This window comes from Scyliorhinus torazame, chromosome 18, assembly GCF_047496885.1.
Source record: "Scyliorhinus torazame isolate Kashiwa2021f chromosome 18, sScyTor2.1, whole genome shotgun sequence".
Classification (NCBI taxonomy): domain Eukaryota; kingdom Metazoa; phylum Chordata; class Chondrichthyes; order Carcharhiniformes; family Scyliorhinidae; genus Scyliorhinus; species Scyliorhinus torazame.
The window spans coordinates 17,168,577-17,240,515 of record NC_092724.1 but is presented as its reverse complement, the minus strand read 5'-3'; the positions used below and the strand labels follow the sequence as shown (position 1 = coordinate 17,240,515).

Genomic DNA, 71,939 nt, shown 5'->3' with positions numbered 1-71,939 from the left:
CCCATACCCAGCCCAGTTGCATCTGGTTTATTTTATGTCTCACTACCATTTTAACAATGTGCTAAGTATGAATTTCTGCAAGTCAACCTTTCTGGTGCTGAAAATTTACTATTGTACAACGGGACTCACATTCGTTTGAGATCTTGTCATCATTGGGCAGTTCCCCTTTTTGTTTCTTTCCCTCTCGCCATCTCTCCTTCTTTGGCTTTGAAATCACCCACTCTGTGTTACCCCTTCTTGTTCAGGCCCTGCTAGAATACTTTGTCCTACTTGGTTAAGAATATGCATAGTGGGCGGCAAGGTAGCACCGTGGTTAGCATCGTTGCTTCACAGCGCCAGGGACCCGGGTTCGATTCCCGAGCTTGGGTCACTGTCTGTGTGGAGTCTGGTCATTCTCCGTGTCTGCGTGGGTTTCCTCCGGCTGCTCCGGTTTCCTCTCACAAGTCCCGAAAGACATGCTGTTAGGTGAATTGGACATTCTGAATTCTCCCTCTGTGTACCCGAACAGGCGCCGGAATGTGTCGACTGGGGGCTTTTCACAGTAACTTCATTGCAGTGTTAATGTAAGCCTACTTGTGACAATAAAGATTATTATAAAAAGATTATTATCAAAAATTCCTGCTCACTCAGGTCCCTCTACAGAGCGCTGGTGTTTTTCCCAACTCCCGTTTAGAGAAATTTGCCACTTGAAATATCGCCGGCATTGAGCACTTGGCACAGACCTGATGAGTTGTGCAGTTCCATTACCCTCTGCTGTGACATCTAACTATTGGTGAGTGACATTCATTGACCAGCTAAAGACATTGTGGGGCCATTATGCTCAGAGATGTGTAAAAGTGACATTATACACATGGCTAACATAGCATGGAGCAACATGTGTTCATTGAGGCTCAGTTGGTAGCCCTTTCACTTCTGAATCAGACGGTTGTGCAGGACTCAAGCGCAGCACTCCAGGTTGACAGCTCAATGCAGCGCTGAGGGAGAGCTGCACCATCTGAGGTGCACTCACTCTGTGAGACTTTAAACCAAGGTCCCATCTGCTCTCACAGTCAGGTGCAGAAACTCCTGCAAAAGGGAGTTCCCCCCAGTGCCAATATTTAACCCTCGATGGATATTGCACAAAGGTTATCTGGTCATGATTACATTGCTGTTTGCGGGATTTTGTACAGTGCAAATTGGCGGTTGTCTTTCTGCTATTTCGATAGTGACTACATGTCAAACATACGTCATTGGTTTTAAAACACTTTGGGATATTTGGGTTGTGAAAGACTGCTAGAAAAGTATTTTTAAAATAAGTTTAGAGTACCCAATTTTTTTTTTCCAATTAAGGGGCAATTTAGCGTGGCCAATCTTCCTAACCGGCCCATCTTTTTGGGTTGTGGGGGTGAGACCCACGCAGACACAGGGAGAATGTGCAAACTCCCCACAGACAGTGACCCGGGGCCGGGTTCGAACCCGGGTCCTCGGCGCCGTGAGGCAGCAGTGCTAACCACTGCGCCACCGTGCTCCCCTCGACCGCTAGAAAAGTAAGTTTTACCTTTTCTGTAATTCTGCCTTCAGGAGTTACACAATCAAAGTTTATATTCCCTCATCCCATCCTGCCCCAACCGCTCCCAACCCCACAAAGCTGCCGATAATGGGATGAATTATCCGAGGAAATATTTCTCTGACTCCAAGAACTGAACATAACCAATCCAGGAGGATCGCAGGTGGAATTAGTGCTCTCTTCATGGCAATTGACCCCCACCAGCCCCCATACCCACTTCACCCCACCTTCTCTCCTGAACGATGTTGCCTCACCTTGAGGCAGAGCTCCATGTGCACTGGCCACCTTCATTGTTCTGGTGTGAGCCAACGAGGCAAGAGAACCCAGAGGCCCAGCCCAGTCCTCTGTCGACATTTGCACTTCCACCAGGGGTCAGCAAACAACGACCAGTGTCGGGGGATTTCTCTCCTGCCCCAGTCCAGGAGGCTTGAGGGAGACCCTCGCCGGACCCCCAATTGATTTGTCAGCAGCCCAGACGGTTGAACCAGGAGCATTAAAAAAAAGACATCTCTTCAAAAAACATGAAAAATAAATGCCAGGACAAATTCCAATTGTGGAACAGAAATTTTACAAAATGCTTTTATTTTGAAGTTTAGAATTGAACAGTAAGAGTGGAATGGGGGGGAAGATAAACAAGAAAATATCAGGAACTAGCATATCAGTCCAACTTAATCTGTGCATTATATACTTTAGGCGTGTTTTATATCTTGCTGCATGTACATGCCATTCCTCTCTACCGAATCTCACTTCCTGTTGTTATGTTTTTGTTACTCACCTCTTGTCACTTTTTTTAACTGTGAGCTCATTTATAATGGCAATTACTTATGTAAACCAGTCACGCTGTAATTCCAGTTGTGGTGCTATTTTGCCTCCATTTTATCTGTTTCTGTGCAGGGAAACTTTCTATCAGCTCTACATCTCAAAATGTAAAATCTTTTAGCATTTATGATAATTAACAGATTGCACAATGTTAAAAAGTGACTGAATATATTTGCATTTTCTATATTATGTAACTTATCTTTCTGTCTTGATCTGACTCTATTTCTGTCCCTGGGGTCTAACTTTTCTGTATATATTTTGCATTAAATACATTAAAATGTTGCAGGACTCCTATCGCCCTGGGCTCAGGTAAGACCACTGAGTCAAAAGGTTATGGGTTCAAATCCCACATCAGAAATTTAAGCACATAATAAAAGCTTTTTTAAAAAGGTTTTCAAATTAAGGGGCAGTTTAGTGTGGCCAATCCACCTACCCTGCACATCTTTGTGGTGTGGGGGTGAGACCCACGAGGACACGGGGAGAATATGCAAATTCCACACGGACAGTGACCCGGGGCCGGAATCGAACCTGGGACCTCGGCGTCGTGAGGCAGCAGTGCTAACCACTCCGCCACCGTGCCACCCAACACATAATCTAAGCTGACATTCCTGTGCAGTGCTGAGTAAGTGCTGCATTGTTGGAGGTGCTGTGTTTCAGATGAGATATTAAACCGTGACCCCAGCTACCCTCTCAGCTGGATATAACAAAAACGTTTATCTCATTGCTGTTTGTGAGAGCTTGCTTTGTGCAAATTTGCTGTCATGTTTCCTCAAAATCGGCTGTTAATCATTCTGGTGTGTCTCCAAGGCGCAGTGTTTCTCCCTTTTTTCTAGGGCTCTGGATGTTACCAGATTCAAATGTACCAGTGTCTGACTTTGGTCAGGACCTCTGCCAATGGCATCCATTCTGAGGCAGGGTCGTGAACCCTAAGACAATTGTCCAGGGTTACCTTTTCATCGACTTCCTGTATGGTGCCTGGGGTAGCCATTGGTGGCACAGTGGTTAGCACTGCTGCCTCACAGCAGCAGGGACCCGGTTGAATTCCGGCCTCGGATGACTGTCTGTGCGGAGTTTGCAAATTCTCCCCGTGTCTGCATGAGTTTCCTTGGGGTACTCTGGTTTCCTCCCACAGCCCAAAGATGTGCAGCTTAGGTGGATTGGCCATGACAAATTGCCCCTTAGTGTCCAAAGATGAGGCGGTTAGGTAAGGTTACGGGGATAGGACAGGGAGTGGGCCTAGATAGGGTGCTCTTTCAGAGGGTTGGTGCAGACCTGATGGGCCGAATGGCCTCCTTCTGCATAATAGCCTGGGATACATGACCTCTGGGCCTGTGGATTTATCCACTTTCAAGGCTGCTAAACATGCTGGCACCTCCTCTCTCAAAGTTAATTTCCTCTAATATTTCACAGTCCTCCACCTTTGGGTCTACACCTGTGTCATCCTTTTCCAGCGCATAGAATTCATTGAGGACTGTACCCACATCTTCCAGATCCACACACAATTATCTTTATGGTCCCTAATGAATCCCACTCTTTCCCTAATTATTCTCTTTCTCTTTATATATTTACAAACCCCTTTAGTTTTCCCTTTATTCTACCCGGCAAAGCTTTTTCATGCAATCTCGTAATTTCCTTTATTAAGTTTCCACCTACACTTTATATAGTCAGCGTATATATACAGGACTCTGCCGTATTGAGCCCTCGGTATCTGCCGAAAGCTTCTCGTTTTTTTCTCCTGACCTTTATCCCTCTCGACATCCAATGATCTTTGGTATTGGCCCCACCCTTTTGTCATAATATGTACCCATGCACATCATGAGGTAAAAAACAGGCAGTGACAGACACCCAGTACAGCCAATTAACATACAGGACAGAACACAACCAATCACCAGACAGCACACCAGAGGGGGGCTTCCAACTATAAAACACACGAGGCATCAGCACTCCGCCTCTTTCCACTGGTGACAACTGTAGTGACAGTCAGGGTGTACAAAGCAGACAGCGCCTTCTACACGTGGATCAGAGCTAGCCTGGTCTAGCTAGTTAGAGTTAGTACACTTAGAGTAGTAGAGTGTCAACTCACAGCCAGCTGTGTGCATTGTTACAGAAGTTCAATGAATCATATTGAACCAACGCCTACGTTTGGTGTATGCTTTACAGTTCATCTGCATCCTGTTGCAGTCCATGTTACCCCAGGGTGCATAGCACAACACCTTTGTCTTTAGAGGAAGATATTTGCCCTCCACTCTCGCTATCTCCTCTTTGAAGGCTGTCCGCCCACTGTTCCAACACCGTTTTACCTGCAGGCAGCTGCTCCCAGTCCACATGGGCCAAATCATGTCTCAGTAAAATTGGCCTTTCCCCAGTTAAGAACTTCTATTTCCTGTCGATCCTTATCCTTTTCCATAAGTATCCTAAATGTGACTATACCACCTCTTAGGCAAGTATATATTTTCTTAGGTACTAAAGGTAGAGCTGCACACAGTACTCCAGTTGTGGTGTCAGTAAAGTCCTATAGCGGGTTGCATGGTGGCACAGAGGTTAGCACTGCTGCCTCACAGCTCCAGGGTCCCAGGTTCAATTCCAGCCTCGGGTCACTGTCTGTGTGGAGTTTTCACGTTCTCCCTGTGTCTGCGTGGGTTTCCTCCGGGTGTTCCGGTTTCCTCCCACAGTCCAAAGATGTGCAGGTTAGGTGGATTGGCCATGCTAAATTGCCCCTCAGTGTACAAACGTTTAGATGGAGGCGTGGGCTTAAGTAGTGGTGTACTTTCCAAGGGCCGGTGCAGACTCAATGGGCCGAATGGCTTCCTTCTACACTGTAGGGATTCTATGATTCTGTACAATTGTAGAAAGAATTCCTTACTCTTGCACTCCAACCCCCTTACAACAAAGACCGACATACCATTTGCCTTCCTAATTAATTTCTATATCAAGACTTGACTTGGCACAGACTTTAGCACGGCTGTACATATGTATTTGATTACTGGAATCTCACATCCCTGTCTAAACAATACAACAATATAGTGTTGATTAGCTTTCCTGCTCTTATTGCTTCGTAACATAGCAGGCTCAATGGGCCGAATGGCCTTCTTCTGCTCCCCCACGTCTTCTGGTCTTATGTCCGATGAATATTGACCAGGAATTCCTGGTCCTACACTGTACCCAGAATTTGTTTATTTTCATTACAGCCTCATAGATTTCGACAGTTTATCCCCTTTTACATTTGACTGGGCCGTGTTTGAGCGAGAGCCGGTAGATAATTGGGACCATTACCTTGATATTGACCGTGTTTTGAGAAAAAGATACTCGGTCAAGGAATGATGATTATATTGCTTTTTGCCTTGAGCTACGTATTGATAATAACGTAAACAGCAAGCGGCTGCATTTTAATAACATCTGTTTTAAAATGCGTAATAGGATCCCCCAGGGGCCAAACATTCCACCTGATGTAGCAGACAGCACAGGACGAGGCAATCTGGCCCATTTTGCCCGTGCTAGCTTTTCGAGAGAACTGCCCAATGAACCCCACTCGCCTCTGCCCTTTCTGCAATGTCCTGAGGTGCTCCTCCCCTTTTCAAATTTATTTCCAATTTTATTTTGCAAGTTGATGCGACCATCAATTCACTGAGAGACACGTTGAGAAGTAAACCGTGGTTTTAATCAGCTTAGAACTGAGCCTGCCTGTGACCGGTACAACAATGAATGCGGCCCCGCAGGTCAGCTGCCTTTCTACTTCCTGTAAGGGGTGGAGCCATGGGCGAGCCCGTACATGCCCCGACATATCCCCCTGTGGGTGAAGCCGTACAATGGCCCATAGGTGGAGCCCACAGGGTTAAACACATAACGTAACACGATACAGCAGTAACATGATATCACAGTGCACTGGTGAATTAACAGTAGTTCCATTCACCACATTCACCCCCTGTTTAAAAAAATGAAGTCCGGCTCGGGTGACGGGTTTACAGATTCAGTCGGTCTGGTGCCCGGATCGTACGTTGCGACCACCGAAGCACTGGCGTTGCAGCCGTTTCGGGTGGCTGTGGAGCTGGGCCCGGAGCAGGCACAGGCATGGACTCCTGGAGCGGCTCTTCCGGAGCTTCATTCTTGTGGACTGGTGCGGTGGGTGGGAGGGAGCGCGAGAACCATATCAGGGTAGGGGCGCTGAACATGGGAGGTTGGATAGGGGTAGGGGCGCTGAACATGGGAGGTTGGATGGGACCTAGTGTGGAGGATGCAGTAGTGGTCATGGTGTCGGAGCCTGCGGGCGCCAGGTCCCGGAGTGAGACGGTATCCTGCCAGCCATAGGGGTGTCTGATATACGCATAGTGTGGGTTGGAGTGCAGGAGCTGGACCCGCTCTACCAGGGGGTCGGTCTTATGGCTCCGAACATGTTTTCGGAGGAGGACTGGACCCGGTGTCATCAGCCAGGGTGGAAGCGAGGCCCCTGAGGTAGCTCCCCTCGGGAAAACAAACAAGCGGTCATGAGGAGTCTGGTTTGTGGCCGTGCAAAGGAGGGACCTAATAGAGTGGAGCGCATCGGGGAGGACCTCCTGCCAGTGAGAAACCGGGAGGTTCCTGGACCGTAGGGTCAGTAGGACAGTCTTCCAGACCGTCGCATTCTCCCTCTCCACCTGCCCGTTTCCCCTGGGGTTATAGCTGGTAGTCCTGCTCGAGGCGATGCCCTTACTGAGCAGGTACTGACGCAGTTCATCGCTCATGAACGACGAGCCCCCGTCGCTGTGGACATAGCTGGGGAAACCGAACAGGGTGAAGACACTATGCAGGGCTTTGATGACTGTGGGAGTGGTCATATCGGGGCAGGGAATGGCGAACGGAAAATGGGAGAACTCGTCTATGATGTTCAGGAAGTAAGTGTTGCGATTATTGGAGGGGAGGGGCCCTTTGAAATCGATACTAAGGCGTTCAAAGGGCCGGGATGCCTTCAGCAGGTGGGCCTTATCCGGTCGATAGAAGTGCGGTTTACACTCCGCACAGATTTGGCAGTCTCTGGTTATAGCTCTGACCTCCTCGGTGGAGTAGGGCAGGTTGCGGGCCTTGATGTAGTGGCCGAGCCGGGTGACAGAGGTCATCGTGGATAGCATGCAATCGGTCACCTTGCGCGCTGGCGCACGTGCCGCGTGACAGGGCATCTGGGAGCTCGTTGAGCTTCCCAGGACAATATACTATATCGTAGTTATAGGTGGAGAGTTCGATCCTCCACCTCAAGATCTTGTCATTCTTGATCTTGCCCCGCTGCGTATTGTCAAACATAAAGGCAACTGATCGTTGGTCGGTGATGAGGGTAAACCTCCTGCCAGTGAGGTAGTGCCTCCAGTGCCGTACGGCTTCCGCAATGGCTTGGGCTTCTTTTTTGACTGAGGAGTGTCGAATTTCAGAGGTGGTGAGGGTGCGGGAAAAGAACGCTACCGGTCTGCCTGCTTGGTTGAGAGTGGCGGCGAGAGCGACCTCTGAGGCGTCGCTCTCCACCTGGAAGGGGGCGGACTCGTCCACCGCGCGCATTGAAGCTTTGGTGATGTCCGCCTTGAAGCAGTTGAAGGCCTGGCGGGCCTCGGCTGCCAGTGGAAAAATGGTGGCCTTAAATAGTGGGCGGGCTTTGTCCGCATACTGGGGGACCCACTGGGCATAATAGGAGAAAAATCCAAGGCACCTCTTCAGGGCCTTGGGGCAGTGAGGGAGAGGGAACTGGAGGAGGGGGCGCATACTGTCAGGGTCGGGCCCTAGGACCTCGTTTTCCACGACGTAGCCGAGGATGGTTAGCCTGGTTGTGCGGAAAATGCATTTCTCCTTGTTGTAGGTGAGGTTGAGTTTTTGGGCGGTTTGGAGAAATCGGTGGAGGTTGGCGTCGTGGTCCTGCTGATCATGGCCGCAGATGGTTACATTGTCAAGATAGGAAACGTGACCCGCAGTCCGTACTGGTCCACCACTCGGTCCATTGCTTGTTGGAACACCAAAACCCCGTTTGTGACGCCAAAGGGGACCCGGAGGAAATGGAAAAGGCGGCCATCTGCCTCAAAAGCCGTGTAGTGGCGGTCCTCCGGGCGGATTGGGAGCTGGTGATATGCAGACTTCAGATCTACCATACAGAACACGCGGTAGTGCGCGATCTGATTTACCATGTCTGCAATCCGGGGAAGGGGGTACGCATCGAGTTGCGTAAAGCAGTTAATGGTCTGGCTGTAATCAACCACCATCCGGAACTTTTCCCCGGTCTTGACGACCACCACCTGAGCTCTCCAGGGGCTATTGCTGGCCTCTATGACTCCCTCCCACAAGAGACGCTGGACCTCGGACCTAATGAACATCCTGTCCTGCATGCTATACCGCCTGCTTCTGGTGGCTACTGGCTTGCAATCGGCGGTGAGGTTCGCAAAGAGCGGGTGGGGGTCGAATTTGAGGGTTGCGAGGCTGCATATGGTGAGCGGGGGCAGGGGCCCCCCGAATTTAAGAGTTAGGCTCCTGAGGTTGCACTGAAAATCGAGTCCTAAGAGGAGAGGAGCGCAGAGGTCTGGGAGCACATATAGTTTAAAATTAGCGTACTCAGCCCCCTGGATCGCTAGGGTTGCAGTAGTGCACCCTTGGATTTGCACCGTGTGTGACCCAGAGGCGAGGGAGATAGTTTGTCCCGTCGGGAATATTGGGAGCGAACAACGTCTTACCATGTCCGGGTGAATGAAGCTCTCTGTGCTCCCGGAGTTGAAAAGGCAAGGTGTCTCGTACCCGTTTACCCGGACGGCCATCATGGAGCTCCGGAGATGCTTCGGTCATGACTGGTCCAGGGTGACCACGCTGAGCTGGGGGTAGCCAGCGGCGTGATCGGAGGTGCTGGGGCGGCCCCGCGATGGCTGCTGTCCATGGCGTTCGTATATCTCGGGCGGTGTAGCAGATGGCGGCCAAGATGGCGGCCCCCGTTGGTCGAGCGTGGCGGGCGGTGAGGACGATGGCGTCCAAGGTGGCAGCCCCCATGGATCGCATGTGGCCGGCCGCGTGGGGGAGGATGGCCAAGATGGCGGCCCCCATGAGTCGCACGTGTTGTGCGGAGGCGGCAGACACGCTGCCACTTTGCGGGGTCTGCGGGCCTGTAGGTCTGTGGATTGGGTCTGTGAGTTTGAGTTTTTAGACCTGGCCAGGCAGACCTTGGCGAAGTGTCCTTTTCGCCCACAGTTACGACAGTTTGCGTCGCGGGCCGGGCAGTGCTGCCGGGGGTGTTGGGACTGGCCGCAAAAATAGCAGGGCAGCCCCCCATGATGGGTGGGCGGCCGCACGGCACAAGCCTGGGGTAGTCTCTGGTCGGGGGCCCACGAGGGCATCACGTGGTCGGCGGGGAACGCAGTAAGGCTCTGAAACGCGACCTCCAGAGAGGTAGCTAGTGTTACCGTGTCCTCCAGGTCCTGGGCCCCTTTTTCGAGCAGGCGCTGTCTTACATAGTTCGATCGGACCCCCGCCACGTAAACGTCTCGGATAGCGAGCTCCATGTGCTGAGGGGCCGTAACGGCCCGGTAGTTACAGTTGCGTGCGACGGCTTTGAGGTCGCGTAGGTAGTCATCTAGCGACTCCCCGGGGCGCTGGCGGCAAGTGGTGAAGATGTGTTGCGCGTAGACCTCATTCACGGGCCGTACATATATGCGTTCGAGTAGTGCGAGGGCCTCTGTATAGGACGCAGCGCCGTCGAGCTGGATAGAAATGCGATGGCTCACCCGTGCGTGGTGAAGACTCAGTTTCAGTTCGTCCGTGATGGATGGCGTAGACGACGTGGCGAGATAGGCCTTGAAGCATCGAAGCCAGTGCAAAAAAATTTCTCTCGCCTCCGCGGCCTGTGGATCGAGTTCCAGTCTATCAGGTTTGAGGGCTGATTCCATAGTAGTATTTTAAGCTGATTAAATTGATGCGACCATCAATTCACTGAGAGACACGTTGAGAAGTAAACCGTGGTTTTAATCAGCTTAGAACTGAGCCTGCCTGTGACCGGTACAACAATGAATGCGGCCCCGCAGGTCAGCTGCCTTTCTACTTCCTGTAAGGGGTGGAGCCATGGGCGAGCCCGTACATGCCCCGACATATCCCCCTGTGGGTGAAGCCGTACAATGGCCCATAGGTGGAGCCCACAGGGTTAAACACATAACGTAACACGATACAGCAGTAACATGATATCACAGTACACTGGTGAATTAAGAGTAGTTCCATTCACCACACAAGTTATTTGAATCTGCTTCCACTGCACCTTCAGGCACAGCCCTTCTTCTTTGTGTTAAGCTTAATTTTGCTTTATTCTGCTCGGAACAACTTGTATCACAGAAGTTTTCCCTCGTGTTATCTCTGGTTCTGTAGCCAATTATCGGCCCCTCTGCCATCGGAAACTGTTTATCCCTCTTCCCTTGTCAACACTCTGCATGATTTATTCATTCTATCAAATCTGCTCCTAACCATCAACAAAAATATAAACAATGAGCTTTTATACAGTACTTTTCATTGTTTTTTTAAGTGTATCTTCACACCCTGTTTATTTTACCCTTTGCGGAATAGTGGTGGAAGGATTTCTGTGCTGATTAATGTCCTGTTGAATTCTGTGGCCAATGAGTCCTGGCATTGGACTTGAACCTGCAATTTCTGATCCAGTAGTTGCGACGCTACCATTGTACTTCAAGGCCTCCTAGTACCTTACCTCTAATGCACCAAAATGCTTCTCAAAACGCAATTTCAGGCTGAGCCTCAAAGCAACATATTGGGCAAATGAACAAAAACTTGATCAAAGAGTGGGTTTTAAGAGGTGCCTTAAAGGAAGATAATAATAATCTTTATTAGTGTCACAAGTAGGTTTACATTAACACTGCAATGATGTTACTGTGAAAATCCCCTAATTGCCACATTCCAGCGCCTGTTCGGGGACACTGAGGGAGAATTCAGAAACCGGAGCACCCGGAGGAAACCCACGCAGACACGAGGAGAACGTGCAGACTCCACACAGACAGTGACCCAAGTGGGAATCGAACCCGGGACCCTGGCACTGTGAAGCCACAATACTAACCACTGTGCTACCGTGAAGTCACTGTGAAAATCCTCTAGTCGCCACACTCCAGCGCCTGTTCGGATACACAGAGGGAGTATTCCAAATGTCCTATTCACCTAACGAGCATGTCTTTCGGGACTTAGAGAGAGGCAGAGAGGCGGAGAGGTTTTGGGAAGGAATTCCAAAGATTAGGACCTCAGCCGCTGGCGGGAATGGGCGGAGCGATTATAATTATGAAGACTCGTAAGGTCAGAATTGGAGGGTTGCAGAGGTCGCCTAGCCCGAGGAGATTCCAGAGATCGGGATGGCCGGGGCTGTTGGAGAATTTGAAAACAAGGATGAGAGTTTTAAAATTGGAGGCGTTGCCGGACTTGGAGCCAATGGAGGGCCTCGAGCACAGGGGGACGTGAGACGGGAACGGGACTTGGTACGAGTTTCCCTCCTCGAAACGGAAAAGTAAACTAGCCCATGGAGAAAGAGAAAAGGACACCATCATCCCATTGGTCTGACCAACCCAAAAGTGATGGGACAGTTTGCGATTCATCGCACACCACATCTCGTCCATGGGGCAAAGAAACTGGAAACAAAACAACCTCTGCTTCAATAGTAGTTCATTGATCATAAAGTGCTTGTTGGGTTGTCCTGAGGACACCAAAGGCGCTATATGAATGCAACTCTTTCTCCTTTATAGAAATTATAACCACAGCTGGGTCACATTTCCAAAGCAGTGTTGCAACTGTGGTCCAATCTATTAAAAAGAGCTGATGATAATTTCTCAAATCACATGGACAGTTTCCAATCTGTACTTTCTGCACCACCTATCTTATTTGTAGATATGGTTTTTAGGCTACAACTTTGGGCATTCCATGCCAAGTGCATTAAAAAAAAAGCATTTTGTGTGCGATTCAGCGATTTCTCTGCAAAAAAAAATCGCAACTCATGAATTGGGTCCAACTAAGTTTGCTGCGAATTGGAGTCTTATTGCAAAGCTACAGTCCGTTTGCCAATCACCATTGCATTAATGTATCATTAAAACACTTCCTTGCTTGAGGGTGTTCACTCTTTCCAGTATGCAGGATCCTTGACTTAATAGAGGAAACAAGTACGAGAGCATAAAATCATCGTAGAATTTACAAGGCAGAAGGAGGCCATTCAGCCCATCGAGTCTGCACCGGCCCTTGGAAAGAGCAGCCTACTTAAACCTACACCTCCACCCTATCCCCTTAACCCAGTAACCCCACCTAACCTAACTAACGGGTAATTTGGCATGGCCAATCCACCTAACCTGCACATCTTTGCATTGTAGGAGGAAACCGGAGCACCCGGAGGAAACCCACGCTGACACGGGGAGAAAGTGCAGACTCCACACAGACAGTCACCCGAGGCCGGAATTGAACCTGGGACCCTGGAGCTGTGAGGCAGCAGTGCTAACCACTGTGTCACTGTGCCGCAAGGAGGCCACACTGAAGAATGCATTGATCAAGCTGCAGTTGGAGTCTCGGGGTAGATTCTGGCCACCACACTGAGGGCAGATGTCAAGGCCATGGAGAGAGTCCGGAGGAGATTCACCACACTGGTTCCCAATGAAGGATTTCAGTTAGTGTGGAGAGACAAGAGAGCTGGGACAGTTTCCTTAGAGCAGAAACCATTCCCGTACCAGCCTCCCCGAACAGGCGCCGGAATGTGGCGACTAGGGGCTTTTCACAGTAACTTCATTTGAAGCCTACTTGTGACAATAGGCCATTTTCATTTCATTTCATTTCAAACAGCGATGGCGATAGAGGTGTTAAACCTTGGGAGGTTTTGATAGCGTAAAAAAAGCGATAAATTATATTCCTGCAGCACCTTTGACCTGATAAAACATACCAAGGTGTTAGAAAACAATGTATGACACCAAGCCACATGAAGAGACATTGAGATGGGTTTTATGCACACCCGCCGGCCCCCCCCCCCCCTCCCCCCCCCCCACCCCCTGCCACCAGGCGTGTTTTAGGTGGGGAGGGGGAACTTAAACTATGAGGAGTGGCAAGCCCGCCGTCTTTCCAGCAACCCCAGACTTGGTCCTCGTGACACAATAGGTGGGCAGGCACCGAAACCTCCATCACGCCTGCCATTTTTAAGTAAATAATTAATAGTATTTAATTAATAAATAATTTGAGTAAATAATTGATATCACCACCGAGACAATTAAAAAAAAATTAATTCAAGGGTTGTGTGTGTCACTGGCCAAACCAGCATTTATTGCCCATCCCTAATTGCCCCTTGCATAGGTGGCACCCCCCGGGGCCAGATCGCCCCGCGCACCCCCCCCCAGGACCCCGGAGCCCACCCGTGCCGCCTTGTAGTTGAGCATTCAGTGATGGTAATGCCATTGAATGTTAAAGGCTAATTTTATCTTGTTGGAGGTGGTCATTGCTTGGCATGAATGTTACTTCCCACTTGTCAGTCCATGCCTGGATATTGTCCAGGTCTCGTTGCATTTGAACATGGACTGCTTCATTATGTGAGGGGCCGTGAGTGGTGCTGGACATTGTGTAGTCATCAGCGAAAATCCCCACTTCTGACCTTATGATAGAAGGAAGGTCATTGATTAAGCTGCTGAAGATGGCTGGGCCTAAGGAACTGCTGTGGAGAAGTCCTGAAGCTGAGGTAATTGTACTCCAACCACCACAACCATCTTCCTTTTGCCAGGTATGACTCCAACCAGTTGAGGTTTTGCAAGGGCTTCTTGATGTCAAGGGCGGTCTCTCTCGCATCACCTCTTGTTTGGACCAAAACTGTAATATGGTCAGGGTCTGAGAGGCCCTGGCAGAATCCAACCTGAGTATCAGTGATCAGGGGCGAAATTCTCCGGAAATGGCGCGATGTCCGCCGACTGGCGCCCAAAACGGCGCAAATCAGACGGGCATCGCGCCGCCCCAAAGGTGCGGAATGCTCCGCATCTTTGGGGGCCGAGCCCTAACATTGAAGGGCTAGGTCGGCGCCGGAGGAATTTCCGCCCCGCCAGCTGGCGCGGAAATGACATCTCCGGGTGGCGCATGCGCGGGAGCGTCAGCGGCCGCTGACAGCTTCCCACGCATGCGCAATGGAGGGAGTCTTTTCCGCCTCCGCCATGGTGGAGACTGTGGCGGAGGCAGAAGGGAAAGGGTGCCCCCACGGCACAGGCCCGCCCGCGGATCGGTGGGCCCCGATCGCGGGCCAGGCCACCGTGGGGGCACCCCCCGGGGCCAGACCGTCCCGCGCCACCCTCAGGACCCCGGAGCCCGCCCGCGCCGCCTTGTCCCGCCGGTAAGGTAGGTGGTTTAATTTACGCCGGCAGGACAGGCATTTTAGCGGCGGGACTTCGGCCCATTCGGGCCTGAGAATCGAGCGGGGGGGCCCGCCAACCGGCGCGGCGCGATTCCCGCCCCCGCCGAATCTCTGGTGCCGGAGACTTCGGCAACCGGCGGGGGCGGGATTCACGCCAGCCCCCGGCGATTCTCCGACCCGGCGGGGGATCGGAGAATCTTGCCCCAGGTTACTGCTGACTAATTACCTCTTGATAGCACTGTCAACGCCACCTTCCATCACTTTGATGATGATCGAGAGTAGACTGATGGGTGGTAATTGTCCTGGTTGGATTTGACCTCTTTTTTGTGAAAAGGACACATTGAGACAATTTAACACATTGCCGGGTAGATAACAGTGTTGTAGCGGTACTGGCTAGGGAAGCAGCCGTTTTGGAGCACAAGTCTTCAGCACTATTGCCAGGATTTTGTGAGAACCCACAACCTTTGCAACATCCAGTGCTTTGAGCTGTTTCTTGATATAATCGAATTGGCTGAAGACTGGCATCTGTGATACTGGGGATGGATGGAGGCAGCTGAAATGGATCATCCACTTGGAGCTTCTGGCTGAAGATGGTTGCAAATGCTTCAGTCTTGTCTTTGCACTGATGTGCAGGACTCCCACGTCATTGAGGTTGGGGATATTTGGGGAGCCTCCTCCACCAGTGAGTTGTCCACCACATGCATAACTGGATGTGGCAGGACTGTAGAGCTTAGATCCGATGCTTTGGTTGTGGGGTCGTTTACCTCTGTCTACTCTGCTCCCTCCACTGTTTAGTGTGTCAGTAGCCCTGTATTGTCGCTTCACCAGGTTGACCACAAATTTTCACAGCATGCTCCTAGCATGCCCTCCTGAAGAGAAGGCAGTGACGTAGTGGTATTGCCATTGGACAAGTATTCCAGACACCTAGGATAATTCTCTGGGGACCTAGGTTCGAATCCCACCACAGCAAATGGTGAATTGTGAAGTGAATAACAATCTGGAATTAAAAGTCAAAAATACCCATCAGGTTCACTAATGTCCTTGAGGGATGGAAATCTGCCACCCTTACCTGGTCTGACCTATATGTAAATCCAGATCCACAGCAATATGGTTGATGCTTAAATGTCCCCTCAAGGGCAATTATAAATGCTGGCCCAGCCAGCGATGGCCACATCCCATGAATGAATATTTTTTTTAACTAGGCAGGGTCGATCCCCCAGCTTGATGGTAATGGTACAGTGGGGAGGTAGATACCAGCTCATGAGGTTACAGCTTGTGGTTGAGGAAATTCTGCTGCTGTTGATGGCCCACAGTGCCTCACGGATGCCTGGCTTGTGAGTTGCGAGGTCGGTTCGAATTTGACCATGCTGGTAGTGCCACGAGACATGACGGAGTCCTCAATTTGAAGACACAAGGACTGAGCGGCATTGGATTGACCAATACTGTCAGGGACAGGTGCAGGGTAGATTAGTGAGGATGAGATGAGGTAGGTTTTTCTTTCTTGTCGGTTGTCTCAAAGCGCCAGATAGAGGAGGACTTTGCAGGTTTGATGGGCTGGGTATGCCACTGTCAGTTTCGGATCCTCGGTCAATGCCAATTGGTCCCTTCAGTCTCATTCCTTATCAACCTTTCTGGAGCATTTCGATACAATGCTTGCTTGCTGATTTCAGAGGACAGTTAAGGGTATGCCCCATTGTTCCTTCCCTTTCGTGAGTCAGATTTGTTTTATGACCATTGTTCACTCACCTTTAGTTCCAGATTATTAATTGAATTCAAATTCCGTGATGGGATTTGAACCCATGTCCCCAGAGCATTAACCTGTGTCTTTGGATCTCTAGTCCATGACTACTACTGTCCATTACTTCTGTGCCACCACTTCCACCATGTTGCTGAAGCTTTCCATCTTCCACCCATCAGGACAAAGGCACAAATACCAAATTGCAAACAATCATCGCCATTTATGTAAGTCAAGTCAACTCTAATTGGCCAAGGCACTGCCATGGGGAAAACAAAGGGCTACTATAGGCCCCCCCACCCCCAAGCACCCGGCTAATTAAAAAAAAGGTGCGCAAGGCTTGAACATATTTCTTTTGTTTGCAGAGAATGCGGAGAATGGGAAGTTGGGATGAGTTAATTGAGCCCAATTATCAAACATCCAAGTTTGAGGTGTATTGCCCATTTTAGACATCCTTCCTGTAGGCGTTATATCTACGGCTTATAAACCATTGTGCCATCTTATGTTGTGAACACTTTGCCTCCTCCAGCACCCATCCTAGTACACCAACTGCGTCAAATTGAGAAAGCACATACGGTGCAATTCTCCGGGAGGTTTATCACTTGATCAGGCATTGCTACATCATTTCTAGAAATAATATTACATTCTGTTCTTAGATATGTTCTCTCGTGATTCTCATCAGAACATCTTGCTCAAGGGTTCCTTTTAACCTGGTTACTATCCAGACCTCAACATTAGACTCATTGTTAACATTCTCTTTATACATCCTGAGGATGAGGGAGGAAGGGGCACTTTTTCTAGGTACGTCTCTCAATCTCTTCCATCTCTTCCTGACCTATTTTAGAATGAATACCGGGGCGGGGGCTTGGCCATGCAAAGCTTATCCTGAAACCCACCATGTTCAATCTTAGCGCTACTAATTGCCTAAATTCCTGATCCATTCCAAACCCTGGAAAACCCCGGCCTGGATTCTCCACCGCTGGTATTGGGGTTCCCAAATGGGCATTCGGGGTAGAAACGGGATCGGCGCCCAGCTCCCCCCCCCCCGCTGGTAGTGGGATCGGGGTTCGCGCCCGAGCAGTCAGCGAGAGAATGCAAATGGATGCAATTGGGTCCTAAATGACCCATTTGCAGCCACTTGGCAGCTAGGCACCATATTTTCTGGGCCCACGTGTTTCTCCGGTCCTCAGGGCCAGGAATCAAGTGGGTGGGGATCACTGCTGGTATTTAACAGCGTGGCCCTGGTGTGCTGGACCTCGCCGTGGGCCAAGGGGGTGTAACCTCTTAAGTGAGTTTCCCTCAAAATCCACCTGAGGGCCACCCTGCCCTCTCAATGCCAGCCTTGTCTACCCCAGCCCCACCAGACCACCCCCATGCCCACCCTCCGAGGCTGCCTAAATATAAACTGATCCCCCACAGAAACATCTTAAATAGAGAGATCCCAGAGGTGCCCTAAATAGGGGAACCGTGCAAATGGACCCCCTAAATAAACGTTACCTCCCCTCAGAAAAGAGGTCCCTGTCTGGAAGCTACAGAGCAGTTAAGTGCTTTCAATTTCCAGCTGAGCACTTCAAAATCTTAAATCTTAAATAGAGAGATCCCAGAGGTGCCCTAAATAGGGGAACCGTGCAAATGGACCCCCTAAATAAACGTTACCTCCCCTCAGAAAAGAGGTCCCTGTCTGGAAGCTACAGAGCAGTTAAGTGCTTTCAATTTCCAGCTGAGCACTTCAAAATCACTTTGCTGGTAAGGGGGATGATTGGGATGCACTTAACTCTTATTGAAGTGGTTGTTGTTTCTAAACATTGTGGTTACAGCACTTCAGAGTTACTGAACCATGAAAACGACGAATGAAGCAAGGCTCACATCTGTGTTTCTGGAAGCTGTCAATCACAGCTCACAAAGGGAAATTAATGAGTGGCTTGCAGCTGAAGGATGTGAGGGGTTTAAACACAGGTCACTGGTTTACTCCGTCCAGGAATTGACACGTGGTGCTTCCTCTGTCTGAGCCAGCAGCTGCATGCCCAGGTGAGTGTTACAACAGGAATTAATTTTACTTGCCTCTGTTTGGACTACCCTCTAGTTTCCAGACAGGTGTCTCTTTTCTGTGGGGTCTGTGGTGGTGGTGGTGGTGGGGGGGGGGGGTCCCTTTATTTAGGGGAACTCTGGGGGTCCCTTTATTTGGGGGAACTCTGGGGGTCCCCCTAGTTAGGAGGTCTTTGTGGAAGGTCTTTTATTTAAGAGGGGGCCAGTTGGGTTGTCCACATACTTGGGGGAAGGGGAACACAGAAAATCCAGGGGTGGGGGTCTGCTTTGCGATGTAGTGCAGAGGGGCGGTTTGCCAGCCACGGGACCTCGCTTTCGGGCCGCTCTCTCAAAATGACGGCCCAGTATCGGGAATCCCTCTTATTCTTCGGCAGGCAAATATTTGCATGGTGAGGGATTGCCTCCTGATTTCAAATCAGTTCCAATTCACCTCCGGCAGGAGAAGATAGTCCCCCAAATGGAGAACCACGGCTCCTATCGTTCAATCCTCGAGACACAGGTGGAACTCCCAGGTAGAATGCTCATTTTGTTCAAGTTTCATCAAGCAGGAGTCTGCATTCTTTCATCGCAATGTTTTCCAAATCAGACACTCGGAGGTACAACCTGTCATTTTTAGGTAGATTGATTCACCTCGAAGGCAGTGATGCTCATAGTGTGGTGAAGAGACTGAGGGGTAACCTGATTGAAAAAGTTATGAAAAGGTGTGGTAGATGAGATGTAGAGTTGTCTCCACTTTTGGGCAAGACCAGAACGAGATGCAGCACGGTAGCACAGTGGTTTGCAATGTTGCTTCACAGCACCGGGGTCCCAGGTTCGATTCCCGGCTTGGGTCACTCTCTGTGCGGAGCCTGCACGTTCTCCCCGTGTCTGCGTGGGTTTCCTCCGGGTGCTGTGGTGTCCTCCCACAAGTCCCGAAAGACGTGAAACTCCCTCCATGTACCCGAAAAGGCATTGGAGTGTGGCGACTAGGGGATTTTCACAGTAACCTCATTGCAGTCTTAATGTAAGCCCACTTGTGACAATAATAAAGATTATTATTGTTATAGAAGCCATAAATATAAGACAGCCACTGAAGAAAACCAACGCGAAATTCAGGAGAAACTTACTTACCCAATGAGTGGTGAGGACGTGGAACTTGCTACAATGGATAGTATCTGAGGGAAATAGTTTTGATGCATTTAGAGGAAAGTTAAATAAATGCATTTTTTTCCCAAAAACATATTTTATTCATAAAATTTATAAAAGCACATTCCAAAACATTTCAAAATTAAGCAGAGTGGAATGAAACTTGACTTTATGCTGAACTTATACGAGACCTCAGCTGGAGTATTCTGCACAGTTCTGGGTGCCACACTATAGGGAGGATGTGAACACATTGGAGAGAGGGCAGAGGAGGTTTATAAGAATGGGTCCAGGGATGAGAATCTTCAGCTATGAGGATAGATTGGAGAGGTTGGGAATGTTCTCCTTGCAGAGAAGAAGGATAAGAAGAGACTTGATAGAGATGTTCAAAATCACTAGAGAGAATGGACAGGGCAGTCAGGGAGAGACTGTTCCAGCTTGTAAAAGGATCAAGAATGAGAGAGGCACAGCTTTAGGGTGATTTGCAAAAGAAGAAAATGGCGATGTGAGAAGAAACTGGTTGGAATCTGGAATGCACGGCCTGGAAGTGTGGTGGCGGCAGGTTCAATCGAGGCATCCAAGAGGGCATTAGATGATTACTTGAATAGAAACAATGTAGGGATATGGAGAATGCACTAAGCCATGATGACGACAGACGAGAGTTGGAAGAGTAAACTGATGTGTTGGATGTTCTGGGTCACAAACAGGTCACCAACACTGGAAGTGGTGCAACTCTATTTTATTATAAGGTTAACTATATTAACATACTTGAACTGTGGGTAAATGCAATACCAACTTTAACTGTTGACCCTTGCCTAGTCCTAACCAGGTGATGCACTCAGCACATGGTGAATGTCTGTGTTGCAGGCTGTGAGCTCTGTGCTCCGAGCTGGCTGATACTAGAATGAGCGGGAACTCTGATGTCCCCTGTCTTTATAGTGCGTGGGCTCTCACTGGTGATTGGCTGCGGTGTTGTGTATGCTGATTGGTCCCACTGCATGTCCATCAGTCTGTGTGTGTGTGTCTGCACCATAATATACTGGTGTATATTACGACATCCCCCCTTTTATATAAAGAATATGTGCCTGCGTGACAATAAATATCGGGTAGTGAATGTACCTGACTATGTGTGTGTGTGTTATTTACATGACTATGTACATGAGGCTAATTTATTTACACGGGAAGGTGCCTGGTGCAGAGAAATCTGGCGTCACACCAACAGCGAAATGAATATTATATACAAACTACTGGAACGATGAAACAGGATAACAGAACAGATCAAAGAGTCCAACATCGTAAAACTCTTAAGTCAAGTCTCTGAGGTGGGTGACGAATTCTGGCTGACCGGCTCAAGGGTGGGTCAGGATCCACCGGCTGAGGAACGGGCTGGGCCACGGCAGAGTGAGGAGGATGCAGAGTATTCGGAATCTCCACATAGTCCAGATTGGGGACAACAGGAGGGCATGGCACCGATGGAGGATCACGCAGCGAGCGTGGAACAAGACGAAGGGCACGCCGATTGCGGCGGTGAATGGAACCATCCGGCAGACAAACCAGGAACGAGCGGAGAGACACCTGCCGAAGAACCACAGCAGTTGCAGACCAGCCACCCTCCGGAAGATGGATGCAGACGTTGTCATCCGTCGCCAGAGCAGGGAGATCAGTCGCCTGAGTGTCATGCGCCGCCTTGTGTTGTGCACGAGACTGTTGCATCTGCTGAAGGACCGTAACATGGCCGAGGTCTGGGACGTGAAAGGACGGCACCGTGGTCCTGAGGGTGCGACCCATGAGCAGCTGGGCTGGCGACAGGCCCGTGGACAGTGGGGCTGAACGATAGGCCAGCAAGGCGAGGTAGAAATCGGATCCTGCATCGGCAGCCTTGCAGAGGAGCCGTTTGACGATGTGGACGCCCTTTTCCGCTTTGCCATTGGATTGGGGTACAGGGGACTGGATGTCACATGCACAAAGTTGTACTTGCTGGCAAAGTTGGACCATTCCTGGCTCGCGAAGCAGGGGCCATTGTCCGACATCACAGAGAGTGGGATGCCGTGACGAGCAAAGGTCTCCGTGCAGGCACAGATGACCGCCGATGATGTGATGTTGTGCAGGCGTACGACCTCCGAGTTGTTTGAAAAATAGTCTACAATCAAAACATAGTCCCTGCCGAGCGCATGGAACAGGTCAACGCCTACCTTAGACCAAGGGGACGTGATCAACTCATTAGGCTGTAGGGTCTCACGTGGTTGGGCCGGCTGGAACCACTGACAGGTAGGGCAGTTGAGCACTGTGTTGGTGATGTCCTCATTGATGCCGGGCCAGTACACAGCCTCTCGGGCCCTCCGTCGGCACTTCTCCACGCCAAGGTGGCCCTCGTGTAGCTGTTCCAAAACGAGCTGGCGCATGCTGTGCGGGATCACGATGCGGTCCAGCTTCAGGAGGACTACTGCCAGATCGTCTCTGATATTGTAGAACTGCGGGCATTGGCCCTTGAGCCACCCGTCCGTCATGTGGCGCATGACACGCTGTAGAAGGGGGTCAGTCGCAGTCTCGCGGCGAATGTGGATAAGGCGTTCATCCGTAGCCGGCAGATTAGAAGCCGTGAAGGCCACATGAGCGTCAATCTGGCAGACGAACCCCTCTGGGTCACACGGGGTTTGACTGCCCTGGATAGAGCGCCGGCTATGATCAGGTCCTTGCCCGGGGTGTATAGGAGCTGGAAATCGTACCGCCGGAGTTTAAGCAGAATGCGCTGGAGGCGAGGGGGTCATATCATTCAGGTCTTTTTGAAGAATGTTGACCGGCGGGCAATGGTCGGTCTCGACAGTGAATTGGGGGAGGCTGTACACGTAATCATGAAATTTGTCGACCCCAGTCAACAGGCCCAGGCACTCCTTTTCGATCTGCGCGTAGAGCTGTTCCGTGGGGGTCATGGCACGTTACGCATATGCAACGGGGGCCCATGATGAGGCCTCATCGCGTTGCAGGAGCACCGTCCCAATGACAGATTGGCTGGCATCTGTTGAAATTTTTGTTTCCTTCGTGGGGTCAAAAAATGCCAATACCGGGGCCGTGGTAAGCTTGGTCTTAAGCTCCTCCCATTCGCGCTCGTGGGCGGGAAGCCATTGGAAGTCTGTCGTCTTCCTGACCAGGTTCCGGAGAGCTGTGGTATGGGAGGCGAGGTTGGGGATGAACTTCCCCAGGAAGTTGACCATGCCCAAAAATCGGAGGACCGCCTTCTTATCCGCTGGCTTCTGCATGGCCGTGTTGGCTGCCACTTTGTCCGCATCCGGCCGCACACCCAACCGGGAGGTGTGGTCCCCTAGGAACTTGAGTTCCGTCTGGCCGAAGGAACATTTGGCTCTGTTGAGGCGAAGGCCTTGGTCCCGTATTCGTTTGAAAACGCGCTGGAGGCGACTGATATGCTCCTGCGGGGTGGTGGACCAAATGATGATGTCGTCAACATAGACGCGCACACCCTCAATGCCCTCCATCATTTGCTCCATGATCCGGTGGAATACTACTGATGCCGATATAATCCCAAACGGCATCCTGTTGTCGCAGTATCTGCCAAACGGGGTATTAAAGGTACACAGCTTTCTGCTGGAACTGTCTAGTTGAATTTGCCAGAATTCTTTCGAGGAGTCAAGTTTGGTGAAGATGTTGGCCCGAGCCATCTTGCACGTGATCTTCTCGTGCTTGGGGATAGGGTAATGCACCCTCATTATGTTGCGATTCAGATCCTTTGGGTCAATGCAGATCCGAAGCTCGCCAGAGGGCTTCTTTACGCACACCATGGAACTGACCCAGTGGGTTGGTTCCGTCACTCTGGTGAGCACTCCTTGGTCCTGGAGGTCCTGCAGCTGATGCTTGAGGCGGTCCTTGAAGAGTGCTGGGACTCTGCGAGGTGCATGAACCACAGGCGTGGCATCTTGTTTGAGCAGGATTTTGTAAGTGTGTGGAAGTGTGCCCATGCCTTCGAAAACGTCGCGGTGCTGGTCGATGATGGCATTGAGTTGCGCCCTGAAGTCCGCATCCTGGAAGGCAGACGTGTCCTCTGGAGAGAGAGAGTGTACTCGTTGAATGAGGTTTAGGAGTTTGCACGCCAGTGCGCCTAGCACAGAGTCCTTCGAGGAGCCCACGATCTTGAAGGGAAGGATGGCTTTTCGCGAGTTGTGAGTCATTTCGAGTTGGCATGAACCGGTAGCAGGAATGGCGTTGCCATTGTAGTCCACTAGTTGGCAGGTCGACGGAAGAATGGTTGGTTTAACCCCAAGGGTCTGAAAGTCTGGCCACGCGAGGAGATTAGCGGAAGCACCAGTGTCCAGGCGGAATCGTATCTGGGATCGGTTGACCGTCAGGGTGGCACACCACTTGTCGTCTGGATCAAACCTGTGCACCGATAGCAGCTGGTGGTTTTGATTCGGGTACAGCCTGTTCTTTGTTATAACAGCGACTGGAAAAGGCTCCCTCGGGTCCTCAGTGTCACTAGTCAGCAGGAAGTCGGAATCGGACTCGGTTTGGGGGTAGGTAACTGCTTGTTGCAGGGTTCATCGGAGGTTTATTTCATTTCCTGGTTCAATTTGAGGCATTGTGCTGTCATTCTAGGTGAAGGAAGGTTGTTTTACAGCTTTAAAAGATTTGTTTTCTTTGATTGGGGACGTTTCCCCTTTAAATGTGCGTGTCCGGGGCCTCTGACGTCATGACGCGTGTGACGTAGAACGTAGGAGGCGTTGCACATGCGCAAATTGCGGCTCCTTTACTGATGGCCGTTTTTGTGATGGCGCACGCGCTGCGTCGCGCAACTGCGCATGTGCAGTTCCTTTACAAAGATGGCCGCCGACCAAAATTGTGTTTTGCTCCGGGATTTCGGCGTCGAGGTAAGTACTGGCGCTTCTCTTACCTTTTCTTGCTGGTTGGAGTGTGTTTTCCTCACAGTATTTGCCGAATTTGTCCAGGACTGCCTGGAAGTCGCTCCTGTTTTGCCCCTTGGAGAACTTGAAGTTTTTAAAGATTTCTTCTGCTCTGGCAGATGGTGAGGAGAAGCTCTGTTTTTTCCGGATCGGCCAGGTCTTCTAGTTCAGCTGCCAGCAGGAAGATTTCAAACTGTTGCCGGAATGCCCGCCAGTTTTCACGGAGATCGCCGTGGCACTGGACGTGGGGATGTTTGAGGAGGCGATAGGGAAGGGGGTGTTGCCGCAAACCTTGGGCAGGCATCGATTTCCCTGTTGCTAAAAAAAGATAAGGATCCGACGGAGTGTGGGTCGTATCGGCCCATATCACTTCTGAATGTGGACGTAAAAGTGTTGGCGAAGGTACTGGCGAGTAGGCTGGAGGAGTGCCTCCCGAAGGTGATAGGGGAGGATCAGACGGGGTTCGTGAAAGGGAGGCAGCTGTTTTCGAACATTAGGAGGGTTTTGAACGTTGTTATGGCACCGGCGGAAGGGAAGGAAACCGAGGTAGTTGTGGCATTGGACGCCGAAAAGGCGTTTGATCGTGTAGAATGGGGATACCTGATGGCAGTGCTGGAGCGGTTTGGGATTGGACCAAGGTTTGTGAACTGGGTAAAGCTATTATATAAGGAGCCGAAGGCGAGTGTCCGAACAAATGCCATCAGTTCGAGATACTTTTCTCTCCACCGTGGGACGAGACAGGGATGTCCTATGTCCCCCCCTGCTGTTTGCACTTGCGATTGAGCCGTTGGCCATCGTATTGAGACGTTCGGGAGAATGGAAAGGAATAATGCGGGTGGGGGGGGGGTATAGAGCATAGGGTGTCCTTATATGCCGACGACTTGCTGCTGTATGTGTCGGAACCGAGTGCGTTGGTAGGAGGAATATTGGAGCTACTGCGGGTATTTGGGTCTTTCTCAGGGTACAAGTTGAACCTTGACAAGAGTGAGTACTTTTGGTGTCTCGGCTGGGGGTGGGGGCAGGGGTGGGGGGGCTGCCATTCCGTAGAGCAGGGACTCATTTTAGGTATCTGGGGGTGAAGGTTGCCCGGGAGTGGGGGAGGCTTCGCAGGTACAACATCACTAGTTTGGTGGGGAGAGTGAAAGCGGATCTGGCAAGGTGGGACGGCCTTCCTCTGTCACTGGCAGGTCGGGTAGAGGCGGTTAAAATGAATGTGTTGCCGAGATTCCTGTTTATTTTTCAATGCCTACCGATTTTCCTGCCAAAATCTTTTTTCAGGGAGATTGAGGGAAGGATTACCTCATTCATATGTGGAGGGAAAGTGGCCAGAGTGAGAAAGGTGCTGCTACAGAGGGGAAGGCAGGCAGGGGGTTTGGGTCTGTACTACTACTGGGTGGCGAATGTGGAGAAAGTGCGGAGCTGGGTCAGAGGGGTGGATTCTCAGTGTGTCAGAATGGAGGAGAGTTTGTGCAGGGGGTCGGGGCTGAAGGCACTGGCAACAGCGCCGCTCCCGATAGCTCCGGGGAAATATTCAGGAAGTCGGGTAATAATAGCTTCATTGAAAATCTGGAGGCAGTTTCGCCAACACTTCGGGTTGGGTTTAGGGTTAAGGGAAATGCCGATTCGGAGGAACCACAGATTTGAGCCAGGAAGGTGGGATGGAAGTCTTCGGAAATGGGAAGAGAAAGGGATTAAGACACTAAAAGATTTGTTTCTTCGGGGTCGGTTTGCAGGATTGAGGGAGCTGGAAGCGAAGTATGGGCTAGAGCAGGGAGAAGTGTTTAGGTACATGCAGGTTCAGGATTTTGCCAGGAAGGAGATACAGAGCTTCCCAGAGGAACCGGCCTCCACATTGCTGGAGGAGGTGTTGACGACAAGGGGACTGGAGAAGGGGGCAGTATCAGCGGTGTACAGAGCTATTTTGGAAGAGGATAAGGCACCACTGGAAGGGATCAAAGCAAAGTGGGAGGAACAGCTGGGAGAGGTTATAGAGGAGGGGGTCTGGTGTGAGGTGTGCCGGAGAGTGAATGCCTCCACCTCATGTCCGAGGTTGGGGCTGATACAGCTGAAGGTGGTATATAGAGCGCACCTCACAAGGGCGAGGATGAGCTGATTTTTTGAAGGAGCAGAGGATGTGTGTGAGCGTTGCGGGGGGGAGGCCCGCGAATCACGTTCATATGTTTTGGTCGTGTCCAAAGCTAGGGGAGTACTGGAAGGAGGTGTTTAGGGTAATTTTCAAGGTGGTGCGTGTGAAACTGGACCCGGGTCCCCAGGAAGCCATATTCGGGGTGTCGGACCAGCCAGGGTTGGAAGCGGGAGCGGAGGCAGATATCATAGCCTTCCCCTCGTTGATCACCCGAAGGCAGATACTGCTGGGATGGAGAGCAGCCTCTCTACCCAGTGCCCTGGCGTGGCGGGGGGACCTGTTGGAATACTTGACCCTTGAGAAGGTTAAGTTCGAACTGAGGAGAAGCTCGGAGGGGTTCTACAAGTCATGGGCACTATTTATTATGCACTTTCAAGAACTGGATAACATCGAACATTAGTTGGGGTGGGGGGTGGGGGGGGGAGGGGGGAGGGGGGCTGTGTAGATTAAGGGTGACTATGGGTAATCCCTGATTCCTTTTTGTCATTTGTTTATGTAAACATGCGGGCTGATGTTTGGGGGTTGGTGGGTAGATGGGATCGTTGTTATTATGGGGATTGACATATCTTGCTGATTATTGTTTATTGTTGATGGGTGTAAATGCGGGAGAAAATATGAAAAAGGAAGAGAATAAAAATATTTTTTAAAAAAAAGAGAATTCTGCCCCTGTTTGTGCGTACCAACACCTTTGTGCAGGCAGCAGGCCCAATACCCACATGGCTCTGGACTTGCACTCATGTCCGATTATTAACAAGGCCGATTTTCAGTCTTGTCATGTTTCCCTCTTCTTGTTCTCCGGCAAACTAAAACTGGCGAAGGGATGGCACAGTCATCTTAGCATCGAGCAAGCATAAAAGTTCCGGAATCTAAAGAACTAAAAACATTATCCTTCAGAAACAGTCCATCTGCCATTCTCTGCTCTATCTTGATTTAGAGCAATATCAAGGCTCTTGCATCTCCTATGACAAAATATAAAACATACGAACATACAAATTAGGAGCTGAAGTAGGCCACTCGGCCCCTCGAGCCTGCTCCACCATTCAAGAAGATCATGGCTGGTCTGATTGTAACTTCAACCATATTCCTGCCAAACCCTCGAAACCTTTTACTCCCTTGTTAATCAAGAATCTCTCTGCTTCTGCCTTAAAAATATTCAAAGACTCTGCTTCCACAGCCCTTTGAGGAAGAGAGTTCCATTGACCCACAACCCTCTGAGAGAAAATGCTTCTCCTTATCACCGTCTTAATTCTGCCGTAATCGGCGGGCGGGCAACTCCGGCGAGAAGGAGCGGCGTGAACCACTCCGGCGTCGGGCCGCCCCAAGGGTGCGGAATCCTCCACATCTTCAGGGGCTAGGCCGGCCCTGGAGTGGTTTGCGCCGCGCCAGCTGGCGCAGAAGGGGCTTGGCGCCACGCCAAGCGGCGTCGAAGGGCCTCTGCCGGCCGGCGCGAGTTGGCGGCATGCGCGGGAGCGCCAGCCTGTGCTGGCGTCATCCCAGCGCATGCGCAGAGGGCTTCATCTCCGCACCGGCCATGGCGGACCTCTACAGCTGCCGGTGCAGAAGAGTAGAGTGCCCCCACGGCACAGGCCCACCCGCGGATCAGTGGGCCCTGATCGTGGGCCAGGCCACCGTGGGAGCGAGTCCCGGGGCCAGATCCCCCCCGCGCACCCCCGAGAACCCCGGAGGCCGCCCGCGCCGGCAGGTCCCGCCGGTAAGGGACCTACTCTAATTTACGCCGGCGGGACCGGCAAAAAACCGACGGCCACTCGGCCCATCGCGGGCCGGAGAATCGCCAGGGGGGCCGCTGCCAGCGGCCGCCGACCGGCGCAGCGCGATTCCCGCCCCCGCCAAATCTCTGGCGCCGGAGAATTCGGCAGCCGGCGGGGGCGGGATTCACGCCGCCCCCTGCCGATTCTCCAACCCGGCGGGGGGTCGGAGAATCCCGTCCCTTATTTTTAAACACTGAGCCTTGGTTCCAGATTCTCCGACAAGAGGAAACATCTGCTCCACGTCCGTCCTGCCAATAACCCTCAGGATCTTGGAGGAAGAATTGCAATTATATAGGGCCTTTCATGAGCTAAGGACAACCAGAAGTGCTTCACCGATAATGGAATGCTTTTGAGGGTTAGTTCTGCTGGCATGTGTCGTGTTGGGTGTTCTGGTGTACAAACGATCCAACACGGCTGGAGATGGTGTAACTCAATTTTATTTACTACTTAACTATAACAGCATACTGCTAACTTGGGTACGTGCATTACCAGCTAATCTGTGGACCCTGTCCTATTACTATCTGGGTGAGGCACTCAGCACATGGTGAATGTCTGAGTGGCAGGCTCTGAGCTCGGTGCTCTGAGCTGGCTGCTGCTGGAATGAGCGGGAACTGTAGTGTCCCCTGTTTTTTTTGTGCGTGTGCTCTCACTGGTGATTGGCTGCGATGTTGTGTTTGTGTTGGTTGGTCCTACTGCACGTCCATCAGTGTGTGTTTGATTGCACCATGATATGCTGATCTAAATATCATGACAGCGTGGAGGAAGTGTGTCAGCCAATTTATGCAAAGCAAGCTCCCATGAAGAAATAGAACAGCCTAAGTCCAGCTTGAGCATCCTGGATAAGCAGAGCACTATGGGAACAGCAGGAAACCATTTAGCCCCTTGAGCCTGTTCCACCACTCAGTCAGGTGGTGCCTGCTCTGTATCTCAACTCCTTTCTGCCTCCTTATCACAGATATTATCATAGAATTTACAGTGCGGAAGGAGGCCATTCGGCCCTTGGAAAGAGCACCCTACTCAAGCCCATACCTCCACCCTATCCCTGAAACCCAGTAACCCCACCTAACCTTTTTGGACACTAAGGGCAAGTTAGCATGGCCAATCCACCTAACCTGCACATCTTTGGACTGTGGGAGGATCTTTTTAGATGCTGATTAAGGGATTAGTCTGGGCATTGTGGATAACACCCACTGCTCTTATCAACAAATGCCATTGGATCCTTTACATCCACAAAGAAAAGGTAGATGGAGCCTCAGTTTAGCATCTCATCCAAAAGACAGTACGCAGAATTTACCGGCCTCGTAGCACCCAAATTGGTGACGCAACGAGTCTGTAGAAGCTCATGATAGAGCTCTCCCGAAATTCACGACGCTTGAGACGTCATACAAGTTTCAACCGAGTCATTAGGCTAATTTAAATATGCCCACGCCATTGTCTTCGGGCCCGGGAATTAACAGCCTCCCCAACAAGGGCTCGATTGGGCGCCTTTTAGTACTGGTCCACACAAACATGGACCAGTCGTAACTGCATTTGGTGAGTGTGGTAGTCACCACTAGTTGTATTACATTTTTACTGCACTGCCGGTATAGTAGAGGTACATGGGTAAATCCCTGTCTGCTGGCTCCGCCCAGTAGGCGCGTATAAATGTGTGTGCGCGCTGGTGCTGCAGCCATTCTGGTTCCAGCTACTGGAGGCACATCTTTGCCCAATAAATTGATGCACTATCAATCACCACAAAGCCAAGAGTAGTGGAATAATCGAGGCTTTATTGAGCAAAGATCTTGTGCCTCCTGTAGCTGGAACCAGAATGGCTGCAGCACCGGCGAGCACTCACATTTATATGCCGCCTACTGGGCGGAGCCAGCAGGCAGGGATTTACCCATGTACCTCTACTATACCGGCAGTGCCGTAATACATGTAATACAACTAATGGTGACTACCATAGTGAGGTCTCCGGTGGAGACCCTCGGGGGTTCGGCCTCAGGTGAGGGTTGTACCCTGGCACCTGGGCACCGTGGCACTGCCACCTGGGCATCTCCAAGCAGGCTGGGGCACTATCAGGTTACTAGGCTGGTAGTGCCAAGGTGCCAGGTTGCCCATGCCGTGGTCTCCTTGTTTGGAGAGCTCAGCTCATCAGTGCAGGAAATGCCCAAAGTGCGGCCTCGACGGGGGTGTCCCTTGCCGAGGCCAAACAAACGGCAAAGTCTCGTTAAATAACGCTGGCATGTGGGAGTACCTTTAAGAAATGGGTGTTTATAAATGGGTATGTAAATAAATATCTGTAGTGAGAGTTCCTTGAAGAAATGGGTGTTTACGACTGCAGTGATGTCAGAGAGTGGGTGCAGCTGGGCTGTCTGTCAGCTTTTTACTTTTGTTTTCGGCTGTTTGCTGCAGGGTGTGTTTTAGTTTTGTTTTGAGTGTGGGAGCTGAAGCCAGACAGAGCAGCTGTACTGTTGATCTCTCTGCCATGAAAAAACTACCTCTTGATCATTTGGTGAATTCAGAATTATAAATGTTTTCAGTAGTGACTTTAACCTGATGTGCTTCTGATAAAAGGTGTTTCTTTTGTAAGTCTTCTGGATGTTAAAAGGACAGCGTAAGGATTACTTAGTGTTGTATTCTTTGGGGGTTGTATTTGATTTAATGGTTGCTAAGATGTTCAGTGTATGTTTTAAAAATGTTAACTTGAGTTCATAGAATAAACATTGTTTTGCTTTAAAAATACGTTTCCATTTCTGCTGTACCACACCTGTAGAGTGGGCCGTGTGCTCCCCATACCACAATCTATTAAAAGGTGTGGGTCAGGTGAACTCCATGATACACTTTCGGGTTCTCTAAACCCTGGCCCATAACGAATTGGGGGCTCGAGGGGGATAAAAGTCTATCTATTGTATTGGCTTAAAGTGAACTTAAAGACAGTGAGGGGTGAGCATATTGTGGGTGCTTTTCAGGTGTGGTATTTTAGTTTAAGTAGGGAGTGTGTTGTGACAATGACTCCTTCAGAGGCTCAGAAGTTTTTGGGGGTGGAGACGGTCACACGCAGTGACTTACGGACAGAGACTAAAAGCAAACTGTTAGATTTGGCAAAAAATTGCAATTAACATTACCTGACAAAATGCGAAAAGATGAGGTAATTATGGCAGTGGCTAAGCATTTAAAGTTGCCTGATATACAGTTTGACTCATTGGAAATAGCAAAAATTCAATTACGAATTAAACAAATGGAACATGAGAAAGAATGAAAGCAGCTTGAATACGAAAGAGAGAGAGAGAGGAAAAAGAGAGAGAAGAAAGGAAAACAGAAAGAATAGCCCTAGCAGAACAAAAAGAAAGAGAAAGGGAGATACAGATCAGGGAAATGATAAAGAGAGAGAGTTTGAACTTCAGAAAATGGCCATGAAACATGACAGTCAGTTAAAATTGGCAGGTATAAAGGGAAACGTACAGTTGGATGACAGTGATGGGGATAGTGAGAAAGAACATCAAAGTCGAAGGCTTGGTGGGAATCTATTTAAATATGTCCAAGCATTGCCAAGGTTTGACGAGAAGGAGGTAGAAGCCTTTTTCATTTCATTTGAGAAGGTGGCTAAACAAATGAAATGGCCACAGGAGATGTAGGTATTCTGATTCAAACAAAGCTGGTATGTAGGGCTAGTGAAGTGTATGCATCACTACCAGAGGAGGTATCTGGGACGTATGAGGTGAAAAAATCCATCTTAGGTGCACATGAACTAGTGCCTGTAGCTTACAGACAAAGGTTCAGGAATTTAAGGAAAGAATTTGATCAAACATACATGGAGTTTGAATGGCTCAAACAGAGTACGTTTGATAGGTGGACAAGGGCTTTGAAAATAGACCAAACGTATGAAGCTCTCAGAGAAATTATACTTTTGGAGGAGTTTAAAAATTCAATTCCTGATGTCAGGAATTCATGTGGAAGAGCAGAGGGTTGAAACTGCGAGATTAGCAGCAGAAATGGCAGATGATTATGAATTAGTTCAGAAACCAAAGCTTGGTTTCCGACATCAGTTTCAGCCTGTGAGGGATAGAAACTGGGGACATGAGAAATACTCAAGTGGTAAAGGTAAAGGTGATCTGATGGGCGATAATAAGGAGAGTGTACCTCCGATTAAAAAAGAAATCCAGGAGGGTGGAAAACAAATGAAAAGTTTTAAATGTTTCAAATGTTTTCACTGTAATAAACTAGGCCATGTAAAGTCACAGTGTTGGTGGTTGAAGAAAAGCACTGGGAAGGCTGATGTGGTAAAACAGGATAAGACAGTGGGGTTTGTTAAAGTGGTGAAGGAAAGCCCAAGTGAAGTGAAGGAGATGCAAAAGATTGTACAGCCTGATCAAGAGGTGATTGATAAGAAGTTGCCAGATATCTTTAAAGAATTTACTTGTGTGGGTAAAGGTTACTCATGTATATCAGGAGGAGCAGGTAAAGAAGTCACAATTTTAAGAGATTCGGGAGCTAGTCAATCTTTAATGGTAAGAGATGAGGAGTTATGTAGTTTGGGAAGAATGTTGCCAGAAAAGGTGGTAATATGTGGAATTCAGGGTGAGAGGAGTAGTGTTCAATTATATAAGGTAAGGTTGGAAAGACCAGTGAAGAGTGGTGAAGTGGTAATAGGAGTAATAGAGAAACTATCTTGTCCAGGAATACAGTTTATCTTGGGTAATGATATAGCTGGATCGCAGATGAGAGTAATGCCTACTGTGGTTGATAAGCCAGTGGAAAATCAGACAACGGAAGTGTTGAAGGACGAATATCCTGGGATTTTTCCGGATTATGTAGTGACAAGATCGCAAAGTCACAGGTTAAGACAAAAGGAGAAATCAAAGAGTGAAGATAAAGTTGAAGTGCAATTATCAGAAACGATTTTTGATCAGATGGTTGGAAAAGAACAGGTTGAGCATGAGGCGGATATTTTTAGTTCAGGAAAATTGGCGGAGTTACAACAGAAAGATGTAGAAATAAACCGGATGTATCAGAAAGCATACATGGAAGAGGAATCTGAGAGTATACCAGAGTGTTATTACCATAAAAGTGATGTCTTGATGAGAAAATGGAGACCTTTACATATGCAGCGGATGAAAAGTGGGCAGAAGTGCATCAAGTACTATTGCCGGTAGGGTATAGAAAGGAGGTGTTGTGAGTTGCACATGAGGTACCAGTGGGACGTCATTTGGGAATAAGGTAAAGTCAAGCTAAAATCCAGAAATATTTTTATTGGCCTGGAATACATAAAGATGTAGTTAAATTTTGTCAATCATGTCACACATGTCAAGTGATAGGGAAACCTCAAGCAGTGATAAAACCAGCACCCTTAATACCCATTCCAGCATTTGAGGAATCTTTTACAAGGGTCCTAATTAATTGCGTAGGACCGCTTCCTAAAATGAAAAGTGGGAATCAATATCTTCTGACTATAATGGATGTGTCTACTAGGTTTCCAAAGGCCATTCCAGTACGGGATGTTACAGCTAAAAAGATTGTGGAGGAGTTACTTAAATCCTTTACTAGATATGGATTACCCACAGAAATATAATCGGACCAAGGATCGAATTTTACCTCCAGGTTATTAAAATAAGTTATGGATAGCTTAGGAATAACACACTTTAAATCAACTGCGTACCATCCAGAATCGCAGGGAGCATTAGAAAGATGGCATCAGACATTAAAAACAATGTTGAGGGCGTATTGTCACGATTATCCAGAGGATTGGGATAAAGGAATTCCATTTGTACTGTTTGCAATTAGGGATACACCTAATAATCAACCAAATTTAGTCCTTTTGAACTAATTTTTGGTCATGAGGTAAGAGGACCACTTAAATTGATTAAGGAAAAATTGGTGAGTGAGAAATCGGAAATTACATTATTGGATTACGTGTCAAATTTTAGGGAATGATTAAATAGAGCAGGTGAATTGGTTAGACAACATTTAAAAGTTGCACAAAATATGATGAAACGGGTAGCGGACAAGAAATCCAAAGTTCGTAGTTTTGCCAGTGGAGATAAAGTTTTAGTATTGTTACCAGTGGTAGGTGAACCTTTAAAAGCTAGGTTTTGTGGACCTTATCAAATTGAAAGGAAATTAAGTGAGGTGAATTATGTGGTAAGAACACTAGATCGAAGGAAAACTCACCGAGTGTGTCATGTGAATCTGCTTAAAAGGTACTTTGAAAGGGAAGGCGAGAAAAAGGAGGAGGTTTTAATGATTCTAACTCAAAATGACAAACCAAATCCAGATGACTGTGAATTTGACATACCTCAAATTAAATTGGAAAACGAGGATGTTCTTAAAAATTGGGATAAATTGTTGAGTTACCTTCCAGAGGAAAAACGGACTGTCCTGAAAGGGTTATTGATGTCACGTGGGCATATTTGTGGAGATAAATTGGGAAGTACTAAAATGGCTATACATGATGTAGATGTGGGAAATGCAGTTCCAATCAAACAATATCCATACAGACTTAACTCTTTAAAATTGGCACAGGCTAACCAAGAGATTGAGAGTATGCGTTAAAATGGCATAATTGAAGTGGGTTGCAGCCAATGGAGCTCACCCATAGTGATGGTACCTAAACCAGACGGTACCCAACAGTTGTGTGTGGACTATAGAAAGGTTAATGCAGTTACAAGAACAGACTCTTATCCTATCCCACGTTTGGAGGATTGCATTGAGAAAGTGGGACAATCAGCTTTTATTTCCAAACTGGTTTTACTTAAAGGTTACTGGCGGGTACCTTTATCCGAAAGGGCGAAGGAGATTTCAGCTTTTGTGACTCCAGATGGTATATACAAATTCAAAGTTATGCCATTTGGCATGAAGAACGTCCCAGCCACATTTCAACGGTTAACTAACAAAGTCGTTTCAGGATTACACAATTGTGCGGTATACATCGACGATCTGGTAATTTTCAGCCAGACATGGACAGAACATTTGAAACATCTGATGGAGTTATTCGATCGACTACAGGAGGCGGGTTTGGTGATAAACCTAGCCAAAAGTGAATTTGGAAAGGCCCAAGTCACTTTCCTTGGCCAGACAATCGGACAGGGCCGAATGGTCCCACGGGATGTGAAAACAAAAGTTATTGGGGAGTTTCCGATACCCTCGACACAACGGGAAATAACCCGTTTTCTTGGTGTGAGTGGATTTTACCGGAAATTTGTAACCAATTTTAGCAGTGTGGTCGCTCCACTGACGGACTTGATCAAGAAGCGTAACAAGTTCCAGTGGACAGCGGAGTGTCAACAGGCATTTGATGGCCTGAAGGCTGTGTTAACCACTGCTCCTGTGCTGGCCATCCCAAATTATACGAAACCATTCAAAGTGGCGGTTGATGGGAGTGATGTGGGTGTTGGTGCGTGGCTTCTACAAGGCGACGACAAAGGGCTAGAGCGGCCTATTGGTTATTTTTCAAAGAAATTGAATTCTCACCAGAAAAAGTATTCCACGATTGAGAGACCTTGCGTTTGGTGCTGGCTTTGCAACATTTGTACATTTATGTGACCAGCAATCCGTCTGACACCGTTATATATACTGATCATAATCCGTTGACGTTTTTTGGAGCGATTCCGGAATAACAATGCACGGCTGTTTCGCTGGAGTTTATTGTTGCAGCCATTTCATTTTAAAATAGTACATGTGGTAGGACGGGAAAACGTGATAGACGATGCTTTGTCACGAATGTGATGAACGGAAGCAGTTTCAGTTGGAGGAAGAAGAACAAAATAAAATGGACTATATTATTGTACCTGTTTGCGTTTGTTGTTCTTTGAAACAAAAAAGTATATTTACTGTGTGCATAGAATGGTGAAAAGGTGAAAAATTAAACCATCTTGAAGTTGATGGTTTATTTTTTTCCTTTGGGGGAGGTGTCATGTAGGAGTACCTTTAAGAAATAGGTGTTTATGAATGGGTATGTATATAAATATCTGTAGTGAGAGTACCTTAAAGAAATGGCCGTTTACTACTGCAGTGATGTCAGAGAGTGGGTGCAGCTGGGCTGTCTGTCAGCTTTTTACTTTTGTTTTAGGCTGTTTGCTGCAGGGTGTGTTTTAGTTTTGTTTTGAGTGTGGGAGCTGAAGCCAGACAGAGCAGCTGTACTGTTGATCTCTCTGCCATGTTAAAACTATCTCTTGATCATTTGGTGAATCAGAATTATAAATGTTTTCAGTCGTGACTTTAACCTGATGTGCTTCTGATAAAAGGTGTTTATTTTGTAAGTCTTCTGGTTGTTAAAAGGACAGCGTAAGGATTACTTAGTGTTGTATTCTTTGGGGGTTGTATTTGAATTAATGGTTGCTAAGGTGTTCACTGTATGTTTTAAAAAGGTTAACGAGTTCATAGAATAAACATTGTTTTGCTTTAAAAATACTTTTCAGTTTCTGCTGTACCACACCTGTTGAGTGGGCCGTGTGCTTCCCATACCACAATCTATTAAAAGTTGTGGGTCAGGTGAACTCCATGATACACTTTGCGGTTCTCTAAACCTTGGCCCATAACAGCGCCCAGCATCTCTAACAGTGCTGCATTCCGCAGTACTCCACTGGGTGTTGTGGTGTCTGCCTTGGACAAACACACCAACCGCATGGATGAGGATTGGTCAACTCAATTGGGTGGGCTCTTCTATTTGACGAGATTAAAGTGTTTAGAATAATATCTAGGAGCTTGGTTAACACGTCTGGTCCTATTGTCTGCCCGATGATTACCCAAGTTCATAAATTACACCACATCCGATGATGCAGAGCAGGTTTTGATTTGCACCTTCAATGATTACCACAACACTGGCATATGCTGGCACAGATTTTGTGTTCAAGTCCCTGAAAAGTGGCTCTAAAGTGCAGCTTTACTCTCATTATTTGAGTTATTCCACATTGCCTTGTTGATGTTTTCGTTGCCCATCACCTCCAGTGCTAACCGGAGGAGCCGTTAGCTTCTGGTGGCCTCCAGTGTTAGGATTGAGTAACTACAACTGCCCTAAACATTTGGACAATCGAATACATCAATCTTTAGGAACTGGAAAAGACCATTAGGCCGATAACCTTACGAATGATCTTTTTTTTGTTTATAAATTTAAAGTACCCATATTCATTTTTTTTCTGATTAAGGGGCGATTTCGCGTGGCCAATCTACCTAGCCTGCACATCTTTTTGGGTTGTGGGGTTGAAACCCACGCAAACAGGGGGAGAATGTGCAAACTCCACATGGACAGCGACCCGGGGCCGGGATTGAACTACTGCGCCACTGTGCCGCCTGTTAAGAATTATCTTCACTCCACCTAACAATACTCACCAAAAATCCCTTTGCCCCTCCTTCTCTCTCCAGAAACAAAAACGGTGACTCATTCAATCCACTGTCCACCTCAGTGGTCTTCCCGGTAGTTTATTCCGCAACTTGGTTCATTTAGGGATGAAAATATGCTGGGGCAGCAGGTGCATTAGAGTGCCATCCTCTCCAAGCTCCCATCCAAGCGGTCCGGCATCCTTCATTGTTGCAGGGTCAGAATCCTGGAACGCCCTCCTTAAATTGCGGGAGTCCCTCACCCCAGACTGCAGCAGTACAAGAAGGCCAATCCTGACCTTCACAAGGGCAACTGGAGATGGTCAATAAATGGGCAGCACGGTAGCATAGTGGTTAGCACAATTGCTTCACAGCTCCAGGGTCCCAGGTTCGATTCCCGGCTTGGGTCACTGTCTGTGCGGAGTCTGCACGTTCTCCCCGTGTGTGCGTGGGTTTCCTCCGAGTGCTCCGGTTTCCTCCCACAGTCCAAAGATGTGCAGGTTAGGTGGATTGGCCATGCTAAATTGTCCTTCGTGTCCAAAATTGCCCTTAGTGTTGGGTGGGGTTACTGGGTTATGGGGATAGGGTAGGGGTGTGGGCTTGGGTAGGGTGCTCTTTTCAAGAGCCGGTGCAGACTCGATGGGCTGAATGGCCTCCTTCTGCACTGTAAATTCTATGAAATACCAGCCCTGTTACGATGCTCAAATCCAAAGAATGAATATTTTTAAAACCGAGTTCCTAGGGCTGGATTTATCGACCACCCCACTGCGTGTTTTTCGGTGACAGACGTGGCCCGCCAGCGGGATCTACCAGTCCCACCGTTGTCAGCAGGATTCCCGTTGACTGCGCCCCTCGTTTCCGGGAAACCCTCACACCGGTGTGGGACCGGAATTTCCCGCCAGCATCAACAGCCGGTGACTCCCGCCCCTAATCTTTAACAATCTGCCTCTTGAACCCTTAACCCATGGTGAAATTAATTGACTGGATCAATACTCCCAATTGCATATCATCAACTTGTAAATGTCAGTTCAATGAGCTGAAACCCTGCTGTTTGTATTTTCACTGAGGTTCAGTGCTGCCCGTTGCTCACAGAACGGCAAACCGCTCTACATTTAAAGTGATAATCTCACTAATTCAATAAATGGTTTCAAAATAACTCTTTTTAATGTAAGTTCAAACTCTTCTAAAGGCACCTCAGCATTTCATGAGTTGGAAGAAAGACTTCTGGAGAACTTCAGGCTGTCTTTTAGTACTTCAAATACAATGGGCTGGTTTCTCCCAAAATGGAACTATGCCCCCACTCCGGCGTAAAAACGCTGGAATTTTACTCTGGAGACTCCTGGGAAAAAGTACAGCTAATTCACATCCCTGCAAGGGGCTGGCAGGGACCAGGAGTAATTCACGCAGCTTTAACTGCGGATACGGGCCACCGCAGTTCTGGTTTTGAGTCCGTGCATGCGCATGGCGGCGGGCTCCAGTGGCCATGCCGAGCGCCATGGCGGACCCGGACCCGAACCGGAGGTTCCCGATCAGCCGCACGTCCGAGGATCTGACCTCATGGATCTCAACCCCGGCCACCTTGAGGAGCTTAAAGGCAAGTGGGAGGAGGAGTTAGGAGGGGAGTTAGAGCCGGGACTATGGGTGGAAGCCCTAAGAAGGGTCAATTCCTCCTCATCATGTGCCAGGCTCAGTCTCATACAGCTTAAAGTGGTTCACCGGGCACACATGACGGCGGAAAGGATGAGCAAGTTTTTCGGGGTAGCGGACAGATGTGCAAGGTGTGCGGGTAGCCCAGCAAACTATGTCGATATGTTTTGGGCATGCCCGAAACTTGAGGACATCTGGCGGGGGTTTGCCAGGGCAATGTCCAAGGTGCTCGGAACACGGGTGGTGCCGAGTCCAGAGGTGGCGATCTTTGGAGTGTCAGAAGACCCGGCAGTTCAGGGGGTGAAAGAGGCCGACGTTCTGGCCTTTGCCTCCCTGGTAGCCCGGAGACGGATCCTGTTATTGTGGAGGGACTCGAAGCCCCCAAGTGTAGGGACCTGGATCAGTGACATGGCTGGGTTTCTCAGCCTTGAGAAAATAAAGTTTGCCTTAAGAGGATCAATGTTAGGGTTCTCCCGGAGGTGGCAGTCGTCCATCGACTTTCTTGGGGAAATGTCGGCAGTAGCAGCTTTCTGGGGGTGGGGGGGGGGTTAGTGTTGTGTTTGTTTTTTGCTATTTTTGATGGTCTGTGAAGAGAGAGCCGTTTGGGGAAATATCTATTTTTGCACTATGTTAATGTTTAAAGCCTATTGTTCTTTTCTGTTTTTGTTATAAAACTTTACAAATATTTCAATAAAAAAATATATTTTTTTAAAAACCCGGCCACCAAGAAGCCCCCGCCCCGCCGTGCCCGATCCCTCTGCCCCCCCCCCCCCCCCTACCCCCCACCAGGGTGGCCGCGGACTCCCACCAAATTCTCGCCGCTCTCTCTATCTCTGGGAAAAACATTCCTCCTGAATTACCGTTTGGATTTATTGAGCGCAATTCTCCAGAATGGTTTCTAAGTGTGGTAGCGAGCGGGAACTGCCGTCAGTTTCCTGGCACTTGGTCCAGCGAGGCCGGCAACGCTATTCAACGTTAAGTGGTCCACTTAACAAGGTCCCAGGGTCTTCTCGCTGCAAATGAAGGCTCGCCAGCCGATTTGCCAGCACCTCGCTCGCCAGTCCCCCACTAACAAGGTTGAGCAGCACGTGAACAGCTCTTCCACAGCCAATTCCAGCCAGCTCACAACAATGGCGGCCAGGTGACCGGCCCCAATATTCGGGGATGCAGATCTGGCCAGGCTCCTGTACGCAGTGGAGGTCAGGAGGGATGGCCTGTTCCCCCGAGGGTCCTGGAGGGTCAGCCACAGGGCAGCCAGTGCTGCCTGGGACGAGGTGGTGGCAGCTGTGAGCACTGGGAGTGTGACTAGGTGGACTGGCCTCCAGTACCAAACAAAGGTCAACGGCCTACACCGGGCAGCACGGGTGAGTAGACACCAACAGAACCCCCCCACCCCGCCTCCACCTGAGATCTTTCCGCTCCCATGCGAGCATCCACCCCCCCCAACCCTCCCTCCACCCCCTCTCCTTACAATCGCCCAAACCACCTTCCACACTCCCACACCCTTCAACCCCCCCAAACCGTCCTTCGCACCACTCCCGCCCCACCACTGTGAACCACGAGTGTGGCTAACGATGCCCTCTCTGTGTCTCCTCAGGAAAAGCTCTCCCACAACAGTCAGGGGACGGCCCAGACTGGCGGTGGGGTGCAGGACATAGAAATCCTCACCTCCTTCGAGCCCTGGGGTGACCGAGGACTGGGCGCTCACCAATGCGGAGGTTGGCAGTGAGATAAGGATCCACCGGGCTCCACCCAGAGGACCTGACAAACGTGACTTACTGACTGACCCATCCCTCCCACTGACGACATGTCAATTCTCCCACAGGTTGTCCAGCCGATGGCGCCGGCCCATCCCAGATGGCCCCCCTCTCCAGCCTCCCAGGAGAAAACCTCGGAGGAGAGCTCCGTGGAAGAGACAATCGAGGCATTACCGCTGTCATCCTCACCCTCCACCAGCGCATATACATGCATCTCGGTGGGAAATGTTAGTGGACAGGCTTCTGGGGTACAATCTGGCGAGCACCACATAGCTGCTGATGCACATCAGGTGGGGCAGGAACCCCTAGGCGAGACAGCAGTCGGAGGTCTGTTGGATCCCAGGATTCAGCTGGGTCCCAGCCTGATGCTAAGTCTGTGGAAGATGTATTGCCGGAGCTGAAGGAGATGATAGGGAGCGGCCGGGACATTCACAGGCAAATGTTGCGCGGTCAGTGACGGCCATGGCTGAGGGTCTCGGCAGAATGTCCGGCTCACTGGGGGTTGTGACCCAGTACCAGATTGACCTTGATGAGGTTCTGCGGGACATGTCCCGCTCTCAGATGGGAATGGCTGAGGAAGTGCGAAGCTAGTTCCAGTCGCAGGTGGGTATTGCCGAGACATTGCAGAGCATGTCCCAGTCACTGAGGAGCATCGGCGAGGGAGTCGAGACGACGGTGCAGACCAGGGGGAACCACCAAGGCTGGCAGAGCCTGATGATGCAAGGGCAGCCGGGTCTCGAACCAGCACCATGGGGACAGTGGGGAATTGTTACACACAATATACACCCTTGTGCACAACCAGTATGATGCCTCTGTCACTTTTTCCGCAATGCGGGCCAACCTCGGAACCCTTGGCCCATCTCTCCAGGCATCCCCCCCGCCCCCGCTCCTTGGGCACACCGTGTTCAGGTGATGGGTGTGAACAAGCAGGGGTCAGACTATAGCAAAGATTGAGAAGCACTGGCCCAAAGTTCTCTTGGGTTATCACCAGCCTCCCTGCCCTCGACAGTGGCCCACTGATGGTGCCGATACAGTCCTAGTACCCTGGAGTGATGTGACACATACCCTGGGAAGGTAGGAAATGGGAGTGGGGGGTGACGGACCAGGCCACATCCCATGTGAAGCGGGCGTGTATGAGATTCTCCCTGGCCCGCCGGGCTTGACGGGCCCTCACCGCTGCTGCCTGTCCTGCAGCCTCCAGCTGGGCCTCAGGTTCCTCCCCAGCCTCGACCTCCAGCCCCTGCTGGACCAGCGCTGCCTCCTCGTTCTCATCCTCATCCCCCCCCCCCCTTGCCACATATTCCTCATCACCAACCTCCAACTCGTCACCCCGAGTGGCTACATGGGCGTCATTTTAGCGAGTCTCCGCTTCAGTCCCTGGCCTCCATACTGGCATCATTAGCCAGGGCCTCAGCGGTACACCTTATCCCCCAAGAGCCAGTCACCCATCCTGGGGTGGTCCTCAAAGAGGGCAGGGATGACCGACTGCCCCAGCATGTAGCTGTCACGCACACTCATTGGGAAGCGTGCACACTCATAGAATCATAGAATTTACAGTGCAGAAGGAGGCCATTTGGCCCATCAAGACTGCACCGGCTCTTGGAAAGAGCACCCTACCCAAGCCCACACCACCACCCTATCCCCATAACCCAGTAACCCCACCCAACACTAAGGGCAATTTTGGACACTAAGGGCAATTTATCATGGCCAATCCAACTAACCTGCACATCTTTGGACTGTGGGAGGAAACCGGAGCACCCGGAGGAAACCCACGCACACACATGGAGAACGTGCAGACTCCGCACAGACAGTGACCCAAACCGGGAATCGAACCTGGGACCGTGGAGCTGTGAAACAATTGCGCTAACCACGATGCTACCGTGCTGCCATGCATGCTCTTCATCTGATGTTCGCACACGAGCTGAATATTCAGGGAGTGGAACCCCTTTCTCTTAACGTAGGGCTCCCCCAGACAGCCCAGTGAGCGCAGGGCAACATGTGTGGCATCTATGACCCCCTGGGTTCTGGGGCATCCCAGTGATGGCGGAGAATCCTGCAGCCCAGGCATCTTGCTGAGCCTGGTCCATGTCGAAGATGATGTAGATTTCCTCCCAGGCAAAGAGGGCATCTGCAACAGATGCATTGTGGGCTGTGGCCTGCGAGATGCCACACAGGCCGTCACTTGAGCCCTGGAATGACCCAGAGGCGTAAAGGTTCAGAGCTGCGGTGACCTTGACGGCCACCAGTAGCGGGTATCCTCCTCCTCCACGTGGTGCCAGGTCCGCACCATCCCCTTGTTGAGGCAGAACCTCCTGCGGCATGCGCTGTCCGTCATCTGTTCGAATGACCAGCGATGCCTGCAAACCCTGGACCATCGCAGGACCCCCTTCTGCGTCCTTCCCTAGCCTGATGGGCGGCCGGGTCCTCAGGGTGTGGGGTAGGGTTCAGCACATGGTCCGCCGCCTCGAGCATCTGCTGACGCTGCTGCTGCCACTGCTGCTGCCGCTTCTGGCCACCCGTCTAGCAGCGCACCATTTGGGCATGTTCCATTCCTCCATTGATCCCCCCCCCCCTGTTTTGTTATGCTCTTGACGTAGCATAAGCTGCTTCCTTGATGTGCACTCTGACAAAGGAAGGTTCAGACTTGGAGATAGCTTTAACACATTTATTAAGCTATTAACAATTCTCCTACTTGGATTCGACTCTACTGTTGATCCTGCTATAGCTACTCAGACTGACTAACCAGTCTCCTGCAATCCATGTGGTGGGTGTGATGTTCAATCAACCCTGTGTCTGCACTCACTGAGTGTCCCCACTGGAAAGAGCCTGAGCATGTGTGATGTGTCCTTTTATATGGGTTGGTGATGCCCCGCTGTGGTAGTGTCACCTATGTGTGTATCGTGAATTCCCATTGGTCGTGTCCTATCTTACTGACCTATTGGTTGACTGTCTGTGTGTCATGTCTCTGGTGATCCCTCTAGTGTCTAGCTAGGTGTAGTGTATGTACATTAACCCTTTGTGTACTTTTTTTTTTCATAGACTTTACAGTGCAGAAGGAGGCCATTCAGCCCATCGAGTCTGCACCGGCCAAGTGATGTATATCACCACATCCCCCTTTTTTTCGTGTTACATATTTTCTGTACACTGTTAAAGAAAATTGAACATACTAGGTAGATGAGTGATACTCTGTACAAGTTATGATAACAGTGATCATTAAACAATAAGTCCAAATCATATGCATGAGTCCAAAGTTCATTAATTATTATGGTTGAGTGGTTTTCTTGTTTGGTTAGTGAGTTGGTGATGTTGATGGTGGCATTGCATTCTAAACGCCATCAGTGTCCCTGTGCTGAAGGAACCATGAAATGGTCAAACCACTTCGTTGTCGGATTTGGACTCTTTTTTTTTCTTTCGATGCTTGTGGTGGTAATTCTTGATGGCATCTGTCCTGAAAGCCAGGTTGCCTGTTGGTAGTGCAGCAAGCGTGAATTGGTAAGATGCATCGGCCTGCCATTGCATGTCATTGTACTGAGCTGAGCAGTAACAGTGTCCCTCATTTGCAGAGTTGTACCATGTCGTACCAGTCGTAGTTACATTGCTGTTGTTTTTGTCGTGCTTGTTGTCGACATTGTTGCCTCTGATACTCTTCTTGCTGTTGTCTTTGATGTTGTGTTGGTTGGTTTTGTTGCCGTGTTTGCTGCGCTCAAGGACCACACTCAGGATAATACGAGCCCTTCACACAGTTACTCGTGTCAGCGTGCTTTGTGGCATCTTCTGACTCCTTGAGCGTGCTGTCACTGAGTTTGCGGCACTTCCTGTCTGGAGTCATGCCTGTTTCACCTGAGTCAGTTTTGGATTGTCGATGCTCCCCGTTTGGAGCCCTTTCTGGTTCACCTGAATCAGCTTTGGTTTCTTGATGCTCCACGTCCGGAGTCAAAACATTCAGGAATTCATTTGCTTGTGGAGAGGCTCGAGCGAATGAGGTTTGAAGTAACGTGGTGTCACCGGAGTCACCAGTAGTCTCACTGTGATTGTCGAGTGCCTCTGTACATTCTAGCTGAGGTCTGTCACGTTGCACATCTGGTATGGGAAGTGGGATGCCGTCGTCACTTGTCTCACATACAGTGGGTAGAGCCTCAGTGTCTTCTTGTCACTCACTTGAGCTGGGTAGACCGTCAGAGTCTTCCGGTGGCTCAAATAATCTGGGGGGACTGTCATAGTCTGCTTGCTGTACACTTGTGTGTGGTAGACTGTCAGAGTCTTCATCTTGTTCACTGGAGCGTGGTAGACTGTCATAGTCTGCTTGCTGTACACTTGAGCGTGGCAGACTGTCAGAGTCTTTCTGTTGTTCACTTGAGCGTGGCAGACTTGCGTTGTCTGCTGCTGGTTGCTCAGAGGAGGTTGCTAGACTCTCATGGTCTTGTTCATGCAAGGACTGCGCTTTGGAGTCTTGCATTGCTTCTATCGTGGAAGCTGTCCACCAGCTCGCTGTGGAGGCTTGGGTCACTCCCTCTGTGGAGTCTTGCTGCATTCCTTGTGTGGAATCGTGCATTGGTCTCTCTGTGGGAACTGTCATCACATCTTGTTCATGCAAGGACTGCGCTCTGGAGTCTTGCGTTGCTTCTATCGTGGAGTCTGTCCACGAGCTCGCTGTGGAGGCTTGTGTCACTCGAGTCACTTCTTGTGTGGAGACGTGCAGTTGTCTCGCTGTAGAGTCTTTCATCGCTTTCTGTGTGGAGGCTGGGACCCTTTGTGATGTGTGGACCACTCTCTGTGTGGAGTCGGGGACCCTTCGCGGTGCATGGACCACTCTATGTGTGGCAGCAGGCCGCTCTCTGTGGGCTTGTATCGCTCTCTGTCTCTTGGTGTCAGGCCGCAGCATAATCCTGCACTCACGAGTCGGGATGTCATATATGCTGGGCTGAAGATTCCCCAATCCGAAGAACTCATCGTCGGGGTCTTCAATGTACAAGACGTCCAGTAGTGGATCGGATTTGGTACTGGGGTAGCCTCCCAAGGTGAAATGTTCGTCTGAGTCGTTGTCTTCTAGGACCATACCATCACGTTTTGTGTCGGAGCTGGCATTGGGCTCGCGATGTCCAAAGAAGAATTCAAGGTCTGAGTCATAGTGTTCAAGGACTAACAAGGTGCTAACTGCTTGTTGCAGGGTTCTGCGGAGGTTACTTTCAGCTACTGGTCGAATTTCAGGCATTGCGCTGTCGTTCCAGGTGAAAGAATCTGGTTTTGAGGCGTAACATTTTTTTTGTGTGTTTTGGGACATTTCCCCTTTAAGTGGGCATGGTCCGGTGCCTCTGACGTCACGCAGCATGTGTCGTAGTGCGTCGGAAGCGATTGCACATGTGCAGATCGCTGTTCCTGTACTTGGGCCTTTTTCGCAAGTGCGCATGCGAGGCTTCTCGTGCATACGCAGATGGACCTTCCTGTTCTGTGCGCTCTGTGTGCAACTGCACATGTGCAGCACCTTTTCCAAGATGGCTGCAATTCTAAACTGCCGTTTTCTTCAAAGGAAATTCTACCTTCGCCTCGTGGTGAGTTTTGGCGCCTTTTTTACTGTTTTTTCTTGTAGAATTCTTGGAATTTGTCCAGGACTGCCTGGAAATCACTCTTGTTTTGCCCCTTTGAGTATTTGAAGGTCTGGAAGATTCCGCTGCTTCTGGACCCGCGGTGGTAAGTAGAAGCTTTATTTTTTCTGCATCCACCACGCCATCTAAGTTGGACGCTACCAGGTAGATGTCGAATCTCTGCCGGAACCAACGCCAGTTCTCACTGAGATTGCCGTGGTACCTGAGCTGCTGTGGAACCGGAATTCCGAACATCATCTTGCCTGGCTGTTGGTGCTGGTTGTCACTGTTCGCTGAGTTGAAACTGTATGGATTTAACAGTTCACACCTGGAACCATGTTTTGTTATGCTCTTGACACAGCATAAGCTGCTTCCTCGATGTGCACTCTGACAAAGGAAGGTTCAGACTTGCAGCTTTAACACATTTATTAAGCTGAGGATTCTCTTGCAGCCAGTCCGGATGAAATGATCAGTCGAACACCTCGTTACTTTAACATGTTTATTTCTCGGCCGGGGCTAAAACCACTGTATCTCTTGAGAGTTACACCAGCAAGCCAAAGTTAATACATCTAACAGCAGTTCTTATACAGTTTTTGGCTAATTTCTGAGCGCAGCTCCCTCGCATTCCTATCTGTGCTCTCAGCTCAATTATAATTCAGCCCCCCTCAATTATAATTATCTTTAAGCCTAGTGCACCCATTCCCAAGGCCGTTACTGCAATTTGTCTGGTTCAAAAACAAGTGATACATTTTGCTACCAGAAGCCTGTCTTGACATTTCTTCACACAAAGCTTTATCTAACATTTTGTTTTTCCCATAAAGTTCCAATCCATCTTGAGCCAAACTCTCATTTATCGATCATCAGCCAAACTCTCAAAGCTATTAACAATTCTCCTACTTGGATTCGACGCTACTGTTAATGCTGCTATAGCTACTCAGACTGACTAACCAGTCTGCTACAACCCACGTGGTGGGTGTGATGTTCAATCAACCCTGTGTCTGCACTCATTGAGTGTCTCCACTGGAAAGAGCCTGAGCATGTGTGATGTGTCCTTTTATATGGGTTGGTGTAATGCCCCTCTGTGGTAATGTCACCTCTATGTGTATCGTGAATTCCCATTGGTCGTGTCCTATCTTACTGACCTATTGGTTGACTGTCTGTGTGTCATGTCTCTGGTGTTCCCTCTAGTGTCTAGCTAGGTGTAGTGTATGTACATTAACCCCTTGTGTATTTACAGTGATGTATATCACCACACACCCCACCCGGAATGCCATCCCCACGCACCCCCCCCCCCGGAATGCCATGCCCACGCACCCCCCCCCTCCCTGGAATGCCATGCCCACGCGCCCCGCCGCTGCAGCAGGCCCCCTTCACCGGACCCCAGATGCTGTACCCCAGACACCCACTCATAACATCACCTGTACCAGGCGATGGCCCCCTCCCGCTGGCACTCACCCACCCTCCGGCAATGGACATGTCCCCGGAACTGTGTCCCATCCCCTGGGTGTTCGCATGTTGGCTGCTGCGTGTGTGGTGTTGCCTCCCACAGTGTTCAGGAACAGTGCCCAGGCATCGCGGTCTGATTGGGATGCTAGGCAATGCCTCCCAGATGCTACATGGCCTGCCCACCCATGGGAATCCACTTGGGTTGTGTGAAGTGCTCGCTTAACCATGATTGCCAATGCGCTATTAGCAGTAGCCTTCTGCCGCGCAACTAGAGACCTCGGCAGTCTGTAGGGGTTATGGGTTGTTGGTGGGGCAGACTGGCAGGGACAAGGTTTGACCCCGGAACGGACACATATGATCCAGGGGTTGGCATGGTGGTGCAATGAAGAGTTGCCCCCCCCCCGCCGGTTGCCTCGCAGCACCTCCACCCCCCCCCCCCCCCCCCCCCCCCCCACCCGAGGGACCCCACCCCCCGCCGAGCACTGGGGTGGCAAGCCTACCGCCACCGGGCTCTTTGCCTGTGAGCAAGGATGGCTACTCACCTCAACGGCTCCCCACAGAACCCCTTCCTCCAGGTTCTTGTTTTTCAAAAGAAGTACCATTTGGCGCTGGGGCACCACCTGCTGGGGAGGCCGATGAATGACAGGAGGCTGCTGGATATGGGCTGGCACCCGTTAATTGTGGAAGTACTTCGTCTGAATGTACTCTATTAGGGCGGTTTCAGTGAAACTGTGTGTTGACACCTCTGACTGGAGTGTTCTCGAGGGCGTATAAATGTTTTAAAAATAGTCAACATTTTCCAAATCTGTTCCAGGCTAAATAAATCTTACCCTTCAGGAAGCTGAAAGTGGAATTTGATGTCAAGCTGATTGAATGGAATCTGTCCGTCTTGTTTTAAGACAACCCTGTGTCGCAAGTGCCTGTCGCTATATTTATACACAAACATACTGACATACAAATCAGGGGCAGGAGTACGCCACCCACCCCCACTGGGACAGCTCACCCATTCAATAAGATCTGATTGTGACCTCAGGTTTACCCAGGACAATATTTGACTCCCTGGTTAGTGACGAAAAAAAATGAAACAATCTTTATTGTCACAAGCAGGCCTTCATTAACACTGCAATGAAGTTACTGCGAATAGCCCCTATTCTCCACACTCCGGAGCATGTTTGGGAACAGGGAGGGAGAATTCAGAATGTCCAATTCACCTAACAACACGTCTTTCGGGACTTGTGGGATGAAGCCGGAGCACCCGGAGGAAACCCACGCAGACACGGGAAGAGCGTGCAGACTCCACACAGACAGTGACCCAAGCCACTTCCCCGCTGGGTCACTGTCTGTGCGGAGTCTGCACGCTCTTCCTGTGTCTGCGTGGGTTTCCTCCGGGTGCTCCGGTTTCCTCCCACAAGTCCCGAAGACGTGCTGTTAGGTGAATTGGACATTCTGAATTCTCCCTCCGTGTACCCAACCGGAACAGGCGGCGGAATGTGGCGGAAAGTGGATTGGCCAGGCTAAATTGCCCCTTAGTGTCCAAAAAGGTTAGGAGGAGTTATTGGGTTACGGGGACAGTGTGGAAGTGAGGGCTTAAGTGGGTCGGTGCAGACTCGATTGGCCGAATGGCCTCCTTCTGCACTGTATGTTTTATGTTCTAAGACTAGAATCAAACCTAGAACCCTGGCGCTGTGAAGCTATAGTGCTAGCCACGGTGCCACCGTGCTGCCAATCAATCTAGAACCAATCTAGCTCTGCCTTAAAAATGTTCAATACCCTTCTGAGGCACGATCAATTAGACTGGAGACGAAGTTGAATCCAAACTGAGGCTTTATTACTATCAGATGTGTGGCCTCCCACAGCAGCTGATGAAATGGCTGCGAGCTGGAGGCCACGCATATTTATAACCCGGGCGGAGCTAGCATGCAGGGGGCCTGTCGTGTTGGGTGTTCCGGTACACAAACGAACCAACACGGTTGTAGATGGTACAACTTTGTTTTATGATTCTGTACAATAATAACTATTAACTTCTGGCTGTGGTTCGTACTTCACCAGCTAACCTGTGGACCCAGCCCGAGCACTATCTTAGTGAGGCACTCAGCACATGGTGTATATCTGAGTGGCACGCTGTGAGCTCTGTGCTCTGAGCTATCTCCTGGTAGAATGAGCGGGAACTGTGGTGTTCCCGGTTTTATAGTGCGTGTGCTCTCACTGGTGATTGGCTGTGATGTTGTGTGTGTGTTGATTGGTCCATCTACCTGTCCATCAGTGTGTGTGTGTGATTGCACCATGATATGGTAATATGGATATCATGACAGGGCCCAGGTGAACCTGTAGTGCAGGTTCTACCATACAACCCTTAATATAAAAACACAGTGGTTTACCACATTCGCCTCCTGTTAAAATTGAGTCCGGCGGGGGTGGTGGATAACTATATACAATTAGTAATCTTAAATATTTAAAGAGCAGTAAAAAAATGTCTCTGGTCATCCGGCGGGCCGGTCAGAGGTTCAGCCGGTCCGGCGCCTTGATAGTCCTTTGGGATCGACGAAGTGGAACCGGCGATGTTGGTGCTGTCGTGGTCGAAGTTGACTCCGGGAGCGTGCCAAAATCCTCTTCATCAACGGGGGTGGGCAGGGGGAGGATGGATGGTCCTAGGGTGGGTGATGGAGGCGGCGGGGGAGGGAAGGTGGCACCGGGGGTGGTGTGGGGGTGGAACCTGCTGGTGCCAGATCTCTGAGGGAGACGGTATCCTGGCGGCCGTCGGGGAACGCCACGTAGGCGTACTGTGGGTTTGCGTGGAGCAGGTGCACCCTTTCCACCAACGGATCCGCCTTGTGGAGCCGCACATGTTTATGGAGAAACACGGTTCCCAGAGCTGTGAGCCAAGTTGGTAGCGATACCCCAGATGTGGACTTCCTGGGGAAGGCAAAAAGACGTTCATGCGGTGTACTGTTAGTAGCAGTGCAGAGTAATGAGCGAATGGAATGTAGTGCATCAGGGAGGACCACTGGCCAGCGGGAGGCCGGGAGATTTCTGGACCGTAGGGCCAGCTGGACGACCCTCCATACCGTCCCATTCTCCCTTTCTACCTGTCCGTTTCCCCGGGGGTTGTAGCTCATCGTTCTGCTGGGGGCGATACCCCTGCTGAGCAGGAACTGACATAGCTCATCACTCATGAATGAGGATCCCCTGTCACTGTGGATGTAGGCGGGGAAGCCGAACAGAGTGAAGATAGAATTAAGGGCTTTAATGACGGTGGCAGACGTCATGTCGGGGCATGGGATGGCGAAGGGAAACCGGGAGTATTCATCGATCACACTGAGGAAATATGTGCGTCGATCGGAGGAGGGGAGGGGGCCTTTGAAATCCACACTGAGGCGTTCAAAGGGGCGGGAGGCCTTCACCAGATGCGCGCGGCCCGGCCGGTAGAAGTGCGGCTTGCACTCCGCACAGACCTGGCAGTCCTTGGTGATCGTCCTTACTTCCTCGATGGAGTGGGGCAAATTTTGTGCCTTAATGAAGTGGTACAACCGAGTGACCCCTGGGTGACAAAGGCTGTCGTACAGGGCCCGGAGTCGGTCTACCTGTGCGCTGGCACATGTACCTTGGGATAGGGTGTCTGGGGGCTCGTTGAGTTTGCCAGGGCGATACTTAATCTCGTAATTATAGGTTGAGAGCTCGATTCTCCACCGCAAGATTTTATCATTTTTGATCTTGCCCCACTGTGTGTTGTTGAACATGAAGGCTACCGACCGTTGGTCAGTGAGGAGAGTGAATCTCCTGCCGGCCAGGTAATGCCTCTAATGGTGCACAGCTTCAACGATAGCCTGGGCCTCCTTTTTGACGGATGAATGCCGAATTTCAGAGGCATGGAGGGTGCGGGAAAAGAATGCCACGGGCCTGCCTGCCTGGTTGAGGGTGGCAGCAAGGGCGACGTCCGATGCGTCGCTTTCTACTTGGAAAGGAAGTGTTTAGTCTACAGCGTGCATTGTGGCCGTGGCAATATCAGCTCTGATCCGGCGAAAGCCTGTTGGGCCTCGGCCGTCAGGGGGAAATGAGTCGACTGTATGAGTGGGCGGGCCTTGTCCGCTTAGTTTTGGACCCACTGTGCGTAATACGAGAAGAACCCCAGGCAGCGTTTGAGGGCCTTGGGGCAGTGGGGGAGGGGGAGCTCCATGAGGGGGCGCATGCGGTCGGGATCGGGCTCCAGGACTCTGTTCTGGACTACGTAGCCGAGGATGGTTAAGCAGTTTGTACGGAACACACACTTCTCCTTGTTATACGTGAGGTTGAGGAGAGTGGTGGTGCGGAGAAATTTAGCGAGGTTGGCGTCATGGTCCTGCTGATCATGGCCGCAGATGGTCACATTGTCTAGGTACGGATATCGTCAGCCATCCCATTGTTACCTCGAGACTCGCCTGTTCCAATACTCTTCTGGCCAACCTCCTACATTCTATTCTCCCAAAGCGAGAGATGACAAGACACTGTTACTTGATCTGATGGTGTATCACAAGGTGTTCAGAGGGTACTATAGTGTTGTGGTCAGTATATGGTGAGTCACCAGGTACAATTGGGATCCAGCCAGACCAACAGGGAAAGGTTGCCCCTTTGCCAGCTCTAGTTTGTTTGCTGGGGACTGTGAGGATCGAGATGGAGCAGCAGATCGATCAAGGCTGCTGCACGCACACATTGAGATGCAGGGTTGGTTAGCAGGCCCACTAGCCAGCATCGACTGCTGTTGTCATTCATCTCAAAATGGTGCAGCCTGGAGCTCGGCTTTTGAAGCCCAGAGTTGTCACAATGGCCGGCGAGGCGTTCAGAAGCCACCTCATTGAAGCCATGCAGGAGCCACTGACATGGAGCGTGAAGCTGCACCAGGAAAGGTGCTTCAGACAAATAAAAATAAACAAGGACGAATAGTTCATATCCCATCCTTCCACTCGACCTCCCAACATCCTTCCTTCAATTCTCTTCCTCCCCCCTTACCTTTCTTAAAATCTCCCTCATCCCTTTATCTACAACCTCTCTCCAACTTCCCCCTAACTACACCCTCCTCCTCTCCTTCCACCCCCCCCCTCCACAAACCCTCCCCAGCCCCCTCACCTCCACCCCTCCGTCCCTTCCCCTCTGCCCTCCCCCTCCCCCTCCCCTCCTTGTCCCTTCCTCTCCCCACGTCCTCGATTCACCTAACAGCACGTCTTTCGGGACTTGTGGGAGGAAACTGGAGCACCCCGAGGAAACCCATGCAGATACGGGGAGAACGTGCAGACTCCGCACCGACAGACAGTGACCCAAGTAGGGAGTCGAACTTTGGACCCTGGAGCTGTGAAGCAACAGTGCAAACCACCGCGCTACCGTACCGCCCGTCTGAGAACACGTATCTAACAGATTCAAAAACAGCTTCTTCACCGTTACCGAACTCCTTTATGATCTCTTCACACATCTTCTCTACTGAGTAGTACTACACTCCTGTATGCTTCACCCGATGCCCGTGTTTATGTAGTACTACACTCCTGTACGCTTCACCCGATGCCCGTGTTTATGTAGTACTACACTCCTGTAAGCTTCATCCGATGCCTATGTTTATGTAGTACTACACCCCTGTATGATCACCCGATGCCTGTGTTTATGTACTTAATGTTTGCCCTATGTATTTTCTTCTCATGTACGGAATAATCTGTCTGAACTGCTTGCAGAACAATACTTTTCACTGTACCTCGGTCCACGTGACAATAAACCAATCCAATTCCAATCCCTTGTAGGAACAGAATCAATCTGACAGGCGAATAGTTGGTTCTTAACAAATTCATTTTTTTAAATAAACGAGGAAAAGATTTATTTGATTTTTCTTCCAAACAGCAATGTTCCACAAACAGTGGGAAAAATATAAGTAGATTTTTACAGGACAGGAAGAAGCCTGGGACATGAGTATCAGGGTCTAAAGATGGCAAAATCTCAGCCAAACTTAAATGACAAGGAATTGAGGAATTAAACCAACACCTTTGACAACAGGAAGGAACACATTTGAGTTTGAGCTGTTTATTAGAATTGAGGATGAGGGGGTGCCATTCAGCCCATCCAGTTCTGCTACCCCCTCTCGTTCATCCATTCACTCGCTGCATATTACAACGTCAATGTGCCTCATGAATGATTTTAAGATCCTTCATTCAGTCCCTTATCCAAGGACACTTCCAGACATTGTGCTCAGTGAAACACTAAGCGACATTGGTTCTGACCCTCCCAAGCTTTGGGTGGGGCAAGAGGGAGGGAAAAAGATACATATATATATTAGAGGTAAACCCAATAAAAACATTGACAAGGTGTAAAAAATGTTGGCTCAAACTCTCGCCGATGACTGTGTGAGTGTGTGTGTGACTAAGCGTTCAGTGCCAAATGCGTTGGTCCGTCCCAGTTGTAGCCATCTGGGATGGCCACTTCCCGATATGTCCATTTTGTTTGGGCAGTTCCTGATCATCCTGTAATGAGTGTGTTTGGGAGGACACAAGACAAGGTTAACAGTGGACGGAGCTCTGCTGCCCCTTATGGTCCAAGGTCCTGCCAGCATTCAGCAACTGGAGGCCAAATCGTAGTGGAAAGAAAAGGAGGGTGACGAGACAATTATTAAACTAAGGTATCTCCCTTGATGGCCAATCGAAAAATGTAATAACCTGTTGAATTCTCCACATATTTAAAATAAATAGATCATATCCCATTCACAGTGTTCTGAGTGCCTCCCACAGTCGTTTGCTAACTTCTCGAGACCTGCTTCTGTTGTCAAGCAGTTTGCTGTGGCGATTGAGCACACTCCAGGCTGCTGTCATGCACAGCCTCCCACATTAGCAACAGCTCGAGGGGCTCAAAACGGTGTACCATGAGGATGTCACGGTAATAGCATGGGTTGAACGAGTCATCCTGGGGAGACACCCCTTGCATTCCATTCACCCGGAACCCCATGTGTGACTGGGGGGCCAGCCCACCCATCTCCAGACACATGCCAAAGAACACATCATCAATGGGGAGGAACTCAATGGCACGGGCAGCACGGTAGATGGCGATGGCTGTGAACCTGGACATGAGGATGCCCCCTCCGGCTATATAGGGTGGATAGGACTTGGTTTGAGACACCAACTGCGGGACGTAATACTTGCTCCACCTTGCCCGGATAGGGCCCACCCCCGCAATGAGATATCCCACGTACAGGTGCTGAGAAGCGTTTCGGTTTTGCAAGTACTCCACCATATTGTCACTATGGACAAAGACATCGTCATCGCCATTGAAGATGAATTGGGCCCCGGGGCAATAATCATCCAGCCACTGCATCAGTTTGTACTGCTTGAGAGTGAGATTGAAGAAGGTGTCCATGAAATTCCACTGCAAGATGTCTTGATGCTGCTGGTTCTCCAACTCCAATACCCGATTCAGCTTCTTCCTTTCCTTTTGGTCAGGAGAGACTGCAGTGATGAAGACCGTCCTGATCTGGACCCCTCGGAACACTCGCTCTTTCCCCCAGGTCCTCCTCACCATTTCTCGCCGGTAGTGATTCAAGGGGCTAGATTTGATCACCAGAAGCAGGAAAACATTTGGGGAATTATTTCGACTCCCGCACTTTCCCGGGGCATTCTGAATGAGGTCAAATTCCCTGCAGTGTTTGTACATCAGGAAGTCTTTGATGTGCTGAGGCTCCTCAGCAAATTTTGGCAGACTCAAGACGGTTTTGTTTCCTATGCACAAGGGAGCCGTTTTTCGTTTCTCTCTGCTGTTGTGGCGTACGGTGGTGGCTTGGACAACCTCCGTGGGAGTTTCATCAATCCGTTGTGGTGGACGGGCAGGGCTGAAAAGGAACACCAATCCCAGTACGCCTATGCACACCAGCGCAGCTTTTACAAATATCCGTAAATATTTTCTCATTCTTTACCTGTCGGAGAGCAACAAAAAACAAAAAGTGAATGAAAGGAACCAAAAGCGAGAACTTGCATTTATATAGCGCCTTTCAGGGAATCACAACGTGCTCGGACAAGTTTCGTTTTTAGAATAATGATCTGGAGGCACAAGTTCGAATCCCCCCCACAGGAGCTGAGGGAATAGAAATTATGGTTACAATGATTAATCTGAAATCGAAAGCTGGTCTCAGCAATGCTGACTGCAGAGTTACAAGATCGGCATTAAAAATCCTTCAGATTCACCAGTGCCCTTTAGGAGAGGGAAGGAAATCTGCTGTCTTTACCCCGATCTGACCTACCTGCAACTCCAGGCCTTCTAAAATGGCCAAGCAAGCCAGTCAGTAAAGACCATTTACAGGGGAGTAGGCAATAAGTATGAGCCTTGCCGGCGATGTCAGAGTTCGGTGATTGAATTAAAACAAAGGTTATGTCAGGAGAGTGTCTGGCGATGGGCAGGGTCGAGGCAGGGTCGTTGGGTGGGTTAGAAAGAAGCTCTCCTGCTCCTCAGGCCTAGAACCAGGTCTGGCCTTCCCTCAATTCACCCTCTTTCCCCCCCCCCCCCAAAAGATCCAGGTTAGCTAGTGTTAACCCTCAAAAACAGGGAAAGATTCTGTCAAGTATCTTCTTTACAACATTTAAATTAATATTGAATTTTACATCAATATTTATTGCATGGCCTGCCCAGCGATCTACCTTCCCAAAAAAACAGAAGGGTGGGATGAAACTGGAGATTTCTTTTTACAATTTTAACATCCCACCCACTCCAAATCCACCCAGTTTTTAGCCATTAAACCCCCTCTCTTGGTGGCCCCCCCTCTTGTGGCCCGAGTGGGAATTTTTAATACGATTGGTTGAGGGGACAGTGCCGTTGCTTTATCTGCGCCCACATGCGGCAGATTCCATCTAAAAGACACTTCGCCAACGCCGCGCTCCCACTAACTTCTACCAATCCCAAACTCTCCCTGGGGCTGGTCTCTCCTCCAAAGCCATTCCCCGCTGGACAAGGAGCCAAACCCATCATTCAGGTGGACTCCAGGGCGGGAACCTTCCCGAAAAAAAAAAAGAGGCTTCTGCGTGCGCAACCTGGTGGGTAAAACTCCTGAATAATCCCCCTTCCCCTCGTACTCAGAAATCCAGCCAGTTGCCAATCGGTGCCACCACATCTAACCCCAGGCACCATAAATGAGAATGAACCAAATCTTAGGAGGAGCAGAAAACAATGTTGGATTTCCCGGACCTGATACTGCTCCACTTTTCTACAGAGGTGTTCCAAACCCAGCTGTCTCAGAAATGAGGGTCCCTTGGACGGAGAAGGCAGATCGCGCATCCTTATTAAAACACAATGTGCCCCAAGTTTAAATGTCCAATCTGAAAATGAGTGAATGCGAGAGAGTGAGTGAATTGGTAGGTGGGACGAGGTGCATTAGTGGGTAGGGCGACTGAGGTGGATGAGATGGATAAGTAGGTGATCAAGTCAGGGGGGGTAGTGTGTGGGGAGGCTTGGGGCAGGGTAGTGCATGGTGGGGGCTGGCCGTTGTGTAGTTACCCAGGAGTTAGACTAGGTTTTAATCTAACATTTCCTGGGTCACTATCTAGTTAAGTACCGCCGCATTGTCTAACACCTTTGCTCTAACTCAAGAGACATCACAGCGGGTCCCAGGAAGCATGGAAATTGCCCAAAGGGTTGAACTTCCCTGGAAAATCTCCCTAGAGATCTGTACATCAGGACTCCCACAGGGTCCTGAAACACACCAACCGTACATGTTAATTTGGTGAGCACACATCTGGTAAAGGAAGCTGGAACCACTGGTATATTCACAAATCCTCAAATATTCAGAAAGGATAATCTTTTCCTTCTATAGTCCCCCTCCCCACCCCACCACGGGTAGAAAGTGGCTATATATATTCTCTAATCTTCCCCCAATTAGTATCAGCCGCTCGAAATCACAACTAGAGCACACATTCAATTGTAACAGGAATTGCAACATTAACAGAACATCTGGTGTCCATTTATCCACAGACCAGAAGAATTGGTTCAATATTTGATTCACTATAAAATAAAAATTGTGTTGTGTGTGAGAGAGAGAGAGAGACAGCGACAGAAACAGAGCACAGTCCACCGCTTTGCTCTTTCTAGACACTCCTCAAAATCCAAGTTTTTGACCAAATCTGTGGCCAACACCGTCCGACAATTGGTTTGATGCAAGTTTTTGTTGCAATAACAGTTTAGTGAACCATCTTGGGATGTTTTACTACACTGAGCAAGTTACAAAATAAAAGTTGTTGTTACTGTTCAAGACAGCCCCTTGTTTATATTGCAAACAGTCCAAGATTCCAAAACGTGGATTTTCTGGCACCTGACTGTGGGAACACCACCACCACCTGCCGGTTCCCCTCCACGCCACACACCAATCCCACTTGGAAATATATCACCATTCCTTCACGGTCACTGGTCAAAGGCCCACAGTTGTGCCTACACCACGCGGGACCGCAGCAGGTTCAGATCCAGGCTCCCCTCCCACTTTCTCTTTTTTAAAAAAAAAAAAATATTTTATTAAAGTTTTCGAACACAGTTTTTCCCCCTTACAAATCAACAAAAACGGTAACATGATAACTGGTAGATAACATTGTTAAAATAAAATAGTGAACTAACAAAATAACACAAAATAGTGCTCCCCCCGCCCCCCCGCCCCCTCACCCCATCTAGAACACAAGCAATTTACCCACCCCCCCCCCCTTCCCTCCCTCCCCCCCACCCTTTGGGCTGCTTCTGCTGGCTATCTATTTTCCCCCTAACGTTCCGCTAGATAGTCGAGGAATGGTTGCCACCGCCTGGTGAACCCCTGAGCCGATCCTCTCAGCGCAAACTTCATCCGCTCCAGTTTTATGAACCCTGCCATATCGTTTATCCAGGCCTCCACGCCGGGGGGTTTCGCTTCCTTCCACATGAGTAAAATCCTACGCCGGGTTACTAGGGACGCAAAGGCAACAATATCGGCCTCTTTTGCCTCCTGCACTCCCGGCTCATCCGCTACCCCAAATATAGCTAACCCCCAGCTTGGCTTGACCTGGACCTTCACCACCTTCGAGATCACTTCCGCCACTCCCCTCCAATACCCCCCCAGTGCCGGACACGACCAAAACATATGTGTGTGGTTCGCCGGGCTTCTCCCGCACTTGTCCTCCACTCCGAAGAACCTGCTCAACCTCGCTCCCGTTATGTGTGCTCTATGTAGCACCTTAAATTGGACCAGGCTAAGCCTGGCACACGAGGAAGAGGAATTTACCCTTCTTAGGGCATCAGCCCACAAACCCTCCTCAATCTCCTCCCCGAGCTCTTCTTCCCATTTTCCCTTCAGTTCTTCTGCCAGCTCCTCCCCCTCTTCTCTCATCTCCCGGTATATTTCGGACACTTTGCCCTCCCCGACCCACACCCCCGAAAGCACTCTATCCTGGATCCCTTGTGTTGGGAGCAGCGGAAATTCCCTCACCTGTTGTCTCGTGAACGCCCTCACCTGCATGTACCTAAAGATATTCCCCGGGGCAGCTCATATTTTTCCTCTAGCGCTCCCAAGCTCGCAAACGTCCCATCTATAAATAAGTCTCCCACTCTCCTAATTCCTGCCCGGTGCCAGCTCTGGAACCCTCCGTCCAACCTCCCTGGGGCAAACCTATGGTTGTTCCTGATCGGGGACCACACCGAGGCTCCCAACACACCCCTCTGTCGCCTCCATTGCCCCCAGATACTTAATGTTGCCGCCACCACTGGGTTCGTGGTAAACCTTTTTGGGGAGAGCGGTAGTGGCGCCGTCACCAGCGATTTTAAGCTCGTTCCTTGACAGGACGCCATCTCCAACCTTTTCCACGCCGCCCCCTCTCCCTCTATCATCCACTTACGGATCATCGCCACGTTGGCGGCCCAGTAGTAGTCGCCCAAATTCGGCAACGCCAGTCCCCCTCTGTCCCTGCTACGTTGCAGGAACCCCCTCCTTACCCTCGGGGCCTTCCCTGCCCACACGAAGCTCATGATGCTCCTATATATTTTTTTGAAAAAGGCCTTGGTGATCAATATAGGGAGACATTGAAACACAAATAGGAACCTCGGGAGGACCATCATCTTAATCGCCTGCACTCTGCCCGCCAGTGACAGCGGCTGCATATCCCACCTTTTGAAAATCTCTTCCATTTGCTCCACCAGCCGAGTCAGATTGAGTCTGTGTAAGGTTCCCCAGCTCCTGGCTATCTGAATCCCCAGGTATCAGAAGTTTCTTTCCACTCTCCTTAGCGGCAGGCCATCTATCCCTCTACTCTGGTCCCCAGGGTGTATCACGAAAAGCTCACTCTTTCCCATGTTAAGCCTATATCCCGAGAAATCTCCAAACTCCCTCAATATCTGCATAATCTCTGTCATCCCCCCACTGGATCCGCCACATACAGCAGTAGGTCATCCGCGTAGAGTGACACTCGGTGTTCCTCTCCCCCTCTAACCACCCCTTTCCATTTCCTGGAGTCTCTGAGCGCTATGGCCAGTGGTTCAATTGCCAGCGCGAACAGTAATGGGGACAGCGGGCATCCCTGTCTTGTTCCCCTATGTAGTCAAAAATACTCCGACCTTTGCCGATTTGTGACTACACTTGCCATTGGGGCCCCATAGAGGACTTTAACCCAGCTGACAAACCCCTCCCCGAACCTCCTCAGCACCTCCCATAGATACTCCCACTCTACCCTATCAAATGCCTTCTCTGCATCCATTGCCGCCACTATCTCTGCCTCCCCCTCTGCTGGGGGCATCATTATCACCCCCAATAGCCGTCGCACGTTGACATTCAATTGTCTCCCCTTTACGAACCCTATCTGATCTTCGTGCACCACCCCTGGGACACAATCCTCTATCCTCATTGTCATCACTTTTGCCAGCAACTTGGCGTCCACATTTAGGAGTGAGATAGGCCTATAAGACCCGCATTGCAGCGGGTCTTTATCTCGCTTCAGGATTAGTGATATCGTTGCCTCCGACATTGTCGGGGGTAGGGTCCCCCCTTCTCTGGCCTCGTTAAAGGTTCTTACCAGCAGCGGGGCCAACAAGTCCACATATTTCCTATAAAATTCCACCGGGAACCCGTCAGGTCCCGGGGCCTTCCCTGCCTGCATGTTCCCCAGCCCTTTGGTCACCTCGTCCACCCCAATTGGCGCCCCCAGGCCTGCCACCTCCTGCTCCTCCACCCTCGGGAACCTTAGTTGGTCCAGAAACTGCTGCATTCCCTCTTTTCCCTCCGGGGGTTGGGACCTATATAACCTCTCATAAAAGGTCTTGAACACCTCATTTACCTTCCCTGCTCTCCGCACCGTAGTTCCCATTTCATCCCTAACTCCCCCTATTTCCCTCGCCCCTGTCCTCTTTCGAAGCTGGTGGGCCAACAGGCGACTCGCCTTTTCCCCATATTCATATCTCGTCCCCTGTGCCTTCCTCCACTGTGCCTCTGCCCTCCCTGTGGTCAGCAGGTCGAACTCAGTCTGGAGTCGTCGCCTCTCCCTGTATAGTCCTTCGTCCGGGGCCTCTGCATATTTTTTATCCACATTCAAAATCTCCCCCAGTAATCGTTCCCTTTCTTTGGCCTCTGCTTTCCCCTTGTGAGCCCTGATGGAGATCAACTCCCCCCTGACCACCGCCTTCAGTGCTTCCCATACTACCCCCACTCGGACCTCCCCATCATCGTTGGCCTCCAGGTACCTTTCGATACATCCCCGCACTCTTCCGCAGACTCCCTCATCCGCCAATAATCCCACATCCAGTCGCCAGAGTGGACGCTGCTCCCTCTCCTCTCCTAGTTCCAGATCTACCCAATGTGGGGCATGGTCTGAAACAGCTATGGCCGAGTACTCCATTCCTTCCACCCTCGAAATCAGTGACCTTCCCAAAACGAAGAAATCTATCCGGGAGTATACCTTATGGACATGGGAGAAAAAAGAGAACTCTTTGGCCAGCGGCCCAGCAAATCTCCCTGGATCTACTCCCCCCATTTGGTCCATAAACCCCCGAAGCACCTTGGCCGCTGCCGGCCTTCTTCTGGTCCTGGATCTAGATCTATCTAACCCTGGGTCTAGCATGGTGTTGAAGCCCCCCCCCCCCCCCCCCCCGCCCCCATTACCAGGTTTCCTACCTCCAGGTCCGGGATGCGCCCCAGCATCCGCTTCATAAATCCCGCATCATCCCAATTCGGGGCATATACATTAACCAACACGACCTCCATTCCCTGCAGTCTGCCACTCACCATCACATATCTGCCCCCGCTGTCCGCTACAATGTTCCTAGCCTCGAACGACACCTGTTTCCCCACCAATATGGCCACCCCTCTATTCCTTGCGTCCAGCCCTGAGTGGAACACCTGTCCCACCCATCCTTTCCTTAACCTAACCTGATCCGCCACCTTCAGATGCGTCTTTTGAAGCATGGCCACATCTGCCTTCAGTCCCTTTAAGTGCGCGAACACTCGGGCCCTCTTAATCGGCCCATTTAGGCCTCTCACGGTCCACGTGATCAGCCGGACTGGGGAGCTGCCCGTCCCCCCTCCCCTGTCGACTAGCCATCACCCTCTCTGGGCCAGTCCCACGTCCCGGTTCCGCGCACCCACCCGTCCCCCAGGCGGCGCATTCCCGCCTCGATCACCTTTTCTCTTACCAGCTCCCTTTCGATCTCTGCAGCAGCAACCCAGGTCCCCCCCCCCCCCCCCCCCCCACCCCCCCCCCACCCCCACCCCCCCCCACCCCCACCCCCACCCCCATATTGCTTCCGAAAGTCAGCTGACTTCAACTGACCCCGGCTTCTCCCGCTCTCTCCTTGACCCCCCCCCCGTGTGAGGAACTCCCATCCTCCTTGCGCCTATCTTCCCGCCATCATGCCTCTGGCGCAGGAAAAGAAAAAGAAACCCCGCACTTTCTAGAGCCATCCCGCCCCCCATGGCGCAGCTCCCCTTACCGTCCCGCTCCCATTCCCCGTCCCCCGCCTGTGTCTCTTATTCCCCCCCCCCCCACCGGCGCCCACATTTCTCAGTGTCCCCCCATGCCCAATTTACACCCCTATACATCAGCATTTTCGTTTCCCCTACAACATCAGTCCCTCAGTTCTGGTCCAGTTTCTCTTTTTGAATGAAGGTCCATGCTTCTTCCGACGTTTCAAAGTAGTAATGTCTGTCCTGGTGCGTGACCCACAATCACGCCGGCTGCAACATCCCAAACTTCACTTTCTTCTTATGCAGCACCTCCTTGGCTCTATTGAAACTCGACCTCCTTCTCGTCACCTCCACACTCCAATCCTGATACTCGTATCACCGCATTCTCCCATCTGCTACTTCGTACCTTCTTGGCCCATCTCAGAACCACCTCTCTATCATTGAAGCGGTGAAATCGCACGATCATCGCCCTAGGTGGTTCTCCAGCCTTTGGTCTCCTCACAGGGACCCGGTGGGCCCCTTCCACTTCCAAGGGGCCCAAGGGGGCCTCAGCTCCCATTAGCGAGCGTAGCATCGTGCTCGCGTAAGCCCCGCCGTCAGCTCCTTCCACTCCCTCGGGGAGACCCAGGATCCGGAGGTTCTTTCTCCTTGATCTGTTTTCCAGGACTTCAATCCTTTCAATGCACTTCTTATGGAGCGCCTCGTGCGTCTGCATTTTGACCGCTAGGCCCAGGATCTCGTCCTCGTTGTCCGTTACCTTCTGCTCCACCACTTTTGTGTCTCTTTAAGCCCCTCGTTTGCCTGTAGCATCAGGGCATGCACCTCCTTTTTTAGCAGCTCCTCACACCGTCTTAGAAATTCGTCCTGGTCCGGTCCCCATGTCGCCTGGGCTCCCTCCTTGCTCCTTTCTTTCTTCTGCCGCTGTCCTCGAGGATTCGCAGAGATCTGGCCGCCGCCGCCGATATTTTTCTTTTCCACTGGGTGGGGGGGGGGGACTCCCTGTTGCCTCACACCACACCGAGTTTCGTCAAAAAAGAATTTCCCGTTGGGGCTCTTAAAAGAGCCCGAAGGTCCGTTTAAGCTGGAGCCGCCGAAACGTGCGGCTTAGCTGGTCATCGCCGCAACCGGAAGTCCCCACTTTCTCAGAGGCAGTTAGGGATGGGCAATAAATGCTGGCCTCATAAATAAATTATGTCCATATCCCAGGAGTGAATTTTTTAAAAGCTATGCAGCCAGACGTATTATAGGTAACTGAGCGAATTCACTGGCGATAGATTAATTAGCAAGTGAATTAATGTTCAACAAAATCTCCCCCATTGACACGACTGGACGTACCTCCTGGGTGAAGGGAACATAGAGAATAGAAGGAGCAGTGCTCCGAAAGCTAGTGATTCGAAACAAACCTGTTGGACTTTAACCTGGTGTTGTAAGACTTCTTACAACACTAAGGTGGGAAACTGCGCATACAATCCGCTGACTGCAGGTCATGTGACAACAGATAACAGGAATGACGACATTGGGGGCGGGGGCGGGGGGGGGGGGGGGGGGCGGGGGCACTGCTACCTCACAGCCCCCAGGTTCAATTCCATCCTTAATGACTGTGGCAAGGTCAGCATTTTCTATTGCCCAGCCCTATATGCCCATGAGAAGATGGCTACAAGTCACCTACTGCAATTCATGTGCTGTAGATACACCCACAATGCAACTAGGGAGGGAGTTTCCAGGATTCTTCCTCGCTCCCTACTTTTTTGCCTTTCCCTTGCTCCTTCCCCTCTCTCACTCTTTTATTTTTATGTCCAAAGATGCTCTGGGGATACCACCTCACTCCATCCCCCCACTTCTGTCCGAAGGCCACGGGCAGGATTCTCCCAGCCCTGGGCTGGGCCGGAGAATCCCCGCGACCGGGTCACGCCGCTCCGATGCCGGCACGCGATTCTCCGCAGAGCCATTTGTGGGGGACCAGTGCTGAACAGCACTCACCCAGGTTCTCGGAGACAAAGGGAACGAATCCCAAAGCCTCAGGGGCCTCGGGAACGCAGATTTGTCAAAAGTGATCCCGCACACGGGACGGGATTTGCATCGCAACGCCTCGCAAGCTGCTTTTCCGGGGCACCGTGGCCATTGGATCGTGCGCCCTGTCTACATCTCCCGCTGCCTTGGGAAAGTGGGCAGCATAATCAAAGACCCCTCCGGCCCAGGTTATTCTCTCTTCCATCGGGTAGAAGATACTAAAGTCTGAGAACAAGCAGTAACAGGTTCAAAAGCGGCTTCTTCTCCACTGCTACTAAACTCCTGAATGACCCTCTTATGGACTGAACTGATCTGTCACGGATCTTCTCTACTGTGTAGTACTACACTCCGCATGCTTCACCCGATGTCTATATCTATGTCTTTACTTTGTGTATCTATTGTATATCCTTTTTTTTCCCCCCTCATGTATGGAACCATCTGCCTGGACTTTGCAGAACAATACTTTTCACTATACCTCGGTACACACGACAATAAATCAAAATTTAATTAATTTCATATTCCCCATCAGAAAGAGAGGGGGAAGGAAAGGAAAGCAGAGGCAGAGATGAATGGATAGAGACAGAGTGAGGGTGGAGAGAAGTGAGAAAATAGGTTGACAGACGGCGGTGAAAAGAAGGACAGAGCCACAAGAATGTGGAAGAGACGAATAAATAAGATGGGAGGAAGAAATGGAGAGGGGGATTTGAGAGAAGAGAATTGAAAGGCTGGGAGAGAAAGAAAAGGTGAAGAGTTACAGAGATAGAAATAGAGGGAGTGTGTGTGAGTGGGTAGAGAAGAGGGTTCTGAAGCAACAATTTCACAATTTCCCTCAAAATCGCCCTTTCTAAAAGAAAATCCAAATAGGTGGCAAAACAGCGAAGGTTCCTACCTCTTTGAAGAATCGGTCGCACTATTTCAGATTCAAAATCAGTGCAGGATTGCTAAGAATCCTCCTCAAGGGATAAAAATTCCCAAAGAGCGAAAGAAAAATCTACTGCAAGCAAACACGAGCCCACACCCGGAACTACCTTTAACTATTGTATCAGCCCCACTTTAAATAACTCTGCCTCATTTGCATCAAGGATCAAAAATTCAAGAGGGGAGGGATTAATTTGGAAATATTTTGATATTGAATGACGACAGATGCTGGAACTCTGAACTAAATGATACTATTTCTAAAGTGGGAGGGAAGGCAGGGAGCTGCAGTGTTTTTGACCCAGTACAAGTTTTCTAGTTTTTTTTAAGAAGACATATCTCCACTTAGTTTTAAACTTATTTCAATTTAATTGGACTTCCTGTTGCAATTGGATTTGTTGCTCTTCCAGTTAAACAGCCTTGTTGCTGTATTCATTGCTACTCCAATTGGGCCAGTTCAATTAAATCATTTGGCAATGTGTCACATTTAACAAGGTGTCACCAACAATAGGTTTAGAAAGATTAGTTCAAAGAATCCAGTAAAGGGGTGGAGAATGAGTCACTGGGACACACAGCATTAGGAAAGTTAGATAAAGATATGAGGGGGATAAAGGAACAGGGAGAAGATGCTAACAGGATGGGTGAAAAGGCTCACGTGGAGCACTGACACAGGCGCACACCTGAATTATCTGCTTCTGTAGCATTGGGAAAGTTAGATAAAGATATGAGGGGGATAAAGGAACAGGAAGAAGATGCTAACAGGATGGGTGAAAAGGCTCACGTGGAGCACTGACACAGGCGCACACCTGAATTATCTGCTTCTGTACTATAAATACTCTTGAAGCTTCGGTTACCTCCCACAACTCCAGAAAGATGCGCTTGTTAGGTGAATTGGCATTTTGAATTCTTCCCGTGGACTCGAACAGGTGCCGGAATGTGGCGACTAGGGGCTTGTCACAGTAACTTCATTGCAATGTTAATGTAAGCCTACTTGTGACACTAATAAAGATTGTTACCATTATTAATTCCTGCTGGAGTAGTAGATTTATATAGGAATGTGTGGAATGGTTTTAGCCCTCTATGTTCTAACATCACACTGTCATAGTTATGCTGACAGCTGTTGTCCCACACATTACAACCATATAAAATGTAACAAAAGTTGTTCAGGGTTGATAGTTCACATTTTTAAAAGACAATACATGAGCTGCTCTTTCTGGAAGGCCCTTGACTCCAGGGGCTTGTGTTAACCCTAGGAAAGAAACTCTGTTTCCCCTTGAATGTTGTCAACCCATTCCCCTTGTAATTCAACTTGATACCTATTTTCAAACCAAGAGTAACCTTTGTGGAGTTTGCACATTCTCTCCATGTCTGCGTGTGTTTCCACCGGGAGCTCCGGTTTCCTCCCACAACGCCTGATAGACGTGCTTGTTAGGTGGATTGGCTGTGCTAAATTGCTCCTAAATCGAAAGGTTAGGTGGGGCTACGGTGATTAGCCTGTGTAGGGTGCTCTTTCAGGTGGTCGATGCAGACTCGTTGGGCTGAAAGGTCTCCTTCTACACTGTAGGGATTCTATGATTTTAAGAGTGGAGGCACATAAAATATATATATGGGGAATTTGGAAAATAAGAATTGTACGTATGTCATAACTTTTAGATCGTTTTGGATGTCTCAAAGTGCTTCACCGTCAATAAAATATTTCTTAAAGTGCAGTCGTTTTGGTAATGTAGTAAATAAGGCAGCCAGTTTGTGCACAGCAAGCTCCCACAAACAGCAATGTGGCCATTGTGTTGTTAGGTTACTTTGAGTAACATAAGCTGCTACTTGGTTAAGCGCTGTTGAAGAATACTCCAGATCTCGAGGTAAGTTGAACGTATTTATTGAGCAATTAACAGAGCTCCTAAATGAGTTCTACACTCTACTGATTTGACTCTAGTAACACAGTACACTCTACTAACTATATGAACTTACTCTAGACCACATGTAGTGGTGTGACGGTGCTGCTTACTACACACGTCTTGCTCTCTAGGTTTCTGCCAGTGGAAGGAGGAGAGGGCCTATGTGTCTTGGCTTTTTATAGTGGTCGTGTGGTGATGCCACCGCTGGGTTTTCTGATTACCCATTGGTTGTGTCTTGTTCTGATTACCCATTGGTTACATGGCTGCATATCATGACAGCCATCATACGAATGTCTGTCTCTGTGATGTTTATTGATGGTTAAATCAACTCTCTGGCATTTAAAGATAGTTCCAGGAGATCTTTTTCACCAGTCGCAGTTTAACTTCTTAGCCAAAGCAGCACGCGTTTTACGTAGGACACAGACTGGCGACACTGGACGAACTGACGAAGAAGTGGAGACTATCGAAAGGACAGGAAATGAGGCACCTGCACATAAAATACTTCCTTTGCAAACAGACAGTAGGGTACCCCAGGGCCCCAGAAACCACATTATTAGAGGACCTGATAGGCACAAACAGCAAAGAAGGGGACTATGTGGGAAAATGTACGGACGGTTACTGGACAGAGCTCAAACACCACTGGACGAGACCAGGCTGAAATGGGAGGACGAACTGCGGACAGAGGTGGGGTGGGGACTCTGGAACGAAGCACTGAGCAGGGCCAACTCCACCTCCTCCTGCACAAGGCTCAGCCTCATGCAGTTTAAAGTGGTGCACAGAGCGCACCTGACCAGAACCCGGAGGTGGAGGACAAATGTGAACGGTGCCAGAGGGGCCCGGCCAACCACACCCCACATGTTTTGGGCTTGTCCCAAACTTGCTGGCTTCTGGACAGCCTTCTCCAAGGCAATGTCCAAGGTTGTGGGAGTGAGGGTGATGCCATGCCCGATAGTGGCAATCTTCGGGGTATCGGAGCTGCCAGAGAGAGCTACACATGGGGAAGGGGGCAAACGCCCTTGCTTTCGCTTCCCTAATCGCACGCTGGAGAATCCTGCTCGGCTGGCGATCAGCATCACCACCCACAGCTGTAGGCTGGCTCGCTGACCTCTCAGAATTTCTCCACCTGGAGAAGATTAAGCACGCCATCCGAGGGTCTGAGAAAGGCTTCCTGGATACTTGGGGGCAGTTTGTCGGCCTGTTCCAAAACCTGTTCGAGGCCAGCAGCGAAGAGTAAGATAGGAAAATGGGAGAGATAGGAGGGAAAAAGAGGAAGGACAAGGGGAAAGCAAAGATAGAGGTGCAACCTGGGAGAGGGAGTGGGAGAGGAGGAGAAAGAGGAAAGGCTGGAAAGTCACAAAAATGGAACAACGTGGGGGGGCAATCACCCCTCCCTGATCACAAGGCAAACACAGCTGAAGTCAACGGGGGGAGAGGAAGAAAAGGGCGGGGTGGAAGAAAAGGGATGGGGGAGGGAAGAAAAGGGAGGGGGGAGGGAAATGGGGAGGACAGAAGAGGGGGGCAGGGAGGGGCGGGAAGGGGGGCAGGGAGGGGCAGCAGGGAGGGGCGGGAGAGGGAGCAGGGAAGGGAGTGAGGGGGGGACAGGGAGGGGTGGGAGGGGAGGGGAGGAAGCGACCACAAGCTGAGCCAGAGGGTGGCAAAATGTACATAAAGTAAATTATGGGAACGACAGGATAAACCTTTCTGGATGATGCAATAAACTAACGCGGCAGAAAATGTATATAACTGTTGATAAATGTGGAAGATACCAATAAAAAGATTTTTTTTAAAAAAACAATGCAGCACACGGTCATAATATACACCAGTATATCATGGTGCAGACGCACACTGATGGACACACAGTGGGACCAATCAACATACACAACACCGCAGCCAATCACCAGTGAGAGCACACGCACTATAAAGACAGGGACATCAGAGTTCCCGCTCTTGGGAGTAGCAGCCAGCAAAGAGCACAGAGCTCACAGCCTGCAACACAGACATTAACCATGTGCTGAGTGCATCAACTGGTTAGGCCTCGGCAAAGGTCTATCGTTAAAGCTGGTGTCGTATTTACCCACAGTTCAAGTATGTTTAAATAGTTAACCTTGTAATAAAATAGAGTTGCACCACTTCAAGTGTTGGTGACCTGTCTGTGATCCAGAACACCCAACACATCACACACCATGAGACCTACACTGGAGTATCTGCCCAGATTTTGCACTCGACTCTCGGGAGTGAGCACAACCTTTTTCACACCAGGTGTGATTCGGGTCTGGAATTCGCTGCCTAGAAGTGTGGGTGGAGGCAGGTTTAGTTGAGGCATTCAAGAGAGTGATTACTTGAATGGAAACAATGGTTTGATTTGACGTATTGAATGTGCAAGGGAGGGTCACTAAACCAGAAGGCTTGTTTGGAGGGCCGCACAGACACGATGGGCCGAATGGCCTCCTTTCTGCGGCGTAACAATTCTGAGTGGAATTTTGTCCCACAGACCTCTGCCCGAGAGGCAAGACTGCTGCCCACTGAGCCTGTTTGGTGTCGAATAATTTACTCTTTCTTTGCACTCCTCCACCCCATTCTGCCTCTAATGCCACCAAAGCTCTCCCTCCTGCTCCACCACCCCTGAGAAATTAATGACACGTTTACACGCAAATACTTCAGCTCCATTGTATGCAGATTTCCCCAACAATACACATTCATATTTGTTCTTCAATAACCATTTGAAGTTCCTAATTAATGTCGAAGGCGCTTCTGTATGTTGCCATCTGTATCTTAGTCATTCACATGAATCCAATGATCCTGGGTGGGAATCTCCAAGCCCCGCCCGGATTATCGCTTCAACCGCGCCACCCCGACGCCGGCACGCGATTCTCCGAGGAGCGGAGAATCAGTGCCATTTGCGCCGGTGTGTTTGGCGCGGCGCTGGTGGCGGGCCGCTGTCTGCGTGCGGGCCGCCGATTCTCCAGCCTTGATTTGCCAAGCGGCCGCGCGGAAACGGCGGAGTCCCGCCAGCACCGTCCACACCTGCTCGCAGCCGTGGCGAACACTGCACACACGGTGGGGGGGGGGTGGCCTGTGTGTGTGGGGGGGGGGCTCATTCACCGGGGGGGCCTCCGATGGGGTCTGGCCAGCGATTGGGGCCCACCGATCGGGCTGGCCTCTCCAGCCCCGGCCCTATTTTATTACGCGGCCGGCCCATGAACCCCTGCGCCATGTTGCGTCGGGGCCGGCGCGTTGAGGAAGTCCCCCGCCCATTCGCGGGTTGGCGCGGCGCCACTGCGCATGCGCGGGTTGGCGCCGGGAAGGGAGGCTGGAGCGGCGTGAACTGCTCCAGCGCTGTGCTGGCCCCTGTGGGGGCCAGAATCGGTAGTGCCCGCGCCCGTTTCGCTCCGTCCTGAAACGCGACGGCGTTCACGACGGCTCGGACACTCTGCCTCCATTTCGGAGAATCCTGCCCCACGTTTCCACAGTGCACTATTTCTCACATGGATGGACTAAGTTAATTGAATGATGAGCTAAAATGTTCTAAAACAACTACAGGTGGATAAACCTTCCGTGCTCAGTGGGGACCGTAAGGGTTGGACTAATTTATCGACCCCGATTTTCACACCTTGGTTTGATGGTTTTTAAGTTTCTGTTACCTCTTTATTCTTTTCGGGCTGTGCTCCGGTTGATCTTAGGGTGGGGCTCCTTTTAATTTGACCACCTGTTCATTTGCTTTATTCTAATTAGTTGATTGGGCCCAATAAAAGATACAGGTGGATAATGGCCATCTGAGCTCAACCATCTATAATTGTCTTGGCCCTCTCCTCGTTGCAGTGTCCTCTTGGTTCTTAAATGGTCCCCAAGATTTTCACTTCCTCTCATTGATCCGGGGGTCCACTCTGTGCACTGGAGTTCTCTGCACTGTGCCAGTCGCAATCTTTAGAACAAGTCATTCAGCTGAGACCCCACTTTCCCTGTTAGGCTGATGTGAAAGGTTCCTGGGTACGATTCACAAGACAGCAAAGGGAACATAGCCAACATCAGGAGTGTGCCCATCATCTCATTGCTGCTTGTGGGACCCGGCTGTGTGCATG

The 71,939-nt window shown here is 50.2% G+C and overlaps 1 protein-coding gene across 1 annotated transcript; it reads right to left on the bottom strand.

The window, feature by feature from the left end:
* Positions 1–53,940: 53,940 nt before the first annotated feature.
* On the bottom strand, positions 53,941–66,091 carry LOC140394980 (N-acetyllactosaminide beta-1,3-N-acetylglucosaminyltransferase 3-like). Its single transcript, XM_072482247.1, has 2 exons — positions 65,940–66,091; positions 53,941–56,065 (listed from the first exon to the last, which is right to left on the bottom strand). The coding sequence occupies exon 2, from the start codon at positions 56,056–56,058 to the stop codon at positions 54,925–54,927; it is 1,134 nt and encodes a 377-aa protein (XP_072338348.1). The 5' UTR covers positions 56,059–56,065; positions 65,940–66,091; the 3' UTR covers positions 53,941–54,924.
* Positions 66,092–71,939: the final 5,848 nt, after the last annotated feature.

Bases quoted from the DNA above. Each gene is read 5' to 3' on its own strand.
- LOC140394980 (XM_072482247.1), bottom strand. From the start codon at position 56,058: ATGAGAAAATATTTACGGATATTTGTAAAAGCTGCGCTGGTGTGCATA.